Genomic DNA, 72,089 nt, shown 5'->3' on the forward strand with positions numbered 1-72,089 from the left:
AACATAAAAACTCGCTCCTTTAGAGTACAAAATGACGTCGCGCAGGCAATTCAGTAAAAATCGCATGAATGAACAAATATCAATTTCAAATGACCGTGACGTCGTCATACGGCTGTCATGATTCTTGACGATAAAAAAACGGCAAGAATTCCGGAAGCAACTCCACGCCCCAAACTTTCCTAAACCAAACCGCAATAACAGCAAAAATCAATATTGTGCTAAAACATCTATTCTTTACCAGAGTTAACTAAACGATTTAGTAAAATCTTAAACCCATCTCATAACAATAACGAATTTCAGCCTATGACAAGTTTGAAGGAAACGAAAAACAATCCGAACGTCATTCAGAAACCAAACCAAAAACCAGCTCAGATCTAAATCGAAAGTCTTTTAGAAATTATTCAACACTTTCAGTTATAAAAATAGTTCAAAAAACCTTATAATAGCAATTCCAAAACGTCTTAGACCTGCATAATTATCAACTGCAATAAAAATTTTAAAAATTGATGAAAGGCTATTTTTTATTTACTAGAACTAAAAGAAGCTATAGGTTTGAAGACAACCCAATATATATAGTTGCGATAAAAACATGCTTAATGTTAGAATTGGGAGGTTACGCAATTATTAAAATTATTAAAAATAGTAGGTATCTCCATCCTTTTGACAGTTGAAAACATTGACAAAATTGTAAAAAAAAATCGAATAGTGCATTGCATTAATTACCAATGGAGATTCAGTAAAAATGACATAGCAATCCTCGTTTCAATTGAAGAGCGCAAACAGAACTGAAAGACTCTAATTCGTGAAATATTTTGAAATTAAAAATATTGGTAAAACCACAAAAAAATTCAAAACATTGCAGCAAAATTTGCCAAAAACTTATTAGTCTTAGTACAGTATTAGAAAACAAATCATCTAAAGTCAAAAACAGAGGCAATCAAAGCATGGGTTGTCAAAGGGATTTTACCAAGTGCACTAATTACAATAAGTCCGGCAAAAATTCAAGAAATTTTGGAATTTTTTCCCAGAAAAATGAACGAATTGTAATTGTCCACTTGAAACGCAACACTTGAAGTCAAAAGCAGAGTTTTACACATTGATGCAGCGTCACTCAAAAAATAATTATACAAAAACCAAACTGCACGCAAATATATGAGCCAGATGGACTAAAAAACGACTGGAAATGATTATCTATATGGGCCATTCTCCCAATATTCAAAGTCGAAAATTATTCACGCAACGCAACTTATGAATAAAATACGTCTCTTACTCACAAATATTTACGGCCACATTACTCACTTCCACTATTAGGTCAAAACGCCTTAACGAGTACTTCAGGAAAAAACCTCAAGAAAACCAATACTGCTCTTCGAGTCGTAAAAAAACAACAGAAAGCCAATAATACCCCCATCTATCGCTTTGCGGCTATTGAAAATAGAACAAACGATCTACGAAAACTCATTAGAATTAGCTTTGCGAAAGTACAAACTCACAATCCTTTATGTTGCTTTTCTACCAATATTTTGATTTCATAGCTTTAAAGTTGACGGAAAAGAGTCGACTTTTTCATAGCTTTAAAGTTGACGGAAAAGAGTAGACTTTTTCATAGCTTTAAAATTGACGGACGCTCACATAATCACTTCCCGCATATGTTCTGTTTTGGATTTAAGCGTTGATTTCAAAAATTTAGCGTAATAAATTCTCAATTGATGTTTAAACAAGCAGCAAATAAAGCATGAAAAAGAATCAAATTTTAAGATCAGATGATTTGCTATGCATAGATTTGCTATGTATCAGATGATTTGCTGTATAGAGTGTATTTGCTATGTATAGATGATTTGCAAAATCACCTCCTAGAAAATTGTCTTGTCAGCTTGCGTATTTTTCTGTTCAGAAGCGACAAATTAACTTGCATAAGTCACTGCTTTTCCTATCTATCATTTTATAATCAAAGCGCTACGGAAGTGAACTTTAACCAGACAAAAGAAGTGTGCTCATCTTACAGAGGCAGCTAACACTTTGAAATTACGTCTACCGCTGACAAAAAATTGTTAAGTTATTGATAAAGCTCATGTAAATTGATGCAAACCCAACAAAAATGACAATCAAAGAGATCAATTTACGTGGCTTTTGAAACTTCTTTTCACAAATCAGTATTCGATTTGTTATTATTCAGTATTTTTGTTTTGCAGAGGACCAAACGCCTACGCATAGATCAAAATATGTGTAATTAATTGGCTAAAATAGGAACGAACGAGCAAGATTTACGACCCCTTTCTAAATTAAGCGCAGGCAAGAGATGGCCACAACTCCAATTAGTTCTCCTTCAAAAAGCCATAAAGCAGAGAGAACCTAGACATCTCTGGTGCCATAACTCACTTGACACAACACACTGTCACGTAATATGGCTATATTTCAGCCCCAAATTAATTTATATCCGCACACACGACGTTTACATGCCATAAACTATCCACAATTTTCTTCTATTTGAGTTTTGCCCACTTTCCATCAACAAAATGGGAGACTACAGTAGGATTATTGAGAAAGTAATTCTCCTACTTTCAGTGAATCTTCTTTTAAACAGACTGTGCAACTCTTCCCAGATTTCACTGCGATCCTCTCCTTTTGATTCAATAACAACAGTGCCCCAAACAGAAGATTTTATAGATGTGCCCGCTCTCAGAAGGTAAGATACTCCTTTAACTAATGATCTAATTGATAATTACAAAGCCCCGGGACCGGGAGGGATATCATCATTCTTAATTAAATCGTGCAATTTGAGAATAGGTGTGCATTTGCGCAAATCAATCTTGCGTGAACCACAAACTTGAGTATATCAAGAATATGGTTGCCATTTTTAGGAACCTTTAGCTTTTAGCTCGATTTTATAAACAATTTTTTTTATTAATTACCTTATACGGAATTTTTGACGATGCAAAATAACTGAAAAATTTGTTTACAGAATAAACCCAGTGAAACTGAATGTAGTGTACACCGAAAATGAATTTCTGAACCCTAGTGTACCTCAGGGAAGTTTTAGTTCATCGACTATTCTTCAAGTATACTTCAATACAACTGAAAAATTGATCCAAATTGCAGATGGCACATGCTGTAATAACGAAAACAAAACACTACCGGCATAGCATGAACTGTTCTTACTTAAAGGGAAAAATTATTTGAAAAAAAGGTTGGTATTAAATATATATTCAATTTCAAGGATGTGTAACCTACTGGTTTATAGTTTCATTTTACTTTATTCAAAAAAAAGCGCAGTAACTTAAAACATAGCTGAGTCACTTAGTAAATTGAGTCAATCGAGTAAATTGCAGCAAAGCCAATAGAGTCTTGCAAAAGTGGTGCACGAGTAAGTGCATTAAGCATATAGCATTAAAAATTTAGAAGGCATTCTAAACACATTGTGAGCTAACTAAAGAATAAAAATAGCTCAAGGTCCTTACCTCAGCTTTTCTTTTAATACACCAGCCTAGTTCAGTTCAATTTAGTTCAGCGGACGCAAAATAGCGATGGAAAAGGTGAACATTGATCCCAATTACGATTAAAACGAACGGCTCCAAGTCATACCTGGAGAAACAAAACTACTCAATTGTTGAGAACTACAATTGAAAGAAACAAGACCACTCCCTAAAGCCTGTGCATAGCACAGATTTGTTCTGAAACAACTCCTACGCTCAGCTCAGCAAGGAACAAAGTTTTGTTCAGGAAAAATTAAAACTTTTAAGCATGAATTTTTGTCTGATCGTTCAGATAAAAATTTCATATTGACCCTTATTAGTTTAATCAACTGATGTCGTTTTCTTCAACAAGATATGGTGTCTAGATTTGGTATCTTCAAACTAGATATGGTATCTTCAAAAAACAGACGCAGCTATTTGAAAACCAACCTTTCGAGCAGTTTGAACGCTGACGCAATACTACAATTATCTCAGTATCTTGGCATTTTGTTTTAGTTGTTTATTTTGCAAGTTTAAAATCCAAAAAAGTAGAACCTAAACCTCGTAGCTTTTTGAAAACTACATAGCAAAGTACTCTTGATGTCAAAACATATTATGGAGCAAAAAGAGAAACCACCTTAGAAAGTAGATTAAGTTCGAATAAAATTGCACTTTTTAATAATAGATAAATTGCGCTTAAAGAGTCATAATTTTCACACATCTCTCCTCAAAAATGTTTATCAAATTTTACAATTTGTTTAACAGGTTCTGATTTCTAATGGTGACCCAAATTTTCTTCATTCGCTAAAACGCGAAAAACCACCCCGCCAAAGTTTTCTAGCAGGAAAAGATGGCAAAAAAAGTTCTTTCCAATTTGGACAAGATACCATAGTCTACACTTCAGTTAAACATTAAAGCCCGTAAAAATTAACAAAAATTTCGGCTTTGTTAACTTCTTTTAGATAGTTAATAAAAGTTGAAATTCCAAACAATAATGCAGATAAAATACATAGCAAGAATATAAAATCAGAGGCTGCAGCTTCGAACTCGGAACTCATAACAGGGAAAAACTTTGAAGTCGCTATTATCAGAGCCACAAAACGAAGCTCCCTTGAATAATGCCACTGAGTGTAAATCTGGAAAACTAATGGCAATGAACCTCGCAAAATTAAAGAGAAAACTAAATTCACAAAACACCTATGGACATTTTTAAACATTGTCCTTTTTGTAATCCAATTTTGCAAACAACTTTTCCTTTTCTGCAATCTACTCATCTCTTGATGTTATTAATCGTGAATCCGTTTGCCTAAATTACTCGTCACTGCAACCGAATATTTTTATTTCTTTTTTTCTAATTACAAACTATCCTGAAACTTCAAATTAGAAATATTATTCGATCGAACAAAATAACTTTGAAAAAGATTTGAAACTCATTTTTTGAAAAAGCCTTGAAATTTCCTGATTATCCTTTCTGACATTTCCTCCTATCTTTATTTTAATTATCCTCATATCTGAGAAAAACCAACAGACGCAAGGATCCAGTCCCACTCCAGCAAACACTTTCGCAGAGGAGACAACTTGACATGTATCTATCATAAATACAACTTGACATATATCTATCATCTATCATAAATGTGATCATGTACCTTAGTTAGGGTGATGAATCATTTTCGAGAGAGAGAGAGAGAGAGAGAGAGAGAGAGAGAGAGAGAGAGAGAGAGAGAGTTAATTTATCCCGGCCCATAAATCAAATGTACAAAGAAGGATAATCAAAACACGACATAGATCACAATCAAACATCGAAAAATAAAAGCATTTGATATATCCAACAAACAAATTGAAAATTTATTCAAGATTATGTTAGACTGGGAAAGGACGCGCAACGAGGTCCTTAGACCTTCTTTCCAGCGTGCCCTGTAATACAAACGTAAGAGTGGATAAACTTATTTTTTTTTCAATTTAATATTCTTGCCATTTTGTAAATGATTTCTTTTTTAGCAACCTTTTAACTGCTCGAACTTATTGCTCCACCAGAGCCCGAAGATAAGTACTTTAACTACATCGAATTGAAACTTGTTTACAGCAGAGAGCAACGTTGCAAGTTAAAAATTGTTGTGTTTTGTCAAATGTTCCTATGAAGGAGGAAAAAGTGACGTGACAAAAACTGTCTTTAGAAATTGAAAAAAGTGATTTTTGACAGTAGAAATCGAGTCGCGGTGCCTTCTACGAAGGCATGGCACAACATTTTGGGTATAATTTTCAATTATTTTCAAAGAATTTCCAGAGTTGCAGGGATGTGACAAATTATCCAAAAAACACATTTCGAACGAGATCATAATTCCCTTGTAATTGTAAAAAAAAATTATAAATAACAAAGCAACAGGTATATCGTGATCGCTTTATTTTATAGTTGGAAAATAATCTTTGTCAGCTCTGTATTGCCAAGAATATAATTGTCTTTTATTCTATGAACAAGGTTGTTGAATATATCTTTATTCATCATGCATAGTTGCGGTACGACATTATTTTGGCGAAGTATATTGAATAGCTTTGCGCCACGATATTTCAGCGAAACCCTTTGAAACTTATTTTTAGCAGCCGGCATAGCCATAACTCCAGTTGAAGATCTCCTGGTTAAATACGCATCTTGATTTTTAAAAGTGAAGATATTATTGAGATACGATTCTGAATGAAGTGATAGCACTGATCGAAGTACAAACTTTAAGAGCTCATAAACGTACAGCTCAAGCACGGTAAGTACACCGTGTTTCAACAAAAGAGGAGATATGCTAACTTTAAACCGTTTGAAGAAAATTAGTCGGAAAATTTTCCTTTGTAATTTTTCGATATCGCAAAGATTTGAAAAACTTGTGCAGCCATATATCAAGACTCCATACTGAATAAGTGGCTTGACATTAGCCTCATAATAACGTATTAAAGTACTTCGTGGTACATAATGTCTCAACTTTGAAATGATACCACTGTGCTTCGTTAGTTTAACCACCACTGTATTAATATGATATCTGAACTGCAGCTTATAATCAATATATGATCCTAGATAGCGACAATTATCAATTTTAATAGTAGAATCATTTATGGATATACCAATGTTCGAGATAGAACTAGAGGCACCTGTAATCGAGAAATTTACTTGTGATGTTTTTTAAGGTTTAGTGTCAGCTTATTAACGCGTAACCATCGAGATAACGATTCCAAGTCATCTTTCAATTCCGAAATTGAACATTCAAGGGCGCTCACGTTCGTATCGTCGGCAAATTGGTAAACGTCTGCTTTTTTACAAGCTTCCGAGAAGTCGTTCACGTATATGAGAAACAGGAGCGGTCCTAATACTGAACCTTGCGGGACGCCATAAATTAATTCACGCCAATCCGATGAAAAACCATTACAAACGGTACGTTGCGAGCGACCGGTTACAAAACTAAGAATCCAATTTCTAGCATTGCCACATACTCCGTAACGAGTCAATTTCTTCCCTAAGATGCCATGATCAATTGTGTCGAAAGCTTTCTTTAGGTCCAGAAAAACTGTACTGGTAACTGTTCTTGATTTCTAATTCTCTCGCAACCGCTCAGTGAGTTCTGCAATCGCATCAATCGTTGAATGCTTTTTCCTAAATCCAAATTGTTTTGAATAGAGAAACTGGAAATGTTCTAGGTACTGATAGATGCGATTGTACATTATCCTTTCAAAAATTTTACTAAATACAATGAGCAATGATATGGGTCGATAATTAATAATATCTGCTTTACTATCCCCTTTATACAGCGGAATTACTTGGGCTCGTTTTAGGTCTTCCGGAAAAATACCTGTCTTAAAAGAATTATTTATAAGCTGAATTAGAATTGGCGCTAAACTCTCGCTGCAGCTTTTCACAACAAGGTTGCATATATCATCTAAACCCGAAGAAGTTTTATTATCGAGGTTGTCAATCGCCTCTCTGACTTCTAATGGCTTTGTTGGAAACAGCCATAAATAAAAAGACTGTTCATTCGCTTCCGAGCGATCGCCTATATCTGAATTCGTGCTATCGTCCTCCGAGTTAGTGGTGGTGTGATTCCTATTCAATTCTACAGCAATATTGCTGAAGTAATCATTCAAAATATTAGCAATTTCTGATTTAGATTGCACTTTTCTCTTCAGTACTTAGCTTTATCTGTTCAATTTTAATCTGCTTTCTTTCTGATTTTCCTTGCAGTTCATTTAATAATTTATATGTTTGCTTAGGATCATTGATACAGCGTTCGAATCTTTTGCTATAATAATTTCTCTTAAGCTTCTTTAATGCTTTCTCAACTTTTAATCTCGCCCTTTAAAATTCCTTAAATCTGATGATCGGCTAGTTCGTTTCCATTTCCGATGCAAATAATTCCTCGTATAAATTAGATTTTTCAAATAATTATTTACGTATTTAGGCTTGGAACATTGATTTGATTTAAATTCTTTATAGGGAGCAAATTTATCAATCAATTCAATGAAAATTTTATGGAAGGTGTTGAAATCCGATGGAATAGTTTGAAACTTTTTAGCGACTATCGATTGAGGTTCTTGAATTCTATATTTATCATTTAGATAAGATAAATCGCGTGCTCTTGATATCGTGTCATTCGTTTTTCTAAAATCATTATGATTTAAAGTTAGTAAAATTGGATAGTGATCGGTAATGTTTTGTTCAGTAAGAATATCGAGAACTAAATGATTGAAGCCCTTTGCTATAGCGTGATCTAAACAAGTATTTGAAATATTCCCAAATCGTGTTATTTGGCCATGTATAATCTCAAAACCATTTGACTCTATAGCTGATAAATACTTTGATGATGCATTGTTTTTTTTCAAAGTATCAATATTCATATCACCCATTATTATTACTGGCATTAAAGATTGAAATGACTCAAGAACTTCATCAAGTCGCTCAATGAATTCCATTTTATTCGATCTTGGTGGGTTGGTTGTAAACAACAATAAGCACAAAATATAAGCCTGATATTCAAAAAAGAACAAAGCGCGAAGGAATATAAAACGGTATAATAGAGCTCTTTCTATACCCTAAAAACGTTACCAATAATGCAGAAGTCGAAAAAACAAGCTGTCCTCATATGGTTGTCACATAACTTAAGTACCTCTTGAATCCTTTACTGACACCAAAGTGGATCAATTTTGTTTTAAAAAATGATAGTTTCAAGCTTGTTTGATATCTCGCACAGAAAGAGCAAAATTCAAAAAGTATCCGAAGACTAATATTCAAAATATTATACAATTGAGCAGAAATGCCGCCTAATTGGTTACCTAGTGCTACTATAGCACCAAACAGCGAAAGACTCTAGCCTTAAATCTTCCACAGTTACGGCTCAAGAAAAGCTAGGCAATATTGAGAAAATCCCCCAGTTCAAATAGTATACACTCAGCGAGCTTCCCAATGGTACCAAACGCAAGTTCGAAAACGGAGTAAATTCAAAGAAAACATACGCCTTGGTTGTAAAAAAATCAAAATTGTAACAATCAGAACAAGCTATAAGAAAGCGTTCGCGTTCACTGTTTAACAGAGAGAACAAAGACTTGATTAATCCCAACAGCAAAATTACTCCGAGATAACACATCGTTAGTTGAAAAATAAGACTTAATTGACCTTCTACGGAATTATACAACAATAGCATACAATAAAAACATTGGTACAATATCAATAACCATAAAAACCCTATAATAATAATGGTACAAGTTAGCTAGAGTTAAAAAAAATGAACTACATTGAAAATTAAAAATGAACTACATCTGCATCTGACGTACAAGGTGTAACAAAACTTAAAATCATATTTCTTAATTCTCGTGCCATTAGAAGACTGACAATCGCTATTTTTGATTTCAATTCAAGGTCGAAAAAAAAAATCGATCTCAGATTAAGCGAACCCGCGTTATTTATAATACGATCACCTTTGAAAAAGTTTTTTCTATGTATCTTTTAGCTCGCGTAAGTGCTAAACTATCTCGGTCAAAAACCTAAAGGTTCAAACATTTGAGTCAAGAATTAATAATTGTCAAGAGGGATGCAACTTTAATTGTCAGCAATTGCTTTAAAGACATGTATGTCAAATTCGACATGTTGATATTATGTACGCAGAGTTCGATAGTTTCAGCACGTAGAAGTAGACAGTGTAACCAACGGAACATCGCAAGCTATGGCCATATAGTTGTTCCAAACTTTGTGGATCAAAAATTTGGTGGAGATAGGCGAGAATAAATTGAGTTTAACTGAACGAAGGTTGAAAAGAACCACATGATTCAAGTAAATGAACGATAGGCAACCTTTCACTATTTTTGATTGTACATGAGGACTCGAAATTTAGATATCTCAATAAATAGAGCCAATAATGTATCTCGCTATAACAAAGAAACACAGTATCAAATGACGTTCTAGTAAAAAGTAAATAATCACTTTTTGCCCAATTAAAAGACAAGAAGTTACAAAAAGCCAATAACCGTAGCGAGCCTAGATTATTTTGAACTCTATAGATTTAGTTGCGTCTGTTTTAAAAGATAAATTGAAATAAATTGCAAGTCGCAACTGGAATTAAGTCAGAAAGGAAACAAGTTAGGTTTGGCGAGTTAAGCATGAACCGTTAGCGTTTCTAAACTTAGAATTCTTCGTCTGTTTAAAACTACATATATTCCACAGTTTGCGGTATTCAATTTCCACATACCAAATCCAAATCCTTTAGAATCTACAAATGAGCAAGCACTTAATGTTCTTTTAAGCAGCTACTAATTCGACTTCAAACACGCTTTGAAAACAACAAAGTGAGCGGACGGTCCCGGAATAATCAAAATACATAGTGCGCAGTTATTCAAACTAAATTATGAATTTAATTTTTGTACATTATACACTTGATCATATAATATATACTTAAGATAACAATCACATGCAAACAATTTAAGCAAAAAGTTTCTAAATTATAAGTTGTAGATTTTTAACTAGTATAAGTTAACATCTATAATAAGTTAAAAAAATTAATTTCTAAAATTTAGACAAAACTACTATATTTTAAATTCTTTCAGAGCTAATTTAAAAAGACCAACCTCTAAAGTTGGCAAATATCGAAATAGGTTAAAGTATACTGGGCCTTCAGATGGTGAAGAATGCGTAATTGCTTTATTAATTTCTGAAAATCACTTGGTACGAGAAAAAATTCACAACTTATTAATTTCTGAAAACTCCATCTCTATAAGTGTTAATTAATTATTAATTTCTTAAAATTCCCTGTCTGAGAAATTGAAATCCTTCAGCTGAATAAACTTAAATTCCAACAAAATTTAACAATTTTAAATTTTTCAAAACGCCATAGACAAATCTGACAAGAATTGTGAAACAGTGCATGATATTAAAAAAGCTCCAAATCTTAGCCAAAAGTTTTCTAGCATTGATGTTTTTCGGAAAAATAACACAAAAATACGGTTTAGTTAGTGCTGTTTCAGACATATCATACATACTGTTCATATATATATATATATATATATATATATATACATATATATATACATATATATATATATATATATATATATATATATATATATACATATATATATATATATATATATATATATATATATAGAGTTCGTTAAAATTATTCACTTATTTCGGAACAGAACAATTTTTAATTATTTTACATTTCATTTTGTGAAAAATTTTAACTCAGCCTTTGTTGCTTGTAGAAGTTTGCCATAGTTACGAAAACTGACCAGAAACACCATTATGTTATGCCAATTATGTTCGAACATGTTCAGATAATCAAAATAACTATTTCAAGTCGACAGGGATTAGGTTAAATGAGGCATCAAGAAATTGAGGTAAATTTAAACAAAACTCCTTTAAAACCGCAACATTGATTTAAAAATCTTTCTACTCGCTATCATTTTTGTCATTTCTTTTTCTCACTATATGAAAGACCCATTTGAAAATATATATATATATATATATATAAAAATATATATATATATATATATATATATATATATATATATATATATATATATGTAGATTATATATATATATATATATATATATATATATATATTTATCTCTGCTATGTACTATAATCTCAACCGCAGTATAATGTCATTGTGATTTTTTTCGACCTTTCCCATTATAGCTCTCCCATCATCGTAATTATACCACAATGGTGGCTACTATTTCACGGGGAGCTATAATGGGAAGGAATACTGTTCCTCACCGGTCGTTAATTTTCTTCCAATGTGCAATTGTTGTTATCACCATTGCAGCTGAGTGATACACAGAACGGCATAGGATAGGTTCAAGACGGTTTTATACAACCATAATGTATTAACAATATTTCACAACAGATAGTGAGGAAGTCATTTTTGAGAGTGAGGTAAGTCACGTGTGCCGAACAACATAATCACTCGAATGGACAAACATATCGCTCCCCTAAGAATGAAAAATGACATTACGCATGCAATTCAGTTCAATTGCATGAAAAAAAGATTTGAAGAAATTGACGTCATACGGCCGTTACAAAAATCTTGACCAAATAAAAAAAACATAGCAGGACAAGTCCTGAAATAATTCAAGGAATTTTCATTGATTAAACAAAACAACTATACCAAGAATGGACTACGAATGGATAGGAAAAACCATTTAGAAAAAATCGGATAACAAACTGTAATAATCAAGGTCAAATTGCTTTCATGTGGACAAAAACCACAAGCAGGAAAGCAAATTTTTGTTCAAACACCGTTTACTCACTCTACTGTAAAATTAGAGTGGAAAAAATTACACGCCACAAAACCACTCACTTTTTCATTATAAAAAATTCAAGAGAAAGCCAACAATAGCCCAAGGTATTGCTTTGCAGCTATTAAACAGCATAAATGCAATCGTCAAGTAAATTTGTCCGTTACACGAAGCTGAATTTTTAATACCACAGCCAAAAACTTTCAACTTGTCTCTTAGGAAATCCAGGTCAGATCCTCCGCTCTCCTTTTATTAGATTCCTACCATGTGAATCTTCTGGATCCTCCGCATTTGTAATGGAGATTGCTATCAGAATCCAATAAAAATTGCATAAAAAGAAAATGAGTTAAGATGTACTGTTTTTCGAGTTTGAATGATAGTGTGAATCTGCTGGACAGCGTATTAACTCGAGCCCTTATATTTTTTTATCACACATTTGGTGGGATTTTGAAAGAAACTAAATCAAGTGCTGCAATGCTTTAGTGTTCCTCATCACCTCCTCAACAAACCCAAGACAGGAGTTCAGCTAGTTTTGGACAGACTGCATAAAATGGGCCACTTCTCCTCAGACAAGAAAAACCCTCCATCAATTCCTCTAGGCAAACGAGGCAGAGGTGGCAGACGCCGTGCTCAGGAATTCATTGATCGAAACCCGAAATCACAACAAGTTTCATGGCTGAAGTACGGCAAATGATGCTAGGATTAGCTAAACAGTCATTTATTCAACATCAACTCGCATTTGTAATGGAGATGGCCATTAAACCAAATAAAACTTGCTTAAATGCAAGCGCTTCACATAATCTCGGCCAATTTAGACTATTCATTAATGTCTCAATTCAAGTGCTATGCTGATTAATAAATAATCTTTACAAAGCAATTTTTCTCAAAAAGGGAGAGAAATAGCAAATAAGTGCGTCGAAGTTCACAAAACGCAGGATATATTGGATTTATTTCTGAATTTATGACATAACGCACACAAGTATCAAACCAAAGCAAATCGAAGATCTTGTACAACCCTTAATTTGGTCAAGCTAAGCCTGGAATTATAACTGCACTGTTGAAACAGTGAGATAAATACCTTAATTCGAAACCTCCTTCCACATTAGGTTAAATTTTCAGGCCGGTTAAACGAAGTTGACTGCATCCCTTATTGTCATGATGGCCTTTTTTTCGCTATCAAAATTCTGAACGATCTTGCTTTTTGAAGACCAGGCGTCAAATTGTTTTACTTAAAAGCTACAAGAAAAATATATGAAACAAATTCAGAGCCCACTGTCTACAGACTTCCCTTCTACATGCGATTTCTCTACAAACTGCTCACGACTCCTGAAAAAGAGACGGAAGCGACCAAATTTTTCTTAATAGGAAGATATGTTAAAATGCATTTTTGCCAGTGGAAAAGGTCACCGTACCTCTCCAAGAGAAACGACGAAAGCGCTCAGTACGTTTGCAAAATTTCACTGGACGCATTTTATATACACCTAAAAGTTATGCTTTGCAGTGAAGTCTTCTACGGAATTATGGTAACTCTTTAGAATGAATTGGCGCACTTAGAAACAGTAATAGTTTGCTTCATAAATTTGATTACATGTAACTTACACCTAGTTACGACCTGATCAATGCAAAATTTAACTCCATCTTAAATTTGCTCTAGTATTGAATATATATAAAATACGCAAAAAAAACCCCACAGATTCAACGGAGAATTACACATCTTGGCAAGATGTCTAGTTCTCCGTCGAATCTGAGGGGTTTTCTTTAGTATTTGAAATTAATTACTAGGAACTTAAGTTTCCAGTGGAAACGTAAGCTCCAAATAATTAAATTTATCAAGACAGGCCAGCTGGCTCCTGCGAGTAGCTCAGAATAAAAGTTCCAACCAATTTTCAAGCGGGTCGAGAAAGCTTACATTATTCTGAGAAAATTATAACTATGTGAAAAATCAATAACCAACTTGCAGCAACTTTTTCGGAGAAATTTTCCTATTGTTTCCTTTTGTAAGAAAATCAGCTCAAAAATCCAACATCATCATATTTATAAATTTCAGCAACAATTTAAAACATTTGCAATTAGTTTATTTCGCAATAAAACAGTTTATAAAAGAATTTTTTCATAAAAGGAAAAAAACTTCAGAATCTTTAGACTGAGCTATGAATTGTCAAGAAATCAAACTTGAATTCACTTATGCGTTGTATTGCAACAAACATATCACATGATAAATTTATCTTGCAAAAAATTTGCAGTGTTTGGAAAACAATGAACAATCGTTAATACTATTAAACAACTATTACACAACCGTTATACTAAATAAAAAGTCGAAAACTCGACCTAATGTCAGCTATGCGATGTTTACCGAAAAATAACTATTGTGCGACTCAAAATTTTTGTGATGTTTCAACCTTCAAAATTTAACAATTTTGGGATCATTACAGTATTGGCCAATACAATCCTTCTGACTAAATCAACTGGAGAGCATAGTTTTCACAGATAAATTAAATTAATAGAAATTAAACTCACAAAAAAACTTAAAACTATTTTCTCAAATATTTCGTTGCTTTTGAAATGTCAAAATCTTGTTCAATTTCATTTGCTATCATTCAAACGTTGATAATCACGTATCTACTAAGAATGGCTTGTCTTCAGCTTAGCAAATGAGAGGAAAGTAATTTAAAAATTCAAGTGTCCATGTCTTCAGGCTTTTAGATAATTCGAAAAAATGTGTAATCAATTATGCCACGTTCGTTCGTTTCTCTCATTATTAATTTAATTTTTTTATTGAATTCAATGTTTTGTCAATTTGTTATTGAAAATCTTAATTAGCCGGACGACGTGATTACTATGGTTATCTTAGGAACCGAGGAACAAAAATAATGAAGTTAAAGATCTTTTCCATTTTCAAACAAAAGGTCGTCTTATATCTTGTTCAGGTAACCAACACTCCTAACCGATGGGAGAGGATGATTGATAAAAACTAATTTGAGCGTCAGCAGAACAGAAAGTTGTCGATTTTTCACTCCAGAAATTTTGTTTTCTGTTCTTAAACATTTCCAGTATACCCTATTTGATTAACTCTTAAAGATTTTGGTCAAATTTACTTTTATATCATCTAAAGGACAGGGTTTTACCCACTTCTTTACGAATTGGAATAATAATTTTGTTTTTTTCCCGTTTAAACATTTTCATCAATCGAAGAACGTTCATAAAAAAATCCAAAAATAACTGACTAACTTCAAGCAAATTGCTCTCAAACGACCGGCGAGCGATTGGCTTCAGTAGTAGCCAGTTGGGGTTAGGTATGATAGCAATGGGGAATGGAAGAGGATTAGGAGGGCTGGACAAGACGTGGTCCAAATCGGCAAATCGTACAAAACCACAATGGATAAGAGGGTGGACGGGGCAACTGTTGGGGCGGGGTAAGTGCAGGTGACTGAGGGCGGGTCAAACTTTTAAGATTACAGACCGTCCTTCACTTCAGTAAACATCCTCCTCAAAGAAGCTTCGGTGTTCGGTGAATTGTGTACTAAGAGACTAATAAGGCGTAACACTCTAAAAGAACTTGATGCCCTCATCGCGTTACCTATTTATACCGTTTTTGAGAACGAAAAGTCAAATGCGTCAGACGAAAAATCTGTCAAGCGAAAAATTGCATTAGAAAAGACCACACAACTAATATAATCGCTACAAACTTCCTTTGAGAGAAATTTGAAAAATGCGGATGCCAAAAATCAGCATATGGCTTTTAATATTAGTCAATTGTTCACTTTCGTACCAGAAGAATATTCACTTTAATCAATATTTAAGTAGAGTTAGATATACTTTTTTATCTCACTTATCGCTTCATATTTGGTCATTTGTGTAACAGTTCATGCGCAAACAATACTGACAAAAGATAGCTGGAAAGATTTTCAAGGTTAAACAAAAAGAAGGGAAAGGAAAAATAAATCGACAAACATTGAACTAATTACTCTCGAACGACTGCCGAAGCAATCAATTTCGAATGGCGCATAGGCTAGAGAAACTTTTATGATGCTAAAACTTTTGACTGACGAGGGGTTCGGACCCGCGCCCTTAGATGGTAGTCGGAAACATTATCCTCTACGATACACGGACTATATAAGTTCACCGCTTACAATTGGTTTTATTTTAGCAACAGAATTAATTTCTGAATGCGAGTAACAAAAATTACCCGAAAAATTAAAAACCCAAAGCTGAAAAACTCAGTTTCACTCCTTGAGCGACTTTTTTCCGCTTTGGGTTTTTAACTTTTTGGGTAATTTTTGTTACTCGAATTCCGAAAATAATTCTGCTGCTAAAATAAAACCAATTGTAAACGGTGAACTTACATAGTCCGTGTATCGTAGAGGATAATGTTTCCGACTACCATCTAAGGTCGCGGGTCCGAACCCCTCCCAGTCAGAAGTTTTAGCATCATAAAAGTTTCTCTAGCCTATGCGCCCTTCGAAATTGATTGCTTCGGCAGTCGTTCGAGAGTAATTCGTTCGATTTGTAATTTCCTTTCCCTTCTTTTTGGTTAACCTTGAAAATCTTTCCAGCTATCTTTAGTTCAAAAAAGACACCTTCAAAATAATCGTCTCAAACTTCGTTCAAGTTCAAAAGCAATTAAATATGAAGTTAAGGCTCCCAAGTTTTCCTTAAAAAAGCTTTAATTAGTTATTGCAATTATCGCGTGTATAGTTAATAGCGTACGGTTTTGTTTCAATTAAAATCCAAATCAACAAATGAAAATTTTTTGGTTAAACCAAGCAGTAACTTCCAGTAGAACGTAACCTCTTTTTCCAAAATTATTCATTTCTATTTTAATTCAAAAGCCGCATACTTTGTGCAACTTTGCCTTAAAATCCAATTCAGTGATACCTAACTCCTGTTTTGTCAAACATTCTCAACAATTAGCAAAAACTTCAGAGAAAAGAAAAAAAGCAATTACAGTTAGAATCACCTTCCCTTTTTTAAATGGTTTTTAAAAAATTGGTTTCAAAATATTCATTCTACGAAGCTAATGATATTGAGGCTACAAAAATATCTCTGCCGTCCCCAAGGGTGCACCTTTTTCCTTCGAAGTTCTCTATCAAACTTTTTATATGTTCGCTCGCTTTTTAATTAGCATCAGAGTTTGTAATTTCAAAATAGAAGTCAAAACTAACTTCGAAGTTTAAAACCGCCTCGCATATGTATTCTGCGACTTTGAAAAAATACAACAATTAAGACTAAAAAATCGTGGCTGGTAGTCATCAAAGGCGATTCTATTTTCCATTCTAAAAAGATTTACAAAGCCATCCGATGCGATTTTCGTTAAACTCCGTTAAAATCATTAGTGTATCTTGCAAAGTAAAAGACCGCATAATTACTAAAGCTATTTTTAAATCGAGACTGATGTTACGCTTTTTGTACTTAAAGTTTTTCCAAAAATTTTTAAACTTATTTGTTGACGTCTTTCAAATTAGGCTTCGTGAAAAATTAAACCTATCGCCTACCTTATATTTGCTTTGAAGCGGGAAACAAATTAACTTGTGTAAAAGAAGTTCAAAAAACTACGACAACGATGATGATGCTGTAGACAGATAATACGCCTCAGATGTGCATAAAAATGAAATCGTGCCAATTTTGAACCAAAAAATCAAAATTGTGATCAGCTTCTTTAAAAAAGGAGGGACAAAAACAACTGCCCAAAATATTTTCGAGACAACAAAATAAATATCCTAAAGTTGACATGAACGTCAAGACTTATAATATCAATGCCAGTTTCCATCAAATGTTTCTTTATCTGCGATTCGAGAAATCAATGATCAGAAAAATTATTGAAAACAATAGTCTTCAACAGGGTAAAATAATAGTCTTCTACAGGGTAACCAAGAAAAAAATGTTTACATGTAGTGCTTTTTACAAACGGAAGCAGTGTTTTACTCGACTCAGTTTACAAAGTCAGAAAGGAGTCCAAACAATTATGAATTGACTGGTATGGCTACTTATTACTTGCAAGAAAAACACCAAAATCTCCTAAACATTAGCAGGGCAAATTTTCCGCAATCCTGCAGGCTTAATCTGAGAAGTGAATACCGCAAAACTTCATTTTAACACTACGTCATCGACAAAAGAATTACAACACCTGAACACCAACTCTAAATCGTCCACTGAAACTTAAAGGCGCCGAAAATTTTTAAGCTGTTCGTTTTCAAATTAAAACTACCTCTGGGTTTAGCAATGATTCAGAACCAACTTGCGCTGAGGATCAAAACGGGACCGTTCTTAAATCTCGGAGGAAATTATTCGTTGCAAATTTAATTGACGAATCCGGTAGATAGTCGAGAATATTTATATTCCTAAAAACATTGGCCAAAGAACGACTAATATGTAATATATCTACCCTTATAATAGGTACCAGCCAAAAGTATTGAAGAAAAACACAAGTTTAGATTAACTGACGACAATGTCTGCCCTGGACACTCAATCTTCGCTTTTCATACATGCGCTCAATTTTTAAAAAATAAAAAGCAACTTCAATGATACTCAATTGTTTTTAATTACCCATTATAGCTTAAAAAACAGCTTTCAAATTTGTGATTCAACATCACTGCCTCATTATCAAAATATTTCCACACAACTCATTCTGAAAAGTTTTTCAGCTCATTCAGGGTTCCAATAAACAGCGACTGCTCGTAATTTGACGCCCAGTCATGCAAGTTGGCAAAAAATTCCTCTGACAAACCCAAATCTTGGAGATAATTGAACATAGCATCTTGAACAGGAACACTCAAAACGTCGAAATTGACTTCATAAGTTTCGTAATCGTCATTCTTTTTGTTCATGTGTCTGTTAAATGATAGGGTTCGGATAATTGGCCCCTCTGTGTCAATATCGGCCTCAATATGAAGAATTTTGTTGTTTTTCTTGATTTCTATTGAGATAGCATCGGGAATTGGGGAGCTCTGAAACAGGATTTATCAATCAACAGATGTGCGAGACGTCTACGAATACTAAAGCGGGTCAGCGCATTGGACCAAAACTGCGCGAACTTTGTTCAAAACACTATTCGAATGGATTTTGCTCATTTTTAGCAAAAAAGATACAAATCTTCTGCTTGCCAAAAAATGTAGCAATAAGGAACAAAAAAATTGAAACTTTGACAAAAATGACGCAAATTATCAAATTTGAAAGAAAACGTTTGCTGAAAAGGAAAATAACTTTTGAAAAACTTTACCCGCAGAAATAAAATTTTAAAACCCTCCAAATTCATCTTAACCTTCACATCATGAACTCATGTCTCCTCAACAGTTTCGATTACCCGTTTACTTATAAAATAGTTAAGCACTAAAATAGCTACTCCATGGCTTTATGGTCTCGGTGCTTTACCTGTTTCTCCAGTTTTCAAAAGAAAAGCAATCCGGAAAATTCAGAAAAACTTTGCAATAGACCTACCCTAAAACATAGCCGCCAGATTGGCAGAAAATATACGGCACTGACTCCACTCAATGACGTTGGGATTGCAACAGTTAGAGAAAAATAAATAAGAAAAATTGACAACCTAAAGCGTCAAAAAGTGTTTATTTGTTCTTCGTGATGAATTCAACCTCTAAATAGGATGACAATGAGCATACTAATATCAGTTAGGAGTACACTCCAATAAATCTTGTTCAATTAACGCAATAAGCCTTTCAACATTAGGTCTTAGCGCCCGTGCTCCTTATTGATTTATCCCGTTTCTATTGATTTCCATTGATTTCGGCTTTTAACATGGAACGAATTGGTGTAAATTTGCGGAAAATCTCTAATTCTACGCAGTTGGAACAGAGAGTGGAGTGAGTCCGAAGACAAATGTCAAAAGTTGTCAATTATATAAAACCAAAAAAGTTTAAAAAGAATAAAAAACATTACGACAAGTCCTGACCTACATTTCAAAGAACTTTCATTGATTAAACAAGAAACTAGACCTATAATGAATTATGATTGGATTGGATAAACTTAGAAAAAAATTAAAGCATAAACAGTATAAAAAACAACAGTAAAAATAATAGTAAAATTACCGCATGGTTACAAAAAACCAGTAGCGAGAAAGCAATTTTATGTTCACACATATTTTTTCGCTAAATATTAAAAAAAGTGAAAAAATTTCAAGCCGCAAAACCACTCAATTTTTTGCTCAGCTTCCTGTTTCGACCAAAATCAATGCTCCAATTTGACTTCTACTCGTTATGCGTACACCATAGAAATAACTTATCGAACACAATGAGAAAGACGTAAAAAAAAGACGCCAAAGTATAATTTGGCGAAGATCAGAATCTTTTTGAAAATTGTGTCCTCAAACAAAAATGTATAGATAGACCAAAAACACATCAGTATATACTAAAACCCTTAATCAATACTACTCAACTTAAGAGTAAAAGAGTAAATGGTAAATATTTAGAGCAGAGTAAATATATTATTAAGTCCATTAGGCGGAAAAGGAAAAAATAACACCAAATAAGTACAAGATTCAAAAATTCTATCTATTAAAACAATTGCTATCTATTAAAAAATTAGATAATAAAGAATCTGATGAATTGACAGAATTAACGCCACGCTAAAGGCCAATAGGAACTTATCAGTGCGACAAGACTAAGAAAAGCTGCAAAAACAGCAAGAACAAAGATCCATGAACATTTGTTCGGCCAGAAATAATGTAAGTCAAGAAAACTGCTGATCTGAAATCAAGCCAAAAACCAGAAGTACCTTTGCCTCGTTAGCCTGCTTCTATTAGCTGCCCTCTAGTACCCTTCAATTCGAGTGCCACGCACTCACTCGACCTTATCCCTTAGAATTGAAAAAAAAAAGTCAATTTCATAGTGAGCAAGTCAATTTATGAGAGTGAGTTAAGTTACGTGTGACCAAAAATTTAATCACTCGAATGAACAAAAAAATCGCTCAGTGTGAAAAATGACGTCACGCAAGGAATTCAATTAAAATTGCATGCACGTATGAACAATAAGCAGATTTGAAGTGATTGTGACGTCATACAGTTCTAACAAAAATCTTGACAAAAAACCAAGAGAAGGCCAATAATGGCATCAGCTATCGCTTTGCAAAAAAATACGTGCGATTAGAACACACGTGTAACATTATTATAGCACTGAATAAACACTGACAACAAAAATCAAATTGTCGCACGTGACAAAAAAACGTGCAAGCGCCAAATTCTCACTCCACTTTCGAGATAGTTTTAAAAACGCTTCCAACCTAATAGCATTTTAGCTCCACTCTCATTTGACTTCTCAAAAAAAGTGCTCACAGACATCAAACAGTCAAACAGATCTTTAAAAAAAGAGCGCCCCTTTAGATTGTAAAAAAAGATAGCGCCGAAATAATAGCCTTTAGGAGGCCGAACAAGCAATTTAGATTACTCGAAACTCTAGAACTAAGCACAAAAACGTCGCTCAAAAAGAAAAAATCATCAAGCGAAAAATTGCATGAAGACTCAGAACTAATTCAATTGCTAGACTTGATTGAGAGCAATTTATTGTCCGCAAAAAACAAATAACTGTTCAAACGTAATTCTTAAAATTTGATAGATAGCTACAATTATGAGTATTAGAGGCTCAGGAATAGGAAAGACTACTGTTTTGCATTTTTGCACTCGGTCTTTTAATCGGATTTTATAGGTGAATCTGATGCTGTTTCGATAATTAGTGTTATTCTTCGAAAATTATGCTGAAATATAATGTTTTTTTTTGAATTCCGAAGATGTACGGCGAAGGTTCAAAATTTCTATAGCTGGCTCAAAAAAGAACTAAGCGCCAGTTTTCTTTCCGTCAAAAATCAGTTTTCAGTAGGACCAATATACTGTTTTCATGGTAGGTCTAATGCTCGCCGAATTGTTTGAAACTCTTAATTGAAAGCTTTTTTTAATGAGAATGGATTACTGAACTGGACTGAATGGATAAATTAAGTATTCTAAAGTAAAATAAACGTAGTTGTAGTCTTCGCATTTTTTTTAAGTTTCGACGGAGTTGAAGTGCACTACTCCAAAATAAGGGAAAAAAACAAGTCCACATAAGCATTGCGTGAGTGGAGACCGCTTTTGCAATGAACATTTGTTTACTTACGCACGAACAAATTGAACAGCGCTGCTTGGAGCTTGCAGACTGAATATTTTCACTCTGAAATTATTACTACCCGCTTCTTAAGCAAAGAAAGTATAATATCGTCATTTCGTCTTATTTTTGTTACGACCCACATTAGTGGGGGAACTATATACTCAACTGATCGATATATTCGCCGATCGATATATTCATCGTACAGGATTGTGAGCGGTATCATTAGAAAGCTTGTCAAGCCTAGAATTTTAAATTAAACACTTTTTGAATTTTCTGAGGATTTGCAGAGGCTTATAGATTTGTAAACTTTAGCCTAACTTCCGTTGCTTTGTTCACAATTTTCGTAAATTTTGATATAATATGATAAAATTGTTATCAATAGTAAGATTTTTTGCGTTTAAAGATCGAAGAGAAATCGTGCACTTTTTTGGCAATATTTTTAGCTAAATTTTTGAAAATTCAGCACTTTTTTCCTTTTTTTTTCATAAAAATGGCATCAAATATGCCTACTTGGCCCACTTTCTCCAGTTTGACCGGTGAAACAAACATGAAAACCGCTGATACAATCTTTCTTTACTCAGATGTTGCCTGATTGTGCCTTCACTTCCTAACAAAAAGTCCTGGAAAAAATTTTTGCGTTTTTTCGGTAAAACAAACCGATATTTAAGAAAAGTGCAGAATTTTGGATTGTATTTTGGATCCTTCTTTTTTGAAACATTTTAATTGCGATTTTTTCTTTCCAATCACTAGAAAGCATTTTTCTATTTAAAGCAACAATCAATAAGAGGTCCCATTACATTAAAACAAAGTCTACTGAACATACTAATAATTTCAGCAAAAACATGTTTTTTTCTTCAACGCCGTTCGCATAAAACTTCGCGAAATTTTGAGTTTTGCCTGAACTAATTGTTAATGTGCAGTCTGTTGATTTAGTCTCTAATGACGTATACAATTTTCTTAAGCAGTAATAACTTAAACCATTCAGAAGTTTTCAGTTGGAAACCTACGGTTGTTATGTCTTAAGATTTTGAAAGTTTGATTAAAAAATAATGTTTTTTTTTACATTTGCCAATTTCAATCTTATTTTTGCGTAGTCTCATTAAAGAGGGAGGTCATATTCCTTTTATGGTTTTGACATTTTACAATTTTTTAGGTCTCTTTAGCTATCTTGTCCCATAGTCGTATTAATGGCACATTAATGAAACGTTGCATATCCTAATAATGGCTTGAAATAAGGCGCAATTGATTATCTTCAATAGTCTTAGTGATTAGATTTTGATCATATAGGCTCCGACTGTATTTGTTCTTTTTGGTCTTATGATATTCGTGATAATGAGAGGTCTCAATGGTTTTGCATGAAGGTATAAATTAAGCCATTGAATAATTTCAGTTGATAGCTAATTGATTTCATGAACTTGAATTTGTTTTGAAAAAGTGTAAACGTATTTTCTGAGTTTGGTCTTTTTTCTGTCTACTTGTTAATTATTCTCAAAAAAGACAATTCCCATATCTTTTCTGGTAAAATGCAAGTCATTTTATTTAGTTTACTTTTAATCTGATGCTATTTTGAGTTTTGGTTGTAAGTAACGCTTGTTTTTATTTGATTTTGTTTTGTCTCTTGCTCTCCTTAATAGCAGTTATCATCAGCTCTCTGAGTTTATTGTGTCATTTGTGTATTCCATACAGCTTAAAGCGATTTTTTAAATGGATAAACCAATTATTCTTGAATAAGTGATTTTTGAAAGTTCTATCTATCTATCCCTCTTTTGGTGGACAATTAAGTCAAAAACGTGGTTGAGCAGGGTCGAAAGGTTATGTGCGGACGCACAGTACCGAGTCACCTTGTTGGAGCATAATTACCTCGGCGGGAAAATATTCTTCGTCCCCTTGTCCCTCTACATCTTGTGACTGACTCTGTTCACCCAGCAGCCCACTTGCTGGATCCTCCTCCCCCTCTAACTCCTGCTCGTCCACTATCTCATCGGGCACTTCCTCTTCTTCAGAGCTATTCACTGAGAATGACAAACGAACTTGTACTCCAGCCTGAAAAGCTCGTTAATAAATAGAAATTCGGCCATCATTATTACAAGTTTTCTTAACTTTTTTGTTTTTGTAGTTTCCCTATTAATATCCCTTTTCATTTAACAGCTGCACCTTTAATGAATTTTCCATCAGAACATTTGTCTTTAAACCTACATATTTGAACATAGATAAATATTGCGAGTGATGTTGATCTACGAGTTGAGCTTTCTAAACACTCATATTGCACAAATCTTATGTAAAATTAAACTGACGTTTTGGATAATGCATATCGCACATAATTAAACTGCTAGTAGTCAATTAAGATAAAACAAACTCTCAACTACAAGACTCGCTCTGAAATCGATTAAGCCGATACAAAATCCTTTTCGCAACCTCAGCTACATACTGCGTTTGGGAGAAATTTATTTTTCTTACCTTATTAGCCGTTTTTTGGGTCATGATAACTCTAGCTCCCAATTTCTGAATAGACCAATTTCCAGGAAACGATATCTCGTTGTCACCTTCAGCACCATTGCTAACATAATTCAGTTCTTCTTTTACAGCTTCCGATAACGAAAGCGGCTGGGAAAATTGCTCCTCGTATTCATTCCCATTACTTGCGCCCGATCTACTATTAGTCACGTTAGAACTGGAAAAATAGCGCGAGGGAACAGGGCTGAATGCTCTATTTACAGATAATTTATTCGCCCACAGAATATTGCAACTTTGCCTTTTGGCTGAAAATAAACCCGCATACTCAATTTTGAGCGTTCTGAAGGTACGTGAAACATTCAAATTGTAGTTTGCGGTTAATCTACACGTTTGGCGCATAGCAGACGAAGAAAACAGTTTCTTAAACATTTTGTAATACGTACTACTGGAGTGTTTCAAATTAACACAAACAATCTGAAAAGAAAACTGCTACTTAAACTCTTGAAATTTTACCTGATCAGCTACAATTTGCAAAAATGAGCGATGAAACCCTTTCATTTCGAGCCCAATTAGAACTTTTAGTGACAAAAAACGAATGGAAATCCGTAATAACATTTCTACAATCATGCAGCCATTCCAGTTTTTACAACCAATTTATTACCTGGGTTATTCCTGACCAATCAAGTTTAAGCCAGATATCGACATCATTAATATCACACGGAGTTACGGAAATATACAGTGTTGGGAGCGGTTGTGGACTTTTCGAGTGGATTTTGTCTCAATTTGAGCGTCGTTTCACAATAACTGGAATAGAAATTGATAAAATTTGGTGGAAAAGTAGCTATTCTATCGGTCCCTTTATCAAAACTCATTACGAACCCATGTACAATTCTACAAATATCAGCCAAAGAAATTTCGAAGAGACCGCTTTAATGTTCTGTTACTTTAATAACAAAGATGCGTTTGAGAAATATTTAACCTGGTTTCCCGGGAATAATATAGTTATCATTGGACCCACGAAAGAATCAGGAAAGCATTGCTGTCCTTTGCCAGTGGGCGATCCTGTCATGGAAAACTACAAGACATGGACGCTGTTAAAAACTCTGGACATGGAATTTGGTCAGAATCAGATTGCATTATACTGTCGAACTCATGCGAACTAAATATTTTGTATAACCTATACGATTTGTGTAGAAATTCACAAGAAAATTTTAATTACCGTTTAAAATCTTTCATAAACAACGAGTAGAAATGTTTTAAAAGTGAACACTATTTACATAATATCAAATTTCAATGAAAAGGAATAAAGTTAATCAGTGGAGAAATGTTCAAGACTTTGATAGATCAAATGAATAGTTATTTTTGAAAGAATCCGAAAGTACGATCTATATAAAGTTCAAGCAAACAGATATGTTGATAATTGTACAAAAGTTATTGGAAACTTATGATATGAATTAGGTTGATTCCATGAGACGTTTTTTACATCAATTTCACCATCCGCTTTAAAACAAAGGGTGATAAATTTGTCTCCACGAGTGAGCCAAAAATAGTATGCTAAACTAGCAGGGCTATAAACAATGACTCTTCAGCTCATAAAACAACAACAGTTAGAGATCAATCTCTGCCTTGTCGCTCTCGTTGCTTCTAACTTCATCGGGAAGCTGTCTGGGTCTCAAATTGCTCTGATAGTCAGGCTTAAAACGAGTGACTGCCGAGCTCGGAGGTGCCATTTCAACCTCAACGCCGCCCTGCGATTCGTCATCTTCATCATCAGAGTACTCTTTAATGAGGAGGAGGGATGCAATGAGCACAACCAATTGGAAGAAGTAAATCACGCTTGATATACCTCCCACGACACTCATGTATCTCCAGATAAGATCCTTGGTTGCAGTTAAACATCCTTTATTGTAGTACAAATCAGGTTCCAACCGTCTAACACATCGCGACCGGAGACCTTCGTCTGAAGTGAAAGATTTACAACAAGAGGGAGGTATCAATACGGGATAATACTCTTGTTGCACGTAAGCGCTGAAACTCCAATCTTCAGCTTTATGACTTCCACAGCATTTCCATCGTGTTTGGAAGTCATCCCACATTTGAGTAAGAAATGGGTACTGATCTTGACCGTACTTATCCATGATTTTAAAAATCTGGTCACTAAACTTGTCCTCCCATCTCCTGCGCATTCCGAAGGGTGTAACCACAGCACTTATTTCAATAATAAGTAGAACAATAACCAAGCCAACGAACATTTTCAACAAGGACGGACTTTCTGTCCAAGCTCCAATCAGACCAATGCATGCAACTGCGATAATTGCAATTGACAGACCACACAAGAAAGCAGAAACAGCAGTCACCGTATCCGTATCCAGGATTAACATAATTGAGGAAGGATAAGACATTATGTAGATTGTAGATATGAACATTCCTAAACCGCCGAGCAGAATTAGGATATGAACCACAATTGAGCCGATCTTTAATGTTTCAGCCATTCGTTTCTGAAAAAGGGCTTCAATTACAAAAAGCAGGCCAACAAAGTTCCTCAGATCGTCACGTGATCTCAAAGATCTTGCAAAAGAAAAGTGTAGTGAAAATGCGGCCATTCAGTAGTGTAGCCATGTTACCCTGATAAAAAGAAAATATAAATATTGCCGTCTTAGGACGGACGCATTGCTCTTATACAATTGGCGAGGGTTCACTTTAGTAGCAGCTCCATGAAATTCACTCCACGAAATTCTGCTTAAAGATCAAGGACTGCAACCTGAGTTTATCTCGTTACTGAGGGCAAAAAATTAACTCGATCAGAAAAAAACGATCGAGCTGAAAGTTACTTCCATATAAAACAACTAATCGCTGACATATAGAACGTGTTTCTACAAAAGTTGTGTTTTGAGGAATTTCGGATCAACTGCTGTTTTCTTTGTTTTAAATGAATCGACTGAAAGTTCGAGGAATAAAATTGAGTTCTCGAAAAATGATAATACTTAAGGAAAATATCTATTGTTTCATGCCCCTCCACCCCTAAGGCATATAACTATTACGTCTGCAGGCGCTATAATATCCATGCACTTTATGCTGATACGGTTTTGGTGGTTGGGGTTTTCTCAAGCACTTTACTTCTCGGGTGTATGCGCACTAGGAATATTCAGCAAAAGTTACAGTTAAATGAAATTAAATTTTAGAAATAAAAATTTGTAAGAAGAGTTGTTACAAGGGTGAATATGAAGGAATTTTATTGCTTAAGACAAAGGCAGCTGAATTTATGAGTTCAGATATTGAATTATGGTTGCTGTGGTCATATCAATGGTTAATTTATCTTGAAATATTTTGTTTCATTTTTCTCTAATCGGTTTGGGATTTTCTCATGGTTATTCTTACCCGCATGGGTCCCTGTTACTTAAACTAACAGATAACAAGTTTAACTGCGAATCCCGTCAAGTACAAATATTCCTTGACGTATCCCGTCAAGGTCAAAATCGGCGATGATTCCCATCATATTGGGATGCCTCTCCTTTAGTCTGTTAAAATCCAGTTTACTCTTGATTACAATCTTTTTCTGTTGCTAAAATTTGTGAATTTTTTGAACGGTGTTTGTATTGTATAATTTACAAGTTTGTCATGCGTTCTCTTCTTAGGGGTTACTACACCTCCTCCCTCTTAAATCCCATGACTGTTCAACTCACTCAGAAGCTTTTTTTTATTATGATTCCTCCCGACCACCCTTGTCCGGACGACACAGCAAAGATAATGTTTTGAAGTAATCCAGAATTGTGAGGGTTGTTGCCCCCTGAAGCAGGAACAGAAGGTCATATAGCTTTAGAGGACGACTTAAAGGTCTTTGTGCATTTATTGCTTCCAGCCTCCTCTGGATTACTTTTCTTGACGTCTGTTCCATTTTCACCCTACTTCCAAGTTTGTTGATACCCTCCTCAGCATTCTCCAGCTCTCGAGCTAAACACTGCCGCTCATCTACTAGAGCGACACATTCCCTTGTGTTACCTTCTGCTGGGCTTCTAGCATCTTCTAACTATCTGTTCAACATTTCAACCTGCCTCATGCAGGACTCCCGCTGATTCTCAGTTTTTACAAGTAACCTTTTTGTCTCTAAGAGTTGCTTATTAAATCTTTGATCTTCTAGCTTTAACTGCCGAAGCTCCTCTTCGAGCCGAGCCCCAGCAGATCCCTGCATTTTGCTCTCGTTTATTTTTCTTTGCTGATTTTCAATTTTCACTTGCAGCTCATTCAGCTGCCTCATAATGATTGGAGCTCCGTCCACAATATTGGGCGGCTGAAGCTGCGTCAAGGTTACTACATATTTTTTATTGGACGTCACTCTGACAATCCGATAAACCTGGTGCCTGACGATGGACTCCATTCATTTCGTAGAGTTCGGTTATATAATAACAGTCGCCAATCTTTGGTTCTGTCATTCGTAATTATTACGAAATAAAAAAAGTCCAATGTATCAATTTCAAATTCGGTTACTTCGGGGACAGATTTAGCTTTTTTTGCTTTAACAACAACAATATTTGTGTCACCAATCCACAGTTCACTTGTGGACCTTTTCTTCTCAAATTCTGTTCCCTCGAATGTTAATTGGGATGATGAAAATAACATCGTTCCACCATTGGATAAACGGGTTGCAGTGCAAGTACATGATTGGAGCCACAGCGTAGCATATCGCTTGACAGGAACACACGCATGACACAAATAATGACTTTTAAGCCGCTTAGAATAGTAGTCAAACTTATGGTGACTTCCCTGGACACAAGCCAGATTTGTTTCATTTTACTACAAAAGTAAATTAAAATTAAGAGTTCGTGCCACTAGTGCCCGTATCTGGAGTCCATGTTAAGATATTCTAAGGTTTCATGTTCATATAAGCCCCATTGTCCCAGTGAAACCTCTCTTCCAGTTATTGTTTTACTCGAGTGTCTTAACTTTTGGGCTGTCTTACTAAGTTCAAGGTCATCATCATTGAACAGCCCTTCCATTGGTGCGAAACTAGATCAATTGACGTTAACTCTGTGATTGGGCATTTATTCGGTCTTATCAATCAGATCTAGTCGTTGGCCATATGTTATCCATGACCCGTTCTGCAACTCAATCGCGTTCGGGTGCAAAGAGTTGCAATTCGTTATTTCAAAATTTCTATACAACACTTTGGAAATAGGATCCATGTATCCTATCCGTTCTGAACTGTTGTCAGAAGACACCCTAACTGGCACTTCCTCGGTACAAAAAGTGTTTTCTATGACACGTAGAACAATTTGAGCGCACTTATGGACATAATATAATACACCAGCTCTTTCGGCGTGCAATTTGAGGGCTTTTGTTTATTTAAAAGGACTTGGTGCAAAATTCCATTTATTAGTGTAGCTAAAATCATAGCTCTCCGCAGTTATTCTACTTGAAAATTTAATAGCTCTATTTTTTCAAATTTTCGAACATAGCTCGACAATCCCACACAAAGAGTTGAAATAGCTTTGTGTCCCTGAGATTTTTCTCAGAAATATCTGCTGGTGAAAAATTACGTTCCTTGATCCTAAAAAGTTCTTTTGTGTAATATAAGTATCTGTGGCATGTTTCAAAAAGTTAAAAATTGTCTACCTGTTTGGTCATTTTTTACCTGAACTACTAAATTTCTTTTTCCGTCTAACTTGCTGGTTAAATACTTATTTTTCCAGCGTTGACTATTTTTGCTATTCGCGAGTTAAAAAATTTAACTATTTTAGACTTATTTGGTTTTGTATCTTGGTCATAAATACTTTGTACTGAATCTAATTCAAATGTATCTCCTCTATAATTGCTCGCTCTTGTTTCAGGGGTATTTATATTATAAACAAGTTCCTTCAGTTTTGTCCCTAGTTTGAATGAGCAAGGTTCCGGTGAAAATTTCAGCATTTATTATGATGTTATTTGTTTCTTTTCAACTTTTGGATTGATCTAGTCCACGGATTAGACATAGTTTATTTCTTCCTCAGGTCCACATTTCTTGAATGTTTTGGCAATTCTGAGCAAACTCTTAGTCGCTTTCGCCACCAACCATCCCATTAAGTGTTTTTGGGGAACTGAATTCAAAGGGGCACTGAATTCAAGGTCACCGAGTCTCGACAACAACAGTTTGTGTCCCTGCTAAAAATTTTGGCAGACTGAATCCTTTAAAAGGTGATACGTTTGATTTATTTGTATTTTCTCGTTGAGGTATGTTGCATCTTCATATCAAACAATTTTTTCAGCGCAGTAACTGTATATGCGGCTCTGTACATGCAGTAATTTAACTTAATCTTGCTGTTCTCAGATTAGATGAGTCCTCCTTGTTTTTTGGTTTACCTGCTCCACGTTGATACTTGAAATTTCGATTTTTGGTCCGTTCAGACATGGCAAATTTTTGCGTCTGCAAAATAATCTCAATTTTTTTCCTTGAAAAGTTCTCTTGAAAACAAAATAATCTTTCAATTTTTGTGGTCTGGTTATTCGCGATGCACTTCTTGTTTGATATCGTCGTTAAGTAACATTCTGCGAAGTCGAAGCCGTGCTTCTATTTGAAAATTCTTTGCCTTCACTTGTTTCGATTGTTTCCACCAGGCTATCCCAGTTCTGTTGTTTGTCTTCTTTGCGCGCAGGTGCATCTTTGTGCTTCTGCTCTTAATTGTGTTAGTAGTTGTGAATTCTCTTAGACTCCCACCCATTGGTGTTTCAAAAATTTCTTCTGAGCAATCTCATTGTGAATTTCAGTACTAGGGATAATTTGACGATTGTTCCCTTCAGGAATAACTTCTCTTCTTTCTGTGTCATTTAATTTCGGAGTGACTACTTTAATTTCTACAAAATCGTGGTCCTACGTAAGGTCGTTTTGTGGTATTAGCTTGTTGCCTTGTTAGTTTCTTTTTTATCAGTGATAGAACTTCTATTGTTAAAACGCTTGAGTCAATCGTGGATTTTTTTACTCGTTGTTTGTTGTCTACTGTAAAAGAATTTTAATTTCGTTGCTTGAACAGTTTTTATGGTGGGTTGAACGCCCTTAATAAATCACCCATTTCATATTGTGGTCCATGTTTGCTACGTTCATTGAAGATTTCTGGTTTTCCTTTCTCCAAGTTCATACTTTACCGTACGAGTTCATGGAACGATTGTAGTTCGTCTTTCAATTAACCAATACAGTCACTCAAGTTTATGTAGGTTTTGGTTTATATTGTTTGATACAAGCAATCAATTGGCAGAGCGCATAATCGTCCGAAAAGGAGATAAAAAAGGGCTGTACTTGGTTACAGAGTGAACTAATAATCATCATTACTAGCGGAAGGTAATCGCTCCAGGTGTTGTGATGATTACCCACATATTTTCCAAGACTATCTTCCATTGTGCGATTAGTACGCTCAATCATTGCGTTTCCTTGACGATTATAAGCTGTTGTTGATGTGCTGTTAATTGCGAGCTTTTTACACATGTTCTTGAAAAGATTCGACATAAAGTTACTGCCCTTGTCACAATGGAGATTTGCCGGAAAACCAACCCTTGAGACCCATTTGTTTACGAAGGCCTTAGGTACCATTGAAGCGTCTTGGTTGCTCTATGAGAATTGCTTCATACCATTTTGCAAATCGATCTCCAATTGACAGAATGTATTTCTTTCAACTTGACTCGGGTAAAGGTCCCATTATGTCCAAGGCAACTTGCCAAAAAGGGGCGAGATGGTTTCTAAGTTGTCAGGTTGTGTATGTGTCTGGTGTGGCGACCTTATTTGACGGCATATCTCGCAAGCTCGTACAATTTCCTGAACATCCGTTCTCATCTTGGGACCGTGGAATCGTTCTCGAACCCGATCAAATGTCATAGCCATACCAAAATGTCCACAATTTTCATGAATGAAAATTAGAATTTTATTGAAAGTGATCATTGATTAGCTATTTGCGTAAAGTTGTTAGATTCGTCAATACGATTGTTTCTCTTACCTAACTCAATTTTTATTCATAAGCTTCTGAAATCAGTTCGAGGTTTCCATAATGCCCATGAGGCTCCCGCCATGCTTTTCCTTTGAGGGCGTTTCCCGCTAACAATAACCAAGCCAACGAACATTTTCAACAAGGACGGACTTTCTGTCCAAGCTCCAATCAGACCAATGCATGCAACTGCGATAATTGCAATTGACAGACCACACAAGAAAGCAGAAACAGCAGTCACCGTATCCGTATCCAGGATTAACATAATTGAGGAAGGATAAGACATTATGTAGATTGTAGATATGAACATTCCTAAACCGCCGAGCAGAATTAGGATATGAACCACAATTGAGCCGATCTTTAATGTTTCAGCCATTCGTTTCTGAAAAAGGGCTTCAATTACAAAAAGCAGGCCAACAAAGTTCCTCAGATCGTCACGTGATCTCAAAGATCTTGCAAAAGAAAAGTGTAGTGAAAATGCGGCCATTCAGTAGTGTAGCCATGTTACCCTGATAAAAAGAAAATATAAATATTGCCGTCTTAGGACGGACGCATTGCTCTTATACAATTGGCGAGGGTTCACTTTAGTAGCAGCTCCATGAAATTCACTCCACGAAATTCTGCTTAAAGATCAAGGACTGCAACCTGAGTTTATCTCGTTACTGAGGGCAAAAAATTAACTCGATCAGAAAAAAACGATCGAGCTGAAAGTTACTTCCATATAAAACAACTAATCGCTGACATATAGAACGTGTTTCTACAAAAGTTGTGTTTTGAGGAATTTGTGATCAACTGCTGTTTTCTTTGTTTTAAATGAATCGACTGAAAGTTCGAGGAATAAAATTGAGTTCTCGAAAAATGATACTACTTAAGGAAAATATCTATTGTTTCATGCCCCTCCACCCCTAAGGCATATAACTATTACGTCTGCAGGCGCTATAATATCCATGCACTTTATGCTGATACGGTTTTGGTGGTTGGGGTTTTCTCAAGCACTTTACTTCTCGGGTGTAAGCTGAAGAAAAAAATTCAAAATTGCGCACTAGGAATATTCAGCAAAAGTTACAGTTAAATGAAATTAAATTTTAGAAATAAAAATTTGTAAGAAGAGTTGTTATAAGGGTGAATATGAAGGAATTTTATTGCTTAAGACAAAGGCAGCTGAATTTATGAGTTCAGATATTGAATTATGGTTGCTGTGGTCATATCAATGGTTAATTTATCTTGAAATATTTTGTTTCATTTTTCTCTAATCGGTTTGGGATTTTCTCATGGTTATTCTTACCCGCATGGGTCCCTGTTACTTAAACTAACAGATAACAAGTTTAACTGCGAATCCCGTCAAGTACAAATATTCCTTGACGTATCCCGTCAAGGTCAAAATCGGCGATGATTCCCATCATATTGGGATGCCTCTCCTTTAGTCTGTTAAAATCCGGTTTACTCTTGATTACAATCTTTTTCTGTTGCTAATATTTGTGAATTTTTTGAACGGTGTTTGTATTGTATAATTTACAAGTTTGTCATGCGTTCTCTTTTTAGGGGTTACTACACCTCCTCCCTCTTAAATCCCATGACTGTTCCACTCACTCAGAAGCTTTTTTTATTATGATTCCTCCCGACCACCCTTGTCCGGACGACACAGCAAAGATAATGTTTTGAAGTGTTCCAGAATTGTGAGGGTTGTTGCCCCCTGAAGCAGGAACAGAAGGTCATATAGCTTTAGAGGACGACTTAAAGGTCTTTGTGCATTTATTGCTTCCAGCCTCCTCTGGATTACTTTTCTTGACGTCTGTTCCATTTTCACCCTACTTCCAAGTTTGTTGATACCCTCCTCAGCATTCTCCAGCTCTCGAGCTAAACACTGCCGCTCATCTACTAGAGCGACACATTCCCTTGTGTTACCTTCTGCTGGGCTTCTAGCATCTTCTAACTATCTGTTCAACATTTCAACCTGCCTCATGCAGGACTCCCGCTGATTCTCAGTTTTTACAAGTAACCTTTTTGTCTCTAAGAGTTGCTTATTAAATCTTTGATCTTCTAGCTTTAACTGCCGAAGCTCCTCTTCGAGCCGAGCCCCAGCAGATCCCAGCATTTTGCTCTCGTTTATTTTTCTTTGCTGATTTTCAATTTTCACTTGCAGCTCATTCAGCTGCCTCATAATGATTGGAGCTCCGTCCACAATATTGGGCGGCTGAAGCTGCGTCAAGGTTACTACATATTTTTCATTGGACGTCACTCTGACAATCCGATAAACCTGGTGCCTGACGATGGACTCCATTCATTTCGTAGAGTTCGGTTATATAATAGCAGCCGCCAATCTTTGGTTCTGTCATTCGTAATTATTACGAAATAAGAAAAGTCCAATGTATCAATTTCAAATTCGGTTACTTCGGGGACAGATTTAGCTTTTTTTGCTTTAACAACAACAATATTTGTGTCACCAATCCACAGTTCACTTGTGGACCTTTTCTTCTCAAATTCTGTTCCCTCGAATGTTAATTGGGATGATGAAAATAACATCGTTCCACCATTGGATAAACGGGTTGCAGTGCAAGTACATGATTGGAGCCACAGCGTAGCATATCGCTTGACAGGAACACACGCATGACACAAATAATGACTTTTAAGCCGCTTAGAATAGTAGTCAAACTTATGGTGACTTCCCTGGACACAAGCCAGATTTGTTTCATTTTACTACAAAAGTAAATTAAAATTAAGAGTTCGTGCCACTAGTGCCCGTATCTGGAGTCCATGTTAAGATATTCTAAGGTTTCATGTTCATATAAGCCCCATTGTCCCAGTGAAACCTCTCTTCCAGTTATTGTTTTTCTCGAGTGTCTTAACTTTTGGGCTGTCTTACTAAGTTCAAGGTCATCATCATTGAACAGCCCTTCCATTGGTGCAAAACTAGATCAATTGACGTTAACTCTGTGATTGGGCATTTATTCGGTCTTATCAATCAGATCTAGTCGTTGGCGATATGTTATCCATGACCCGTTCTGCAACTCAATCGCGTTCGGGTGCAAAGAGTTGCAATTCGTTATTTCAAAATTTCTATACAACACTTTGGAAATAGGATCCATGTATCCTATCCGTTCTGAACTGTTGTCAGAAGACACCCTAACTGGCACTTCCTCGGTACAAAAAGTGTTTTCTATGACACGTAGAACAATTTGAGCGCACTTATGGACATAATATAATACACCAGCTCTTTCGGCGTGCAATTTGAGGGCTTTTGTTTATTTAAAAGGACTTGGTGCAAAATTCCATTTATTGGTGTAGCTAAAATCATAGCTCTCCGCAGTTATTCTACTTGAAAATTTAATAGCTCTATTTTTTCAAATTTTCGAACATAGCTCGACAATCCCACACAAAGAGTTGAAATAGCTTTGTGTCCCTGAGATTTTTCTCAGAAATATCTGCTGGTGAAAAATTACGTTCCTTGATCCTAAAAAGTTCTTTTGTGTTATATAAGTATCTGTGGCATGTTTCAAAAAGTTAAAAATTGTCTACCTGTTTGGTCATTTTTTACCTGAACTACTAAATTTCTTTTTCCGTCTAACTTGCTGGTTAAATACTTATTTTTCCAGCGTTGACTATTTTTGCTATTCGCGAGTTAAAAAATTTAACTATTTTAGACTTATTTGGTTTTGTATCTTGGTCATAAATACTTTGTACTGAATCTAATTCAAATGTGTCTCCTCTATAATTGCTCGCTCTTGTTTCAGGGGTATTTATATTATAAACAAGTTCCTTCAGTTTTGTCCCTAGTTTGAATGAGTAAGGTTCCGGTGAAAATTTCAGCATTTATTATGATGTTATCTGTTTCTTTTCAACTTTTGGATTGATCTAGTCCACGGATTAGACATAGTTTATTTCTTCCTCAGGTCCACATTTCTTGAATGTTTTGGCAATTCTGAGCAAACTCTTAGTCGCTTTCGCCACCAACCATCCCATTAAGTGTTTTTGGGGCACTGAATTCAAAGGGGCACTGAATTCAAGGTCACCGAGTCTCGACAACAACAGTTTGTGTCCCTGCTAAAAATTTTGGCAGACTGAATCCTTTAAAAGGTGATACGTTTGATTTATTTGTATTTTCTCGTTGAGGTATGTTGCATCTTCATATCAAACAATTTTTTCAGCGCAGTAACTGTATATGCGGCTCTGTACATGCAGTAATTTAACTTAATCTTGCTGTTCTCAGATTAGATGAGTCCTCCTTGTTTTTTGGTTTACCTGCTCCACGTTGATACTTGAAATTTCGATTTTTGGTCCGTTCAGACACGGCAAATTTTTGCGTCTGCAAAATAATCTCAATTTTTTTCCTTGAAAAGTTCTCTTGAAAACAAAATAATCTTTCAATTTTTGTGGTCTGGTTATTCGCGATGCACTTCTTGTTTGATATCGTCGTTAAGTAACATTCTGCGAAGTCGAAGCCGTGCTTCTATTTGAAAATTCTTTGCCTTCACTTGTTTCGTTTGTTTCCACCAGGCTATCCCAGTTCTGTTGTTTGTCTTCTTTGCGCGCAGGTGCATCTTTGTGCTTCTGCTCTTGTTTGTGTTAGTAGTTGTGAATTCTCTTAAACTCCCACCCATTGGTGTTTCAAAAATTTCTTCTGAGCAATATCATTGTGAATTTCAGTACTAGGGATAATTTGACGATTGTTCCCTTCAGGAATAACTTCTCTTCTTTCTGTGTCATTTAATTTCGGAGTGACTACTTTAATTTCTACAAAATCGTGGTCCTACGTAAGGTTGTTTTGTGGTATTAGCTTGTTGCCTTGTTAGTTTCTTTTTTATCAGTGATAGAACTTCTATTGTTAAAACGCTTGAGTCAATCGTTGATTTTTTTACTCGTTGTTTGTTGTCTACTGTAAAAGAATTTTAATTTCGTTGCTTGAACAGTTTTTATGGTGGGTTGAACGCCCTTACTAAATCACCCATTTCATATTGTGGTCCAAATTTGCTACGTTCATTGAAGATTTCTGGTTTTCCTTTCTCCAAGTTCATACTTTACCGTACGAGTTCATGGAACGATTGTAGTTCGTCTTTCAATTAACCAATACAGTCACTCAAGTTTATGTAGGTTTTGGTTTATATTGTTTGATACAAGCAATCAATTGGCAGAGCGCATAATCGTCCGAAAAGGAGATAAAAAAGGGCTGTACTTGGTTACAGAGTGAACTGATGATCATCATTACTAGCGGAAGGTAATCGCTCCAGGTGTTGTGATGTTTACCCACATATTTTCCAAGACTATCTTCAATTGTGCGATTAGTACGCTCAATCATTGCGTTTCCTTGACGATTATAAGCTGTTGTTGATGTGCTGTTAATTGCGAACTTTTTACACATGTTCTTGAAAAGATTCGACATAAAGTTACTGCCCTTGTCACAATGGAGATTTGCCGGAAAACCAACCCTTGAGACCCATTTGTTTACGAAGGCCTTAGGTACCATTGAAGCGTCTTGGTTGCTCTATGAGAATTGCTTCATACCATTTTGCAAATCGATCTCCAATTGACAGAACGTATTTCTTTCAACTTGACTCGGGTAAAGGTCCCATTATGTCCAAGGCAACTTGCCAAAAAGGGGCAAGATGGTTTCTAAGTTGTCAGGTTGTGTATGTGTCTGGTGATGCGAGCTTATTTGACGGCATATCTCGCAAGCTCGTACAATTTCCTGAACATCCGTTCTCATCTTGGGACCGTGGAATCGTTCTCGAACCCGATCAAATGTCATAGCCATACCAAAATGTCCACAATTTTCATGAATGAAAATTAGAATTTTATTGAAAGTGATCATTGATTAGCTATTTGCGTAAAGTTGTTAGATTCGTCAATACGATTGTTTCTCTTACCTAACTCAATTTTTATTCATAAGCTTCTGAAATCAGTTCGAGGTTTCCATAATGCCCATGAGGCTCCCGCCATGCTTTTCCTTTGAGGGCGTTTCCCGCTCCGATGTCAACCCAGTTTCTCATTATAATAAATTTGGCTTCAATTTTCTGGGGTTCAACAAGTTGTTCCACAGATTTCCCTAATCCAATGGACCAGATACTTTTTTCACTTTTTTTACTTTGTTCACTTGATTGCAATCTTTAGCTTCTGTGGGACTCTCGGCAGACAATCTGCGTGATGACTCTTCTTTCAAGCTGCGTGTTTGATTTCCGAATCAAACTGTCCGAGTTGTTCTATTCATCTGGCCGATAATCCGTCTGGTTTTTTTAAAACTATTTAACCACGTGGGGGCCCTATGGTCGGTAGAAATTAAAAACTTTTGACCAAGAAGATAATTTCTGAAGTTTTGGGTGAAATATACTATCGCAAAAAGCTGTCGTCTTGTCGCAGAGTAGTTTCGTTGACTCTGCTGAGCGTTTTGATGTGTATGCAATAACTCCTTCAGCCCATTGTTGTCTTTGAGAAATAACTGCGCCAGAGAGGCGTTGGTGGTTAGCGTATAGGGGTCTGTGTCATTCGGATAACCCAATTTTGGTTCTTTCTGTAGTTTCTTTTTTAGTTCTTCATCTATTGATTCACAATTTTGCTCCAAGTGAAACGTCCTTTTTTGTTTAATAGCTTATAAAACGTCCCTGTATTCTTTCTAAAATGTTCTGTAAAAAGCACCTAGTCCTATTATAGCTCCAAAATTTTTATTTGTTTGTGCGCTTTTCAAATTACTGACTGCCGTTACTTTCTCCGGATCCACTTCTACGCATTTATTTGATTCAACGAGTCTCAGGAAATAACTTTTTCTTGAAAAAACTTCAATTTTGTGCCTTTTATTTTCAAACCCGCGTCTTTAAGTCGTCTGAGTACAAGATTTTGGCGGTTGAGATGCTCCTCAAACGATCTACCGAAGATAATTATTTTATCCAGCTGGACTAAAGTCACTTCATAGGAGAGGCCCGCCCTGATCAGCTCCATTGAATTTTGGAAAGCTCCTGGGGCTGATGCCAACCTCATGGGAAGTCTCTTTCAAGCTTACAGTCCCATTGGAGTCTAAAAAAACGGTCACGTTCTGCGACTCTTCATCCAGCGCCATTTGAAAAAAATGCCAACGTCAAATCGATATTGGAAAAGTAACAATTTAAGTCCAGAGGGTCAATAACGTCAATTTTTCTTGGTAGCGGCCAACTGGTTTTCTCGATTTGTCTGTTCAAACTTCTGTAATCTTCAGATAGTTTATAGCCGCCATCTTTCTTTTCACCAGAATCGATGGTGCTGCCAAATACGAACGGGTTGGTTCTATTAGCTTTGCTTCCTCTAGACCTTCGACCTTTTTTTCATTGCTTTTCTCTTATCAAAGCTTATACTGCAAAAACTTTTTTTTGAACGACTGTGCATCTTTGTTGAGTTTAATTTGGTGTCTAATTTTGTCACAATATCCTAAATCATTCGAGTTTCGGTAGGAAAATTGTTGATGTATCATGAACAATTCGGGTACTTTCTCTATCTGCTGGATTTTTCATGAATCCCTTTCTGATGGAATCCTTTTTGGTTAGTTTTGAACTGGTTAAAATCCATCAGAAAGAAAAAAATTCATCCAAATTTGCAAGTTTTGCCATTTGAAATGTCTCCAATGTTTTTGGTTTGTTTTGATTTTTGAAATACCTATTCACTAACAAAATCTCTTTGTTTCCGAGATAGCATTTAATTTTGTTGCTTTTATACACTGTTACTGGTGCGTCCGTTAGATTGAGGACATTGTTTAAACTAGAACCATTTTCATTGATATCATACAAGCGGCAAAAAGCAACCCAGTCTTCAATTCAAAATCTTCAATCGCTTCCACTAATGCTTCCTTACCCGGAATTTTTTTTCGTTTTCATCAGCTAACCTCATTTGCATCAGACATTCGACTTTACTCTGTATATAGTTATTTTCTTCCGCATTTGCAAAAATTTGCACACCTTGCGTTTTCTCTGCGAAAAAAGCGGAATGAAATTTTAAACTGACGGCTATATTATTTCTCTTCGTTTAAGTTCAAACACATTTATTTGTTTTCAGGAAGTCAATTACCAGCAAACATTCTATATTTTCGTCTGCCGATATCACAAATTCTTGTTCGATCTCCGGTGGTCTTGGCTGTAACTGTACCAAAAGCGGTACATTTCCTATTATTTTCTCAGCTGAGTTATTGGCTGTTAACACTTGTTTCATATATGTTTGTAGAGTTCCCGGTTTTCCCAGTTCCTCGTATGGGGACCAGCTCAAAAGCGATATACTATTTCCACTGTCTATTAATCCAATGCATCTGTTTCCAAGCAAGATTTTTGCGTTTAAACACATAATTGTAATTTCGAACAGATTCTAACGATATTTTTGTTCTCAGTGGTTTTCTTTTTGAAAGGGCAGTTTTGTTTGAGTGTTGGGAACTTCCACATAGGAAACAATTTCGACATCTCCTCTATCTGTGTCTTTCTTGTCCACAGGCACTTGAAACCCTGCCTGTAGTTTCTTTTATACGGTTCGATTTTTCTGAAAGATCTGTCTCTGTGACCAGGTCCTGGCTTCGGAAAGCGTCGTCTTTTTCTGAATCCGCGATCTTGTTGTTGTCCTCTATCACGTCTGTTATCACCCCATCGTCCCCAAGAAGTGCTTTGTTTCCTCGATTGATTCCGATAGTTTTCGCACTGTTTGGGATCTACTGACAATTGGTTGACCAGCTTGGTGACGACCTCCATTAAACTTTTCGCTTCATCCCGTTAAGTAACTGCAACTTTGATGTTTGCACATCCCCTCCTATTCTGATAAAAGCTTCCAGATGCACCGCTCGTTCCAAAAGTTTTATATCCCTGTCGCCGATTTGCTTCCTGAGATCTAATCTCACCTGATTATTATTAATTTCCTCTAGAAATCCTCTCAGTATAAGCTGATTTCTAATATCTTGCGAGTCCGTGGGATAAACCAACTGCTTTGGGATCTATGATAAACGAACCGTGGGATCCAATAAAATCTGTCAGTTTTTCACCTGTTTGCTGTAGGCGGCCAACTAGACGCCCCCGGAAAACGACTTGTTTTTCGCTATACTTCTCAAAAAAATTTATTGCACTCATCATAGTTTTGTTTTGTACATTGCGGTAAAATGCGATAGAAAGTGCGGTAAAGTGGCAGATTTTTGTACCCTAAGTGCAAAGTTATGTGGCCGTTCTTCAATTTGGAGCGCTGGATCTCCTTCTGTTCTTCTCTCCATTTTTGTGATTTCGCTAGTAGCTCAAAGTGCGACATGCAGCTCTCCAAGTCGTTTAAAGCAGTGAATGCTTCCGGTAATAGTATTCCTGAAGTCGAGCCCGTTGCCATTTTAACGATCCCTTACTTGAGTTTTACCCCTTTTTGACCTTTTTGGTTCTTAAAAGACCAATTTCTCTGAAATATTTAGAGAATTGATTGTCACTAAAATCTGTACTCTCCTTTCATTTTTTGAAAATTTGTGTTCATCGATTCAATTCATTGTTTTAAAAAAATTTAATTTTTTTCAAATTTTAAAGAATTTTAATATACAGTTTTTTTCATCGATGTCTGTCCCATGTAGACTGGTACAAGTTTTGAACTATTTTCAGCTGAACTCAAATTTCACATTCTTTTAAAATTTTATTTTTCTATCTCATTGCTATAATTAATTTAAGACAAAAACTATTAATTTTCCAATATTATTCCGTTTTATTGAAGTGTGACCTATTTAAATAACTTTAATTCTTGTTTACAGCTCAATTATCGCGCAATTTTAGTGTTTTTTTGTTGTTTTCGTTTCGCCCTTTAAATCAACTTTACAATTAAATTAAAAATTGCAACCAATTTTTTGGCCAAATTCTAACAAAACGACCGGAGTGGTGCGCACTATAGGTTATCAACAATAAAAACAACTGCGTAAGTTTGTTGTTTCCGTTCATTTGATATATTGTACTCTTTCCCCACACTGTAGTTCTTTTTTTCCTTAAACGAGTAGTAGATAGCTCCCCCACGTATGCAAGAACGTAGTGAGAGCTTTCAAGTAACGTATGCGAGAACATTGAAGACCTGATTTGAATTCTGATTTGTTATCCCAAAACTTGTTGTTTTTCAACTGTTATTTCGACTCCTGAGTTTTCTCTTTTTTTTTCGAATCAAGGTGCTTTTCTTGTTTGTCTTCCTACGAACAAACTTTTAAAGTTTTTGAAAAATTATGTTGATTTTAAATCTTTGTCGGCAGTATAATATCCGTGCACTTTATGCTGATATGGTTTTGTTTGGGGTTTCTAAAGCCCTTTACTTCTCGGGTGTTAGCTGAAGAAAACCTTCAAAGTCAAAAATTGTATTTAAATTGCGCACAAAGAATATTCAGGGAAAGTTACAGAGTTAAATGAAATTAGGTTTTAAAGAATATTTTTAGATGAAGATTTGTCACAAAGGTGAAAATGAGGAGTTTTATTGCCTAAGAGAAAGGAAACTGAATTTTTTAGATCACATTTTTAATTATGGTCGTTGGTTGTGGTCGTATCAATGGTTAATTCATCTTGGTTTTTTTACCATTTTCTCTACTTGGTTTGGGATTTTCTCATGGTTAATTTTACACGCATGGGTCCCTGTTAAACAACAAAATAACAAAATTACCTGTATGAGGAATCCCGTCAAGAAAAGACATTCGTTGACGTATCCCGTCAAGGTCAAAATCCGCGATGATTCCCATCATAGATTACGATGCTTTTCCATTTGTCTGACAAAATTCGGTTTGCTCTTGATTACAATCTGTTTCTGTTGCTATTATTAATTGTGAAATTTTCGAAATTTTACAAAGTAATGTGCTTTTTTACAAACCAAAAATTTTGATGTAGGGTTAAGATATAATATGCGTGCACTTTATGCTGATACCGCTTTGGTTGGGGGGTTTCTAAAGCACTTTACTTCTCGGGTATAAGCTGAAAAAAAATGTTCAAAGGCAGAAACGTTATCGCAATTGCAAACTACGAATATTCAGCGAAAGTAACAGAATTATAAGAAGAGTTGCTAAAGAGGTGAATATGAAAGTCGAGGTCAAAATCCGTGATGATTCCAATAATAAATTATGATGTTTTTCATTTGGTCTGTTAAAATCCGGCTTACTCTTGATTACAATCTGTTTCTTTTGCTAATACCAATTGTAGAAATTTTGAATGGTGTCAGTATTTTGTAATTTACAAGCATGTCTTATGTTCTGTTCTTAGGGGCTACTACAAAGACAAGCTCAAGTTTAGATTGAGTTGTCAATAGGAGACAGACTCCAGTCAAGAATCTGGGCCAGTCAAATGGCTCTGGAACATGAGTGATGAATTTGACAATATTTTGGACCGCTGGTATGAGAAGACACGGTTTGAAGGGGTACCTGACACGGGACACCGAAAAAATTGGTCGAATCGACTTAACGAGAAAAGTCGTCCTTTTAGAGTCAGATGTTTTAACAGCTACCAAGACAAGTTTGATATTCTCTCGCTACCTTAACTTCAACCATCTGATTGCGCAGAGCTTTACTTCAGTTCCTATACCCTAAGAGCTAGCAGCGTCAGGCCAACAGCACAGACAACAAGAGATCTAACGCGCTTACATCCCTGCAAAGGAAGACGGGTAAACAAGTTTTGCGGGATGTTAACGTGAAATTCTAGTGAAAGTTGCCAATCTCCTGCTTTTAAGCGATCTGTACATTAGACATGTTGATTAAAGCATTGAAAGAAAATTTAACGACCAGAAAGTTTTTCTTGGTGCCTTCCGTTCAATTTAAGATGAACAGAGTAAATCCCGTAAGAGAGGTGGGATTTTCAATCATGTCACATAGTACAAAAATAATAGCTTTTTCAAAATGAAAATTCAAATTCAGATTGGGTTATCAGCGCTGGTTAGACACTAGTCAAAATTCATGGCCCGTCATCTTATGGCTCTGACACACAGTTAATGAATTGGACGGTCAAGGCAACCACCTTAGAAATTTTTTCTACATAACAAGTGTAAAAGTGTTTAAAAGGGTTTGATAATCCACATAATGGCGTTGCAGACCTTTTAAGCGTAATCTCTGGGCCTGAAATTTGTTGTAAAAGTAAGCAAGAACGTAGCCAACACAACGAAAACTGGCCTACTAATCGTGCCACTGAAACGGTCAAATTAGAGACATTTAAAAGTCCATAGAGAGAAAGTTTCGTCAAAAACTGTTTTGTTCTTCACGGCTCAACAAACGAGGCGTTTGAAACCTTGACACCAAGGAGGTTCTATGTTTGAGAGAGGCGGGTTGTTTACCGGCTCTGGAATGGTTGTTTACCTCGTAGAGCATTTTACAAAGAACTCTGATAGGGAGAGGACACGGCAGCTCCTTGCACCTCAAAAACTTTTGGCTGGAGTGAACGGCATTTCCGGACAGCCCAAAAGTGTTCGGCGTCAGGTGCATTTTTGGAAGTGTGTGTTCTCGCATAAAAGCCGTGAAATCAACGTGTTGACGTCGTGTCAGCAATTTCCTCTACAGAGAAGTGAACGAGAGTCCCGTGTGCACCAACTGCTAAAACTAAAAAAGTTGGAAGAGCAAGTTTTTGCAAGGATAACATATCAAGTCAACCCATTGAGGAGAAAAAAACTGCTTGGGAAAACCTTTTCTTCATCCAGATTTTAGTCCGTTGCCTACTCAATCCTGAGTTCAATATTGCTTCTTAATTCAATGATAAATTTTTCCCAAGAAACGAGGCCTTCCTCTAAGAACAAAAGTGGAGCCATTTCGGCTTAGTAAAACAGTTTCAGAGGAGAGAAAACCATAAGACGCATCCTTTTCATGAAAATTTTCTTATATTTTTCTTCAGATCTTCTTTTTCTTCCGAAAGCAGAGGACGCTTCATTGTCTTTCCTACTGAGGCTCCTAAGACTACAAGACAATTTTTTGCCGCATTTTTTTTCCGGTGCATATTGATAAAAAAACAAAAACCCGGCTTAGCAGATAGGCGCATGATTTTATTTACAAGCTAGTGACTCCGAGGGGCGCTAAAATCAATAATAAAAATAGAGCGTGCTTTCGAAACCCATAAAAAATTACCTTAACTGTGCTGTTGGAGTGTGAACATAAAATGCGATTGGGAGATTGTTTCAAATATTTTTACGTGCGTACAAAAAGCATCCAAGTGATAATAAAAAGCGAAAACCGAACTAACAGCATATGAATTTGTTTTGAATTGTGTTTCTACGAAAATGACATATCGATATAATAATGCGGAGAAGTTTTCAGGCTAAAATAAGTAAGTTGAACTACAGTGTTCCCGTTAGGAAAAACAAGTATTACCGTATTAGACAGTTGCACTGTTTTTCATGAAAAACTAATTGATCAAAAGCGTCTTGTGAAAATCATCACATCATAGTTTCAAAGCAAAAGAAACTTTGACATAAAGTTGGTCCTTGGAATCAAGTCGTAAAATAAAATTGAGGGACTGCTTCATCGAGCGCTTCAAACGCACAAAACGCATCAAGAAATTGGTCCAGAAGAATGGGGAAATAAAAATTATAAGATTTTTTTGAATTAGGAACTTACCTTAAATATATATTTTAAAGAAGTTGAGAAGAACATCCAATCTAACAGGAAAACTTATTTTAAATCTTCAATTCAACTTAAGAGGACCAGTCCTCCAAAGCAACAAGTTTTTGCTGGCAATATAATTAATGAGAGCGGTATAAACAATAAGCAAAATAGAGTTTGTTTTTGTAAACCTAGGGAAAACCGAAGTCAGGTCATTTATTGGAATCAAAACATTGATGAATTTTTCCAAGGCGCACCACCTGAGTACAAAAAAAGTAATCTTGAAAAATTCTAATAAAAAAGAAGAGGAAAACAATTTTACGCGCACAACGTGTAATCAAAACGTGTAAATGCGCACAACGCATATCAAAATAATCGTCATGAACCGAATCCGATCTAAGATCAATGGAATTCAGATCAAACTCCATATTGTGCACAAAGGCAAACAGTGGTCTTTCGTAGTAAACAGGCGCTCGGTTATTCAAGACAAACTAGTTATTCCGAGAGGCATCAAGTAATCTTTTAATTGCAGCGTGTTTTTTAAAAAAAGAGAATTTAAATGAATTTGTTCCTTGGAATGAGAACAAAATTTCGAATTTATTGAATGCTTTAACGCCTCCACAGTACGTTTAAAAAAATCAAAATAGTATTCGTGAAGAAATACCAACCTAATAACGGAGGAATTTGTGCCAAAAGTATATGGCGTGTTAGAAGCAATAACGTGCAACGTAATATCAGAGGAATTTTTAATGACAGTATTCCACATAAAAAAACAGGTGTTCCCAAATTAAAATGCATCGAATGTTTAGTTCATTTAATTCTAAAATTCGTTTTTTCAAATATTTTTTATAATAGCACAGTTTGTTTTTTGGGAATAAATGAGAAACATTGAATACTTTGAACGGTAAAACCTGTTGACTACGTTATAAGCAGGAGCCAATTTTCAGTGCAAATAAACATTTTCTGGGTCCATTACGAAAATTTCAGGTCGAGGTGAAGTCAATCATCAAAAATTTTGGTCGATTCAATGTCTAGCTGAACGATTAGGTCCAGCTATACTCTTTTCATGGGCTGTTTGAGTCCAGCGCGGTCTTTGCATACCACATTTTGTCGCGCAAGGTCTTTTCATAAGTCTAGGACTAAATCTGCGAACTTTGGGATAATTATAATAGAAACAACACTGTAAGTCGGCTTTTGGAATCCACTAAAGTTTTTTTATTATGAACCTGATTATTGGCAAATATAAAAACTTGTTATTTGGTCGGACGAGTACTCCGTTGTCTGCTTGGTCTACATAGTCAAATTATAAATTTTTAAGGACTAGTTCTAACTTGTCCACTTCTATATTGTGATTGTTTTAAGCAGACAACTTCATAATTTTTAATCTTTGAAACTGGAATGTACTTTCCGATTGATATATTGCTTTAAACCGTACCAGAATACGCTAAAAATTTAACAAACATAGGCAAAAGTATTCAATCTTACATTACAACAATTTATAGTTAACTACGTACGCCAAAGCAAAATTTTTAAAGAGAGCTTTGAAGAACATTCAATCTATTAGCAAAAAACGTATGACTCCCGCATTCCGGAAAGAAGTAAAAAAGTGTCCGCTGTTGATAGCATTTAAGTTGTCTCAGAAGGCAATCTGATTGACTCCAGCAACGTAGAAAAAACAGAACATCTTAGCCTGTTTTTCAAATTAGAAAGAAAAATTGAACAGACTGGGTCCTTGAAATCAAAACTGAAATTCTGAAAATGGTAATGATTTGAAGCGTGCTCTGTGCATGCAAAAGAAATCAAAGTAATAGCCACAAAAAGCCAAATTAAATACAGTAGAAATTTTTGCTGAACTACTTGTATACATAGAAAATAAACCGAAATTGTAGTCAAAAAGAATTTTCGCCTAACATCAGAGGCAATTATTTTGAACTCCAGTGTTCCTCTTGAAAGCAGACAATTGTCCTCCGTAGCCAACAATTGTTCGGTACTTTCTGAAAAGTATATGTTTCAGAAATCAAGTACAAAAATAAAAAATTAACTCAACTTCGATCATTAAAATTACACATTAAAAATTGATTGAGCAGTTGCTTCATAGTTTTCTCCGTACGTTCGTACAAAATACATGAAACAATACTTTAAAATATTCACTGAATCATCAGAAGAAAATGAACTACATACGTTCATATAAAATATAAGAAAAAACGTGAGGAAGAAAACTCAAAATTTCCCAAGTGTTCCATGTAGCAAAGAGTTGTTTGGTTCTTTCATGACCAGCATTGACATGTTTAACTTTTGTTTCAAGAGGAATTAACAAAAAATAGCGCTTTTTTAAACTACAGGAAAATAAAAATTTTTTGGCCCAGGAAAACAGAATTTTTAGCATCAGAATCTAATCTGCGTCACCCGATTGAAATATAGATTATCAGATTCAAATTTCTGGAAGCAATGTTGGATTCTAGGAGACCTGTTTTTTTATCCGTCAAAATTTTTGCGCGGAGCCTTGCCTCACCTAGATACCCTTGCAAACCTAGATATTCTTGCATCGGAGGAGGATTGCGTTGTCTGCGTGAAAACATGCAGGTTTTTTATTTATAAAGACTAGTTCTAACTTTGAACAGACTCGGTCCTTGAAATCAAAACATTAACTCAGCTAGAGATATTGGTTCAAAGCGTACAACGTGTGTGTAGAAAACATCAAAGTAATAGCCAAAAATAGCCGATGTAAGCGTGTATACGTATAAAATAAATCGAAATAGTAGTCAAGAAGAATTGTTGTCCTAACCATAGAGGAAGCTGTTTTCAACTCCAGTATTCCTCTTGAAAGCAAAAAATCGTCCCCTGTAGCCAGCAAATCTTCCTTACTTTATGATGAGCAAATTAAAAGGAAAGTATCTACAAACGTAAAAAAACAGAGCGTTTCTTCTGTAGCCGAGGAAAGATGACTCATAATCGACCATTTGAATTACACTATGAAAATTGATTGAGCAATTGCCTCAAAATTTTCTCCGTACGTACGTACGTACAAATTAAATAATACAATACTTTAAAATATTCAATCAAGCATCAGAGGAAAAGGAACTACATACGTTAAAAAATATTTAAAAAATGTGAATTAGAAAGTCCAAACTTTCCCATGTGTTCTCGCTGTTTGGTTTTTCATAAACAGCTTTGACAACTATGGCAGTTATTCTGAGCTGAATAAATAAATAGAGCGTTTTTTGAAAACACAGGAGAGCTAACTCAATTATGTTCCTATGCATGAAAATGAATTAGGCGGCACCCAATTGAGTTATAGATTAACGGACTCAATATTGGAAACAATGAAGAAATGTTGGATGCTAGGAGATCGTTTAGGTTTCGTTTATCGGTAGCAAAATTTTTTACGCATATATCTTGCGTCACCTACAAACTCTAGTAAACTTTGGATTCAATTTTATTCCCATAAAGTTAATCTTGTGCGAAACAGTGTGGTTTATGGTATTTGTCAAAAATAAATCAGTAATTTCGGCAATTAAAAGTTTTTCGGAGATATGTGCTGGAGAGTTATGGACAGGTTTTATTGAACTTCAGATTACCAAGCGAAATTGTTTCAATTTAATTACAGAGAATCAATTTGTTATTGTGAGCGATCCGAAGAATAATTTAAAAAAAATTAAGGTAACCCCGGTTTAGAGCTCGATTTATGAGAAGAATTTATTATTCTAGAAGGGGGTCCAATATTGGCTATAAATACACATTCCAGCTCCTAAATGAAGATGAGGTAAAGTCTTTTCATGGTACAGATAAGGTCTTTTCACAGCAAATAATGGTCTAGCATGGTCTTTTATTCATGATTGCATTCTTGTGGAATTAATAAAAATTTTGTCCCTAATTCTTTTTGCAGTTGTGTAACACTTACCAGCAACACCATACTAGCGTTCCAACAGGCAGTCCACCTTTGAAAAACAGGCTAAATTTTGCCCTAAAAGTCTCAAGAAAAATTGAACTCTTATATCAAATTAGTTTTTGCAACTAACCAAAATAGCGAAATTATTCGGCTGAATTTAACTAGTTAACAAAACTCTAACAACGACATTTCATTGGCAATGAATTTAGTGTGTTATGATTTAGTTCATTTAATTCTAAAATTCGTTTTTTCAAATATTTTTTATAAAAGCACAGTTTGTTTTTTGGGAATAAATGAGAAACATTGAATACTTTGAACGGTAAAACCTGTTGACTACGTTATAAGCAGGAGCCAATTTTCAGTGCAAATAAACATTTTCTGGGTCCAGCATGAAAATTTCAGGTCGAGGTGCAGTCAATCATCAAAAATTTTGGTCGATTCAATGTCTAGCTGAAAGATTAGGTCCAGCTATACTCTTTTCATGGGCTGTTTGAGTCCAGCACGGTCTTTGCATACCACATTTGGTAACGCAAAGTCTTTTCATAAGTCGAAGACTAAATCTGCGAACTTTGTGGTAATTATAAGAGGAACAACACTGTAAGTCGGCTTTTGGAATCCACTAAAGATTTTTTTAATATGAACCTGATTATTGGCCAATAAAGAAACTTGTTATTTGGTCGGACGAGTATTCCGTTGTCTGCTTGATCAACACATTCAAATTATAAATTTTTAATGACTAGTTCTAACTTGTCAACTTCTATATTGTGATTGTTTTAAGCAGACAACTTCATACTTGTCTGTAAAATTCTTGCAAATTTGACTCGAAAACCGAATTCATATTAGTAGAATGAGATGTAAATTGCGGAAGGGAGTTTGATGTTTTGTTATTCGGTCCAAAAAATTAGGTATCATAATTGCCCGATCTAGTCAATATGGAAAATTTATTCATCAATTTTTTTTTGCATAAGTCTGTCTGTGTGAAGAAGAGTGCCCCTTACTGTCCTTGTTGAATTTTAATTTCTAATTAGAGCAGTTGTTATTATTACGAGAATAAATGAGTGGAAGTCTCGTGCTCTTTCTTTTTTAAATGACCGATTGCTATCAAATGGTCGAAATTCGAATGCCCAACCATGTCAGTACCCGTGTTGATAAAGACTGAAGTAAACGATGTAAGAAGCGTCGGTTTCTGTCGGTTTTTGTCGCTTTCATTGGTTCTGCTTTTAAGAAGCGTCGGCTTCTGACGGTTTTTTCGGTTGCATCTAAAGTTGATTATAATCAACTTTTGCGATAACTTTAGATTACTCCAATTACTCTCAGCAACCAACTGATTCTTTTTATGATGAATAAAATTTTTTGTCAATGATCTGTAAAAACACGTTCTGTGGTAACCATTCTAGTTGAAAATAATACATTTCGTGATGATTATCTCTGCTATTCATGTTGATCCAATTTATCATGTATGAATTTGCAATTGAGATTCTCCGCTCGGAATTTTGTTCGGGGATTTTTTTCAAGTTTTTTTACACTCTTATTTTTTGTTTGTGCATGTAAAATCCAAACTCTTGATTGGTTGATGTTAGCAAGTCGACAAAAATCTAATACCTCTTTTTTATTGTACTTGACCCTTGACCTTCTGTTCTATCTCTACGACCTAAACTTGTATTCGTTTCTCTCCTGTTTTCTTTTAATCAGATCGGCCTCGAGATTGGCGGCTCGGTTTTCCATCGCAAAAACTCAGTTTCTATCTGTTAGTGCAAGAGTGAGCTTCACTACTTATCTCTTATTGAATCCGTTGTCTCTTCAAAAATTCACTGATTGATTTACCCAGTCATACCCTTTGTTTCGTCCAACATTACCAACATTTAATCAATCAAATGAGAGCGCCTTCTTTGAAATTTTGATTGTTGTAGATTGCCACACCTGCAGATTTTTGAACGCTGGCAAATATTCTTTAGCAAATCGATCCCAAATAAGACTAGCATTGGCTTGAGTTTCCAGAAAAACTTCTGATAACCAACAAATTCGTCAACCTACTGTAGATAGCGTAAGCAAACGTTCTTGTTGCCAAGCAACGGTTGCTTAGGGCTTAATGCAGCCAAATTGTTGACAACTGAACCAACTGGACTCTGTGGATGTGCTTTCAATGCATGAGCAGCAAAATACAGCGTAATTCGAAAAAAATCCTTGGTTACGGATCTGTTCCGACACACTGCATACATTTCTTACCTGCTAATTCTCACCAAACGGCCACCACATCTTCAAAGTCAGTTACTCAGGGTGGGTTGAACTTCCATCTAAATACTTTTTTATCTTGATACTGTTCGGTCCCTCTTGTTTTCCATACTGTACCGTATTCTGCAAATTCTTTTAGGTCCAAGAAAACTGGTCTCAATGTCACTGATAGTTTTACGCGGCTGGAATTTTGTTGCAATAAATGGCAGAAACGCCGTAAAACAATAAATTGCAGAGTACAAAAACGTTTGCAACGTTTTTTAACGTGAGTCCCAATTCCATTTGCACCGGTCCTGCAGTTACACAAGTAAAGAGATGAAACCATCGCTTCTCATTCCTTCTATTTTCATTTTAAAAGAAAAATGTGAACCACTCCAGCATTTTAAAAATTGACGAAGCATCTAGCCATCTCCGGGTAAATCAGCAACTACTGGTGCTATCGTCTCTGAACTTCCGTCTCTTCATGTAACACACCTTCTGTTTACTTTTTCTTTTAAAGAAAATTGAGAACTGTAGGTTTTTTATGCTTTTTGGAATTTCTTTTTCAGTTCTTAAAATGTTTATCTTTTCAGCGAACTGTTCTTGCTGTAGTAGCATCGACTTAACAGCCTTTGAGTTTTCTCCTTCTTCAGTTTCTTGAAGATTGTGCTCAAAAATCGTTTTACTTATCTCATTGTATTCACTAGCTTGATGAAGTTAGTGAAAATATAACAACTTTCTTAAATAACAACAGTGTCGAATAACTAGTGTCGAATAAATAGATCGGCGTTTGTTATCTTCATGTAAGGCAAAATAGGTTCACCTGCTCTGGCCTTCATTTTTTTCTGTCGCCTGAAACAGACCCCTCGCCTTTATGAGTTTTCATTGCTGATTGCTCTGGTGCCAGTTTCTGCCGGGTTGCCGATACGTTCGCAGATTTCCACTGTAAAGCGTCAGTTCTTATCAGTTTTTCAGCCACTCAATTCAACAAACAATCGTTGTTTACAAGAGCAAATTGTATCCCATGAAGTATTGTAGTCTGAGCAAAAACTTGAACCTTAATCTTCAGTTTTTCAAGTTTCTAGCTTATCTGTGCTCTCACTCAGTATGAAAAGACTGGCTATTCCAAGCGCGGGTTTGAAAAATGTCTCACTGGTGCAATTCTCCTATTTCCAATGACATAAGCTAAAATAGTGAAGTATTCCTTTGCCTTATAACGTAAAACTGACACTGCACACACTTTGTCTTCAAATGCATCATCGAGCACATTAAGTTTGTTTTTGTCCCTCGTTGTTTTGATTTATCTTATGTCAATTTTAGCCTCAGTTAGAATGTTAGGTTAGAAAAAACGACAAAAACGATGTAAGAAGCGTCTGTTTTTGTTGGTTTCATCGGTTCTGCTAGTAAGAAGCGTCGGTTTCTGACGGTTTTTTATCGGTTGCATCTAAAGTTGATTATAATCAACTTTTGCGATAACTTTAGATTACTCAGATTACTCTCACCAAACAACTAATTCCTTTTATGATGAGTAAACAATTTTGTCAATGCTTTGAAAAAAACGTTAGGTGGTAACCATTCTAGTTGAAAGTAATACATTTCTTGATGATTATCTCTGCTCTTCATATTGATGCAATTTATCATGTACGAAATTTTGATTGAGATTTTGGGCTCATAATTTATTTCTGGGCTTTTTTCACGTTTTCTTTACACTCTAATTTTGCAATTGTTCTCTCAAATTCCAAACTCTTGATTGGTTGATGTTAGCTATGTCGACAAAAATTTAAAAGCTCTTTTTTATTGTTTTGTCTTTCTGTTCTATCTCTACTACCAAAACTTGCATCCATTTCGCTCCTTTATTCTTTTTATCAGCTCGGCCTAAAGATTGCCGGCTCGGTTTTCTATCGCAAAAACGCTGTTTTTGTTTGGTAGTGCAGGAGTGAGCTTAACTACTGATCTTTCAATGAATCCGTTGTCTGTTCAAAGATTCAATGATCGAATTACTCATTCAGACCCTTTGTTGGTCTCTTTACCTAGCCCAGTCTGTAATGCCCTCACTTGTTGCAACTTTGAATCAATCAAACGAAAGCGCCTTCCTTGAATTTTCGTTTGTTGTATATTGTCACACCTTCAGATTCTTTAACGTTGGCAAATACTTCTTAGCAAATCGATCCCAAATAAGACTAGCAATTGTTTCTGTACTTCCTTCTCTTTGTGTTACACACTTTCTTTTGATTTTTTTCTTTAGAGAAGGCTGAAAACTGTAGATTTTCAATGCTTTTTGAAACTTCTTTTTCAGCTTTGAAATTGTTTATCTTTTCAGCAAATTGATCTTGCTATTGTAGCATCAACATGACAGCCTTTGAGTTTTCTCTTTTTTCAATGTCCAGATGTAGTTTTGATAGTGTGTGTCTGCTCCATGATTGTTGTACTTATATCATTGTATTCACTAGCTTCATGAATTTAGTGAGTAATTCCCACCAAATAACAACTTTCTTTTCTTCAACTAATGTCGAAAAATAGGAAAAAAACTAGTGTCGGCAAAATAGGTCCAACTATTCCGGCCTCCATTTTTTTGGGTAGCCTTATCCAGACCAGCCCAATGGGCCACTCGCATCTATGAATTCTCGTTTTTATTTGCTCTGGTGCCAATGTCTGCTGGGTTGATGACACGCTCACAGATTTCCGCTAAAAAACATGAGTTGTTTTCTGTTTCTCAGCCACTCAATTCAACTAAAATGGTTGTTTTTTACAAGTGCAAATTGTATGCACTTATACAGGGAAGTATTGTAGTCTGAGCAAGAATTCGAACCTTTTTCTTCAGTGTTTTCAAGATTCTTGCTCATCTGTGCTTACACTAAGTCTGACAAGACTGCTTGCAATTCCATGCGCGGGTTTGAAAAATGTCTCACTGGTGCAACTAACCACTGACAACTAACAACTAAGTTGGTGAAGTATTCCTTTGCCTGATAACGTAACAATGACACTGCACACATTTCGTTTTAAGATGAAGTTTGTTTTTATCCCTCGTTGTATTGATTTGTCCTATGTCAATAATAGCCTCAGGTGGAATGTTAGATTCCTCTTTCGAATTCAAGACATCTGCTTCGTCACCAGACTCCACTTGGTTTTCCCAATGTTTTCCGTTCACAGTCCAGATGCCTTTCTGAAGTCTTCTTATATGAGCACTGAAATGTCAAGCAGAATGATCGGGTCAAATACTGATATTAGTCGCAACAAAGTCTTCCTCTGCGTTAATGGAGTTTCAACTTCTCTACTGGTAGCTTTGTAGACTTTGAAGCTAGGATCACAAGTGGTTCATAACAGTGGCGTCTCAAAAGAGCCATCCGTATTGGGCTCAACATTGATTTTCTACGCGTTGATAATTGAACGGAGTCTTGGTTCATTGTTTCGGAAACAGCATTGTTGTTAATTATCCTGTTCTTCTGCTAACATTTTTAGCCGCGTGAAGATTTTGAAGGCTTGTTGATCTGGTGATTCAACCTAATGTACAAATTTGTTAGTTAAGAAGTTTCAAATTGCTTCCTTCATTTCATGTGATGCTTTTCTTCGTTATTTAGTCTCACTGACCTGATAGCGTAGTTCACACGAGTTTGTGAACTTTAAGCTCCAAATACAAGACGCTGATATTAATAAAACGAAACAAGTTTTGTAGATCTTGAACGCCAGTTAAAACTCAATTAGCTTCTACCCTGATTGTGACCTCTTATTTCATGAGTTCACCGACTACCAACCCTAATGGCCGTTGGAGCTCTTAGGCATTTGGTCCCAGCAAGACCTTCTTCCATCAAGATGAAGCTTTTCGGAAGAACACTCAAGTGGTTGAAGAATTTGCTCCGTCATGTGCTGTAGGTTCAATTTCAGAATAAACTTGTCTGATACGCAAACACTTCGATTGAGCGCACGCTTGAATGAAGTATTTTGTTTTCAGAGCAACTTTTTGTATCGTCAGACCCTTCGTTCTGTGGATACATCTATTTTGAGCGTAAAACGGGTTCCTTGTGCTAAAAATTCTTATTACACACATTAATTGATCAACAGAAACACTGGTCAACTATCGAGAACAATTTATGTTCTCAACCTGTTTAGACAGATCTCTATTGAGACGTGAACTACAGCAAAAATAATCGTAACTTTGTTACTCCGTTTTTTTGTTCCCGCGCTTACGTTTAACGCGTGGCTGCCCTCATTCAACTAGTTTTTTGAATGTAGCAACTGGTAGCGCTTTTTGAAAAATCAATTTATCCCGCACTCGTTGACTTAACAATTTTTGATTGCCTGTCGTTTCCTCAAGTATCTGTAACTTAATTGTTTTCTCCTCACTGTAGCATAGCGAACTTTTCCACTCATGTGTAGGACAATTGGACGACAACCTTTTCAGTGGAATCGGCTAGCTGGCAGTCAGCTTTTTCACTTTTGTTTTGCTTCTCTCACGTTTGAACTCGCCTTGAAATTCGATGTTCTTATTTTCCATTTCGCTTAAAAATGAAAATCGCTCATCCGCCGTTTTCGACAACACATTTTGAAACGAAATAAGATCAGCCCAGTCTTCATCCCTATCGTCAACATAGGACAACTACTTTTCTTTAAGATCTTGAAGTAACTTATCTATTGGCATATACAGGGTTTAATTTGACTGAAGAGAACCAAACTGTCTCTACCTGTTCATCACGTTCTTATGATGGAAACAAAAATTGAAAACTTGATCAGACTGGATGGGATGTGAAGCTTCATTTGACTTGCCCTGTGTAGCCTCTCTAGCTATGCAAAGATGGTGATGTAAAGGCTTTGAAATCTTTTCTCCAGAGCGCTTCATCCAGCACTGTGAGTTTGTCCAGACTATTCTATTCCCAATATTGCTGATTTTGCTTTGCCGTCAGAAGAGTGTTCAGCAGGCTCTTTTCCTCTGTGTCTGGTATTTGTTGTTGATTCAACGTAGCGATGAACATACTGGACCAATCAGGCTATTCCAAAGGGTTTCTTTTGGAGCTTATCGCCCTCACTTCTTTTGTTAGGTTACTGCTATCCATATATCCACTGGGGTACCGCAAGACACACTTTGTATTGGTTTTGGAAACGCATCGAAGGGACATTTCTATCGATCTTGCATTACAAGTTTGTTTATTCCATTCAACCAATATGAGACATCTCCCCTTGATGGGACCTGGAAGAGGGGAGATTTTCCACGCACACTGGTTGTCTGGAATGAAAATCCTCAATCTTTTTGTCCTTTTGTCAATTTAAGCTCTAGCTCACGCTCTTCTTCCATTAGATGACGCTTGGCTGAAAGTTGCTTCATCTGTTTTTTGGCTCTAGCTTTCTTTGTTTGAATCTTGCTCCTTCTAGTAGCTTTTTGCGATTCCGAGTTTCTTCATACGTTCTCTACACTTCTGACTTGCTCTAAATTTAGACAAAACGCTTTCAGTATATTGACCCCCTATTGCTACATTTTGCTTTCTTTGGGCTATTTAAATGTCTATTGGGTCGCTGTCCTTAATCTCCTTCTGTTCATTGCATTAAGCGCATTGGCTTGCCGTGGATTCATTACTGGTTGCGTGCCTCTGTATTTAAATGCAATCAATGAAAATCCAAATATATTTTGCATAACCTGACTTGTTTTAGATGTTCTTTCACAATGTTGGTTAGGGCTCCAGCTTCTCAGTTGTAAACAGTCTAATCACAATGAATTTTTTTTATCCGGTGCGTCTGAATCCTCGACTGTTTTGTAGCCAAGGTTTAAATTAATTTTAACTTCATTGACTAAATTTGATCGTTTCTCTTCGTTTTTCTTGCCTCTTGACTGAAGCTGTTCTCTACTGATCAAGCTTGAGTTGCCTGGTTGCTGTTTGTTTTGTTTTGTTTGCTACCTTCAATCAGCGTGTGCACATCAATTTCTTCAAGGAAATGAAATTTCGGATTTATTTCTTTAGCATTTGGAGTTTGACTGATTTAATTTTGAGTTTGAGTGGAATCGCATCGAAGACTCATTTTTAATCGATATTGCATTACAAGTTCGTTTATTCCAATCAACAAATACGAGGGATTTCCCCTTGACGGGACCTGGAAGAGGAGAGATTTTCCACGCACACTGGTTGTCTGGAATGAAAATCCTCAATTTTTTTTGTCCTTTTTTCAATTTAAACTCAAGCTCACGCTCTTCTTTCATTAGATGACGCTTGGCTGAGAGTTGCTTCATCTGTTTTTTTGATTCTAGCTCTCTTTGTTTGAATCTTGCTCGTTCTATTAGCATTTTGCGATTCTGAGTTTCTTCATACTTTCTCTACACTTTTGATTTGCTCTAGATGTCGACAAAACGCTTTCAGTATTTTGACCCCTATTGCTACATTTTGTTTTCTTTGGGCAATTTAGTTGACTGTTGTTTCGCTGTCCTTAATCTCCTTCTGTTCATTGCATTAAACGCATCGGCTCGCAATATGGATTCGTTACTGGTTGCGTGCTTCTGTATTTTAATGCAATCAATGAAGATCCAAATATTTTTTGCATTACTTGACTTGTTTTAGATGTTCATGAAAGATGTTGGATAGGGTGCCAGCTTTTCAGTTGTAAACAGTCTAATCACAATAAATTTTTTTTATCCGGAGCATCTGAATCCTCGACTGTTTTGTAGCCAAGGTTTATTTTAGTTTTAACTTCATTGACTAAATCTGATCATTTCTCTTCGTTTTTCTTACCTTTTGACTGAAGCTCTTCTCTACTGATCAAGCTTGAGTTGCCTGGTTGCTGTTTGTTTTGTTTTGTCTGCTACCTTCAATCAGCGTGTGCACATCAATTTCTTCAAGGAATTGAAATTTCGGATTTATTTCTTTAGCATTTGGAGTTTTGACTGCTTTAATTTTTGTTAGTTCGTGCTTTTTTCACTCTCATCATCGGATTGGTAGGACAGCAGTTTGACTTCCACCGTCGGTTAACCAACTGTAATAGGCGCTCTCCGATTTATGGTAAGCAAAACTGTATACCGCCCCTCTGATCAGCCGAAGTTCAACGCACACGGTGTGTTCCCAGACCATAATTACAGGGTCTGGGTTTTGGTTCCGGATGGGAATAGTCTGATCACGGGTCACTTTCGGATGCGAATGGTGTCTGATCAGAGGTCAGTTCCGGATGGGAATGGTCTGATCAGAGGTCAGTTCCGGATGGGAATCGTCTGATCAGGTGTAACTTTCGGTCTGGGGATGGTATGATCAGAGGTCGCTTCCGGATGGGAATGGTATGATCAGAGGTCGCTTCCGGATGAGAATGGTATGATCAGAGGTCGCTTCCGGATGGGAATTGTATGATCAGAGGTCTCTTCCGGATGGGAATAGTATGATCAGGGGTCACTTCCGGATGGGAATGGTATGATCATAGGCCCCTTTCGAGCGCACAATAGTATGATCAGAGGTCGCTTCCGGATGGGAATAGCATGATCAGGGGTCACTTGCGGATGGGAAGGGTATGATCAGAGGTCGCTTCCGGATGGGAATGGTATGATCATAGGCCCCTTTCGAGCGCACAATAGTATGATCAGAGGTCACTTCAGTCTGGGGGTAGTCTGATCAGAGGTCTGTGTTCTGGATGGTAACCGTCGGATGCTGGTAACCGTACTGTCGGAAAAAACTCAAGTCCCCACAAATGAGGTGCACAAAATCCCAGCGGGGGGAAACCGACTAACCGGCGTCTCAATGGGGCAGGGGGGGTGCACCTCAAGCGGGCTCGAGGCCCTCACCTTAGAATAATAGTAAGACTGAAATAGACTTTTTTGCTAGGCAAGCTATACCAAAAATTCTTTTTGTTTACCATCTAGATAACCATGGAATACTCCATACCGAGTTTGGTTCATTTTGGACAACTTTAAGACCTAATCAAAAAGACTTATTTTTTAAAATTATTTAAATTTAACTATTCGAATTAATCGCAAATTTCCGTATGAAAACTAACTTTTTTCCTAGGCAAGCTATGCCAAAAATTTCTTCTGTTTTACACTCTAAGTAGACCTAAGACAAGCTATAGCAAAAAGTTTTTTTGTTCTAGATTCTACCTACACAGGGGATACTCCACACCGGTTTGGTTTGATTTGAACATCTCCTTGACCCAATAAAATTTCTATATTTTTGAAAATAGAATAAGCGAATAACTGGATATTTCCGATTGAAATACGAACTTTTTTTCTAGACAAGCTATAGCAAAAACTCTTTTTGTTCTAGACTCTAGGTACACACGGGATACTCTATACCGATATTGGTTTGATTTGAACAACTCCTTGACCCGATGAAATTTCTATATTTTTGAAAATAGAATAAGCGAATAACTGGATAATTCCGATTGAAATACGAACTTTTTTCTAGACAAGCTATAGCAAAAATTCTTTTTGTTCTAGATTCTACATACACAGGGGATACTCCATACCGGGTTTAGTTTGATTTGAACAACTCCTTGACCCGATAAAATTTCTATATTTTTGAAAACAGAATAAGCGAATAACTGGATATTTCCGATTGAAATACGATCTTTTTTCTAGACAAGCTATAGCAAAAATTCTTTTCGTTCTAGATTCTACATACACAGGGGATACTCCATAAGGGTTTGGTTTGATTTGAATAGCTCCTTGACCCGATAAAATTTCTATATCTTTGAAAATAGAATAAGCGAATGACTGGATATTTCCGATTGAAAAACGAACTTTTTTTCTAGACAAGCTATACCAAAAATTTCTTCTGTTTTACACTCTAAGTAGACCTAAGATACTCCACACCAGTTTGGTTTGATTTGAACAACTCCTTGACCCGATAAAATTTCTATATTTTTGAAAATAGAATAAGCGAATAACTGGATATTTCCGATTGAAATACGAACTTTTTTTCTAGACAAGCAATAGCAAAAATTCTTTTTGTTCTAGACTCTAGGTACACACGGGATACTCTATGCCGATATTGGTTTGATTTAAACAACTCCTTGACCCGATGAAATTTCTATATTTTTGAAAATAGAATAAGCGAATAACTGGATAATTCCGATTGAAATACGAACTTTTTTTCTAGACAAGCTATAGCAAAAATTCGTTTTGTTCTAGATTCTACATACACAGGGGATACTCCATACCGGGTTTAGTTTGATTTGAACAACTCCTTGACCCGATAAAATTTCTATATTTTTGAAAATAGAATAAGCGAATAACTGGATATTTCCGATTGAAATACGAACTTTTTTCTAGACAAGCTATAGCAAAAACTCTTTTTGTTCTAGACTCTAGGTACACACGGGATACTCTATGCCGATATTGGTTTGATTTGAACAACTCCTTGACCCGATGAAATTTCTATATTTTTGAAAATAGAATAAGCGAATAACTGGATAATTCCGATTGAAATACGAACTTTTTTCTAGACAAGCTATAGCAAAAATACTTTTTGTTCTAGATTCTACATACACAGGGGATACTCCATACCGGGTTTAGTTTGATTTGAACAACTCCTTGACCCGATAAAATTTCTATATTTTTGAAAACAGAATAAGCGAATAACTGGATATTTCCGATTGAAATACGATCTTTTTTCTAGACAAGCTATAGCAAAAATTCTTTTCGTTCTAGATTCTACATACACAGGGGATACTCCATAAGGGTTTGGTTTGATTTGAATAGCTCCTTGACCCGATAAAATTTCTATATCTTTGAAAATAGAATAAGCGAATGACTGGATATTTCCGATTGAAAAACGAACTTTTTTTCTAGACAAGCTATACCAAAAATTTCTTCTGTTTTATACTCTAAGTAGACCTAAGATACTCCACACCGGTTTGGTTTGATTTGAACAACTCCTTGACCCGATAAAATTTCTATATTTTTGAAAATAGAATAAGCGAATAACTGGATATTTCCGATTGAAATACGAACTTTTTTTCTAGACAAGCAATAGCAAAAATTCTTTTTGTTCTAGACTCTAGGTACACACGGGATACTCTATGCCGATATTGGTTTGATTTAAACAACTCCTTGACCCGATGAAATTTCTATATTTTTGAAAATAGAATAAGCGAATAACTGGATAATTCCGATTGAAATACGAACTTTTTTTCTAGACAAGCTATAGCAAAAATTCGTTTTGTTCTAGATTCTACATACACAGGGGATACTCCATACCGGGTTTAGTTTGATTTGAACAACTCCTTGACCCGATAAAATTTCTATATTTTTGAAAACAGAATAAGCGAATAACTGGATATTTCCGATTGAAATACGAACTTTTTTCTAGACAAGCTATAGCAAAACTTTTTTTCGTTCTAGATTCTACATACACAGGGGATACTTCATACCGGGTTTGGTTTGATTTGAATAGCTCCTTGACCCGATAAAATTTCTATATCTTTGAAAATAGAATAAGCGAATGACTGGATATTTCCGATTGAAAAACGAACTTTTTTTCGAGACAAGCTATAGCAAAAATTATTTTCGTTCTAGATTCTACATACACAGGGGATACTCCATGCCGGGTTTGGTTTGATTTGAACAACTCCTTGACCCGATAAAATTTCTATATTTTTGAAAATAGAATAAGCGAATAACTGGATATTTCCGATTGAAATACGAACTTTTTTTTCTAGAAAAGCTATAGCAAAAAATCTTTTTGTTCAAGATTTTACCTACAAAGGGGATACTCCATACCGGGTTTGGTTTGATTTGAATAACTCCTTGACCCGATAAAATTTCTATATTTTCGAAAATAGAATAAGCGAATAACTGGATATTTCCGATTGAAATACGAACTTTTTACTAGACAAGCTATAGCAAAACTTTTTTTCGTTCTAGATTCTACATACACAGGGGATACTACATACCGGGTTTGGTTTGATTTGAATATCTCCTTGACCCGATAAAATTTCTATATTTTTGAAAATAGAATAGGCGAATAACTGGATATTTCCTATAGCAAAAATTTTTTTTGTTCTAGATTCTACATACACAGGTGATACTCCATACCGGGTTTGGTTTGATTTGAATAACTCCTTGACCCGATAAAATTTCTATATCTTTGAAAATAGAATAAGCGAATAACTGGATATTTCCGATTGAAATACGAACTTTTTTTCTAGACAAGCTATAGCAAAAATTCTTTTTGTTCTAAATTCTACATACACAGGGGATAATCCATACCGGGTTTGGTTTGATTTGAACAACTCCTTGACCCGATAAATTTTCTATGTTTTTGAAAATAAAATAAGCGAATAACTGGATATTTCCGATTGAAATACGAACTTTTTTTCCTAGACAAGCTATAGCAAAAAGTTTTTTTGCTCTAGATTCTACCTACACAGGGGATACTCCATACCGGGTTTGGTTTGATTTGAAGAACTCCTTGACCCGATAAAATTTCTATATTTTTGAAAATAGAATAAGCGAATAACTGGATATTTCCGATTGAAATAAGAACTTTTTTCTAGACAAGCTATAGCAAAAACTCTTTTTGTTCTAGACCCTAGGTACACACGGGATACTCTATACCAAGTTTGGTTCAATTTGAACAACTCCTTGACCCGATGAAAAAGACCTATTTTTGAAATTAAACATTCGAAATATTCGAAAATTTCCGTATGAAAAACTAACTTTTTTCCTAGGCAATCTATACCAAAAATTTCATCTGTTTTACACTCTAAGTAGACCTGAGATACTCCACACCGGGTTTGGTTGGATTTGAATAACTCCTTGACCCCATGAAAAAGACCTATTTTTGAAATTAAACATTCGAAATATTCGAAAGTTTCCGTATGAAAAACCAGCTTTTTTCCTAGGCAATCTATAGCAACAACTTTTTTTGTTTTACTTTCTAATTACGCTGGGGATACTCTATACTGAGTTTGGTACAATTTGGACAAGTCTTTGACCCGATGAAAACGGCCTATTTTTAAAATTCAATAATCTCAAGTTATTCGAAATAATTGCAAAATTCCGTATGAAAAACTAACTTTTTTCCCAGGCAAGCAATAGCGAAAATTCTGTTTGTTTTAAACTTTAAACACACAGGGAATACTGAGTTTGGTTTGATTTGAATAACTCCTTGACCCGATAAAATTTCTATATTTTTGAAAATAGAATAAGCGAATAACTCGATATTTCCGATTGCAAAACTAACTTTTTTGCCAGGGCAAGCTATAGCAAAAATTCTTTTTGTTCTGGATTCTACATACACAGGGGATACTCCATACCGGGTTTGGTTTGATTCGAACAACTCCTTGACCCGATAAAATTTCTATATTTTTGAAAAAAGAATAAGCGAATAACTGGATATTTCCGATTGAAATACGAATTTTATTCTAGACAAGCTATAGCAAAAACTCTTTTTGTTCTAGACTCTAGGTACACACGGGATACTCCATACCGAGCTGGGTTTGATTTGAACAACTCCTTGACCCGATAAAAATTCTGTATTTTTGAAAATAGAATAAGCGAATAACTGGATATTTCCGATTGAAATACGAACTTTTTTCTAGACAAGCTATAGCAAAAACTCTTTTTGTTCTAGACTTTAGGTACACACGGAATACTCCATACCGAGTTTGGTTTGATTTGAACAACTCCTTGACCCGATAAAATTTCTATATTTTTGAAAAAAGAATAAGCGAATTACTGGATATTTCCGATTGAAATACGAACTTTTTTTCTAGACAAGCTATAGCAAAAACTCTTTTTGTTCTAGACTCTAGGTACACACGGGATACTCCATACCGAGCTGGGTTTGATTTGAACAACTCCTTGACCCGATAAAAATTCTCTATTTTTGAAAATAGAATAAGCGAATAACTGGATATTTCCGATTGAAATACGAACTTTTTTCTAGACAAGCTATAGCAAAAACTTTTTTTTCTAGACTGTAGGTACACGCGGGATACTCCATACCGAGTTTGAATTGATTTGAACAACTCCTTAACTCTATAATAAAATTTCTATATTTTTGAAAATAGAAAAAGCGAATAACTCGATATTTCCTATTGCAAAACTAACTTTTTTCCTAGGCAAGCTATAGCAAAAATTCTTATTGTTCTAGACTCTAGGTACACACGGGATACTCCATACCGTGTTTGGTTTGATTTGAACAACTCCTTGACCCGATAAAATTTCTATATTTTTGAAAATAGAATAAGCGAATAACCGGATATTTCCGATTGAAATTCGAACTTTTTTCTAGACAAGCTATAGCTAAAACTCTTTTTGTTCTAGACTCTAGGTACACGCGGGATACTCCATACCGAGTTTGGTTTGATTTGAACAACTCCTTGACCCGATATAATTTCTATATTTTTGAAAATAGAATAAGCGAAAAACTCGATATTTCCGTTTGCAAAACTAACTTTTTTCCTAGGCAAGCTATAGCAAAAATTCTTATTGTTCTAGACTCTAGGTACACGCGGGATACTCCATACCGAGTTTGGTTTGATTTGAACAACTCCTTGACCCGACAAAATTTCTATATTTTTGAAAATAGAATAAGCAAATAACTGGACATTTCCGATTGAAATACGAACTTTTTTTCTAGACAAGCTATAGCAAAAGTTTTTTTGTTCTAGACTCTAGGTACACAAGGGATACTCCATACCGAGTTTGGTTTGATTTGAACAACTCCTTGACCCGATAAAATTTCTATATTTTTGAAAATAGAATAAGCGAATAACTGGATATTTCCGATTGAAATACGAACTTTTTTCTAGACAAGCTATAGCAAAAACTCTTTTTGTTCTAGACTCAAGGTACACGCGGGATACTCCAAAACGCGTTTGATTCGATTTGGACAACTCTAAGACCTAATCAAAAAGCCCTTTTTTTAAAATTACTTATTTGAAATAATCGCAATTTTTTGTTTAAAAACCTAACTTTTTTCCTAGGCAATCTATACCAAAAATTCGAAATAATTGCAAAATTCCGTATGAAAAACTAACTTTTTTCCCAGGCAAGCTATAGCGAAAATTCTGTTCGTCTTAAACTTTAAACACACAGGGAATACTCCATACTGAGTTTGGTTTGATTTGAATAACTCCTTGACCCGATAAAATTTCTATATTTTTGAAAATAGAATAAGCGAATAACTCGATATTTCCGATTGCAAAACTAACTTTTTTCCCAGGGCAAGCTATAGCAAAAACTCTTTTTGTTCTAGACTTTAGGTACACACGGAATACTCCATACCGAGTTTGGTTTGATTTGAACAACTCCTTGACCCGATAAAATTTCTATATTTTTGAAAAAAGAATAAGCGAATTACTGGATATTTCCGATTGAAATACGAACTTTTTTTCTAGACAAGCTATAGCAAAAACTCTTTTTGTTCTAGACTCTAGGTACACACGGGATACTCCATACCGAGCTGGGTTTGATTTGAACAACTCCTTGACCCGATAAAAATTCTCTTTTTTTGAAAATAGAATAAGCGAATAACTGGATATTTCCGATTGAAATACGAACTTTTTTCTAGACAAGCTATAGCAAAAACTTTTTTTTCTAGACTGTAGGTACACGCGGGATACTCCATACCGAGTTTGAATTGATTTGAACAACTCCTTAACTCTATAATAAAATTTCTATATTTTTGAAAATAGAAAAAGCGAATAACTCGATATTTCCTATTGCAAAACTAACTTTTTTCCTAGGCAAGCTATAGCAAAAATTCTTATTGTTCTAGACTCTAGGTACACACGGGATACTCCATACCGTGTTTGGTTTGATTTGAACAACTCCTTGACCCGATAAAATTTCTATATTTTTGAAAATAGAATAAGCGAATAACCGGATATTTCCGATTGAAATTCGAACTTTTTTCTAGACAAGCTATAGCTAAAACTCTTTTTGTTCTAGACTCTAGGTACACGCGGGATACTCCATACCGAGTTTGGTTTGATTTGAACAACTCCTTGACCCGATATAATTTCTATATTTTTGAAAATAGAATAAGCGAAAAACTCGATATTTCCGTTTGCAAAACTAACTTTTTTCCTAGGCAAGCTATAGCAAAAATTCTTATTGTTCTAGACTCTAGGTACACGCGGGATACTCCATACCGAGTTTGGTTTGATTTGAACAACTCCTTGACCCGACAAAATTTCTATATTTTTGAAAATAGAATAAGCAAATAACTGGACATTTCCGATTGAAATACGAACTTTTTTTCTAGACAAGCTATAGCAAAAGTTTTTTTGTTCTAGACTCTAGGTACACAAGGGATACTCCATACCGAGTTTGGTTTGATTTGAACAACTCCTTGACCCGATAAAATTTCTATATTTTTGAAAATAGAATAAGCGAATAACTGGATATTTCCGATTGAAATACGAACTTTTTTCTAGACAAGCTATAGCAAAAACTCTTTTTGTTCTAGACTCAAGGTACACGCGGGATACTCCAAAACGCGTTTGATTCGATTTGGACAACTCTAAGACCTAATCAAAAAGCCCTTTTTTTAAAATTACTTATTTGAAATAATCGCAATTTTTTGTTTAAAAACCTAACTTCTTTCCTAGGCAATCTATACCAAAAATTCGAAATAATTGCAAAATTCCGTATGAAAAACTAACTTTTTCCCCAGGCAAGCTATAGCGAAAATTCTGTTCGTCTTAAACTTTAAACACACAGGGAATACTCCATACTGAGTTTGGTTTGATTTGAATAACTCCTTGACCCGATAAAATTTCTATATTTTTGAAAATAGAATAAGCGAATAACTCGATATTTCCGATTGCAAAACTAACTTTTTTTCCCAGGGCAAGCTATAGCAAAAATTCTTTTTGTTCTGGATTCTACATACACAGGGGATACTCCATACCGGGTTTGGTTTGATTTGAACAACTCCTTGACCCGATAAAATTTCTACATTTTTGAAAAAAGAATAAGCGAATAACTGGATATTTCCGATTGAAATACGAACTTTTTTTCTAGACAAGCTATAGCAAAAACTCTTTTTGTTCTAGACTCTAGGTACACACGGGATACTCCATACCGAGCTGGGTTTGATTTGAACAACTCCTTGACCCGATAAAAATTCTGTATTTTTGAAAATAGAATAAGCGAATAACTGGATATTTCCGATTGAAATACGAACTTTTTTCTAGACAAGCTATAGCAAAAACTCTTTTTGTTCTAGACTTTAGGTACACACGGGATACTCCATACCGAGTTTGGTTCGATTTGAACAACTTCTTGACCCGATAAAATTTCTATATTTTTGAAAAAAGAATAAGCGAATTACTGGATATTTCCGATTGAAATACGAACTTTTTTCTCGACAAACTATAGCAAAAACTTTTTTTTCTAGACTCTAGGTACACGCGGGATACTCCATAACGAGTTTGGTTTGATTTGAACAACTCCTTGACTCGATAAAATTTCTATATTTTTGAAAATAGAAAAAGCGAATAACTCGATATTTCCTATTGCAAAACTAACTTTTTTCCTAGGCAAGCTATAGCAAAAATTCTTATTGTTCTAGACTCTAGGTACACATGGGATACTCCATACCGGGTTTGGTTTGATTTGAACAATTCCTTGACCCGACAAAATTTCTATATTTTTGAAAATAGAATAAGCAAATAACTGGATATTTCCGATTGAAATACGAACTTTTTTCTAGACAAGCTATAGCAAAAACTTTTTTGTTCTAGACTCTAGGTACACACGGGATACTCCATACCGTGTTTGGTTTGATTTGAACAACTCCTTGACCCGATAAAATTTCTATATTTTTGAAAATAGAATAAGCGAATAACTGGATATTTCCGATTGAAATACGAACTTTTTTCTAGACAAGCTATAGCTAAAACTCTTTTTGTTCTAGACTCTAGGTACACGCGGAATACTCCATACCGAGTTTGGTTTGATTTGAACAACTCCTTGACCCGATATAATTTCTATATTTTTGAAAATAGAATAAGCGAAAAACTCGATATTTCCGTTTGCAAAACTAACTTTTTTCCTAGGCAAGCTATAGCAAAAAATCTTATTGTTCTAGACTCTAGGTACACAAGGGATACTCCATACCGAGTTTGGTTTGATTTGAACAACTCCTTGACCCGATAAAATTTCTATATTTTTGAAAATAGAATAAGCGAATAACTGGATATTTCCGATTGAAATACGAACTTTTTTCTAGACAAGCTATAGCAAAAACTCTTTTTGTTCTAGACTCAAGGTACACGCGGGATACTCCAAAACGCGTTTGATTCGATTTGGACAACTCTAAGACCTAATCAAAAAGCCCTTTTTTTAAAATTACTTATTTGAAATAATCGCAATTTTTTGTTTAAAAACCTAACTTTTTTCCTAGGCAATCTATACCAAAAATTCGAAATAATTGCAAAATTCCGTATGAAAAACTAACTTTTTTCCCAGGCAAGCTATAGCGAAAATTCTGTTCGTCTTAAACTTTAAACACACAGGGAATACTCCATACTGAGTTTGGTTTGATTTGAATAACTCCTTGACCCGATAAAATTTCTATATTTTTGAAAATAGAATAAGCGAATAACTCGATATTTCCGATTGCAAAACTAACTTTTTTTCCCAGGGCAAGCTATAGCAAAAATTCTTTTTGTTCTGGATTCTACATACACAGGGGATACTCCATACCGGGTTTGGTTTGATTTGAACAACTCCTTGACCCGATAAAATTTCTACATTTTTGAAAAAAGAATAAGCGAATAACTGGATATTTCCGATTGAAATACGAACTTTTTTTCTAGACAAGCTATAGCAAAAACTCTTTTTGTTCTAGACTCTAGGTACACACGGGATACTCCATACCGAGCTGGGTTTGATTTGAACAACTCCTTGACCCGATAAAAATTCTGTATTTTTGAAAATAGAATAAGCGAATAACTGGATATTTCCGATTGAAATACGAACTTTTTTCTAGACAAGCTATAGCAAAAACTCTTTTTGTTCTAGACTTTAGGTACACACGGGATACTCCATACCGAGTTTGGTTCGATTTGAACAACTTCTTGACCCGATAAAATTTCTATATTTTTGAAAAAAGAATAAGCGAATTACTGGATATTTCCGATTGAAATACGAACTTTTTTCTCGACAAACTATAGCAAAAACTTTTTTTTCTAGACTCTAGGTACACGCGGGATACTCCATAACGAGTTTGGTTTGATTTGAACAACTCCTTGACTCGATAAAATTTCTATATTTTTGAAAATAGAAAAAGCGAATAACTCGATATTTCCTATTGCAAAACTAACTTTTTTCCTAGGCAAGCTATAGCAAAAATTCTTATTGTTCTAGACTCTAGGTACACATGGGATACTCCATACCGGGTTTGGTTTGATTTGAACAATTCCTTGACCCGACAAAATTTCTATATTTTTGAAAATAGAATAAGCAAATAACTGGATATTTCCGATTGAAATACGAACTTTTTTCTAGACAAGCTATAGCAAAAACTTTTTTGTTCTAGACTCTAGGTACACACGGGATACTCCATACCGTGTTTGGTTTGATTTGAACAACTCCTTGACCCGATAAAATTTCTATATTTTTGAAAATAGAATAAGCGAATAACTGGATATTTCCGATTGAAATACGAACTTTTTTCTAGACAAGCTATAGCTAAAACTCTTTTTGTTCTAGACTCTAGGTACACGCGGAATACTCCATACCGAGTTTGGTTTGATTTGAACAACTCCTTGACCCGATATAATTTCTATATTTTTGAAAATAGAATAAGCGAAAAACTCGATATTTCCGTTTGCAAAACTAACTTTTTTCCTAGGCAAGCTATAGCAAAAAATCTTATTGTTCTAGACTCTAGGTACACGCGGGATACTCCATACCGAGTTTGGTTTGATTTGAACAACTCCTTGACCCGACAAAATTTCTATATTTTTGAAAATAGAATAAGCAAATAACTGGATATTTCCTATTGAAATACGAACTTTTTTCTAGACAAGCTATAGCAAAAGTTTTTTTTGTTCTAGACTCTAGGTACACAAGGGATACTCCATACCGAGTTTGGTTTGATTTGAACAACTCCTTGACCCGATAAAATTTCTATATTTTTGAAAATAGAATAAGCGAATAACTGGATATTTCCGGTTGAAATACGAACTTTTTTCTAGACAAGCTATAGCAAAAACTCTTTTTGTTCTAGACTCAAGGTACACGCGGGATACTCCATACCGCGTTTGATTCGATTTGGACAACTCTAAGACCTAATCAAAAAGCCCTTTTTTTAAAAATTACTTATTTGAAATAATCGCAATTTTTTGTTCAAAAACCTAACTTTTTTCCTAGTTAATCTATACCAAAAATTCTTTTCGTTTTACCATCTAGATACCCATGGAATACTTCATACCGAGTTTGGTTCACTTTGGACAACTCTAAGACCTAATCAAAAAGACCTGTTTTTAAAATTTTTTATTTGAAATAATCGCAATTTTTTGTTCAAAAACCTAACTTTTTTCCTAGGCAAGCTATAGCAAAAATTCTTTTTGTTTTACACTCTAGGTACACATGGGATACTCCATACTGATTTTGGTTTGATTTGAACAGTTCCTTGGCCCGTTAAAATTTCTATATTTTTGAAAATAGAATAAGCGAATAACTGGATATTTCCGATTCAAATACGAAATTTTTTTCTAGACAAGCTATAGCAAAAACTTTTTTTGTTCTAGACTCTAGGTACACACGGGATACTCCATACCGAGTTTGGTTTGATTTGAGCAACTCCTTGACCCGATAAAATTTCTATATTTTTGAAAATAGAATAATCGAATAAATCAATATTTTCGATTGC

General features: G+C 35.3%; 3 protein-coding genes across 3 annotated transcripts; 1 reads left to right on the forward strand and 2 right to left on the reverse strand.

Annotated features, from left to right (window-relative positions):
* The first annotated feature begins 1,223 nt into the window (after positions 1–1,223).
* Positions 1,224–13,093, forward strand: LOC142342284 (uncharacterized). Its single transcript, XM_075393570.1, has 2 exons — positions 1,224–2,686; positions 12,700–13,093. Exons 1-2 carry the CDS (start codon positions 2,517–2,519, stop codon positions 12,908–12,910), a joined length of 381 nt encoding a protein of 126 aa, XP_075249685.1. The 5' UTR covers positions 1,224–2,516; the 3' UTR covers positions 12,911–13,093.
* Positions 13,094–18,726: 5,633 nt separating this feature from the next.
* LOC142342864 (uncharacterized) lies at positions 18,727–25,225 on the reverse strand. The gene is made up of 3 exons (XM_075394498.1): positions 24,759–25,225; positions 24,162–24,344; positions 18,727–19,160 (listed from the first exon to the last, which is right to left on the reverse strand). Exons 1-3 carry the CDS (start codon positions 25,182–25,184, stop codon positions 18,837–18,839), a joined length of 933 nt encoding a protein of 310 aa, XP_075250613.1. The 5' UTR covers positions 25,185–25,225; the 3' UTR covers positions 18,727–18,836.
* A 727-nt stretch (positions 25,226–25,952) lies between these two features.
* LOC142342863 (CD151 antigen-like) lies at positions 25,953–27,274 on the reverse strand. The gene has a single exon (XM_075394497.1). It carries the CDS (start codon positions 27,245–27,247, stop codon positions 26,363–26,365), a length of 885 nt encoding a protein of 294 aa, XP_075250612.1. The 5' UTR covers positions 27,248–27,274; the 3' UTR covers positions 25,953–26,362.
* Positions 27,275–72,089: the final 44,815 nt, after the last annotated feature.

Source organism: Convolutriloba macropyga, chromosome 7, assembly GCF_964194025.1.
Source record: "Convolutriloba macropyga chromosome 7, txConMacr16.3, whole genome shotgun sequence".
NCBI classification, from domain to species: Eukaryota; Metazoa; Xenacoelomorpha; order Acoela; family Convolutidae; genus Convolutriloba; species Convolutriloba macropyga.

Excerpts from the sequence above, each read along its gene's own strand:
- LOC142342863 (XM_075394497.1), bottom strand. The coding sequence starts at position 27,247 with ATGGCTGAAACATTAAAGATCGGCTCAATTGTGGTTCATATCCTAATT.
- LOC142342864 (XM_075394498.1), bottom strand. The coding sequence starts at position 25,184 with ATGTTTAAGAAACTGTTTTCTTCGTCTGCTATGCGCCAAACGTGTAGA. Across the intron at positions 24,345-24,758 it reads CCCAAAAAACGGCTAATAAG|GCTGGAGTACAAGTTCGTTT; the intron begins GTAAGAAAAATA and ends CGAGCTTTTCAG. Across the intron at positions 19,161-24,161 it reads AAGAATATTTTCCCGCCGAG|AGCTCCCCAATTCCCGATGC; the intron begins GTAATTATGCTC and ends ATCCTGTTTCAG.
- LOC142342284 (XM_075393570.1), top strand. The coding sequence starts at position 2,517 with ATGGGAGACTACAGTAGGATTATTGAGAAAGTAATTCTCCTACTTTCA. Across the intron at positions 2,687-12,699 it reads GATGTGCCCGCTCTCAGAAG|TGTTCCTCATCACCTCCTCA; the intron begins GTAAGATACTCC and ends GCAATGCTTTAG.